The 72,089-nt window shown below is 37.6% G+C and overlaps 1 protein-coding gene across 1 annotated transcript; it reads left to right on the top strand.

Annotated features, from left to right (window-relative positions):
• The first annotated feature begins 32,398 nt into the window (after positions 1–32,398).
• TMX3 (thioredoxin related transmembrane protein 3) lies at positions 32,399–57,482 on the top strand. The gene is made up of 16 exons (XM_060774999.2): positions 32,399–32,521; positions 35,835–35,889; positions 37,487–37,526; positions 38,778–38,901; positions 39,267–39,312; positions 39,622–39,702; positions 40,534–40,633; positions 41,462–41,539; positions 43,578–43,644; positions 45,240–45,338; positions 46,267–46,324; positions 47,841–47,894; positions 49,231–49,287; positions 51,380–51,509; positions 52,183–52,251; positions 54,502–57,482. The coding sequence occupies exons 1-16, from the start codon at positions 32,476–32,478 to the stop codon at positions 54,763–54,765; spliced, it is 1,368 nt and encodes a 455-aa protein (XP_060630982.2). The 5' UTR covers positions 32,399–32,475; the 3' UTR covers positions 54,766–57,482.
• The last annotated feature ends 14,607 nt before the right edge of the window (positions 57,483–72,089 follow it).

The following is a 72,089-nucleotide window of genomic DNA, read 5'->3' as shown; positions in this document are numbered from 1 at the left end:
CATCACACTTGCAACGTATGTGTATGCAAAACACACAAGAGGAAAAAAAACATGGGGGTATAATTTGAATTGCTGTTCAAGAACTAACAAATTACAGTATTCATTTTTTGTACATGACTACCAATTAAATCAGTGCTGGGTGCACAGAATAAATTGGTGCAGGTCTAGCTTGTCATCTACTAGACTTGACAATTCAGTTTAATGCTAGAATAGTTTCTAAGAAGATAATTCCCAGTTGTATGTGTAATTGTGTTTGCAGACACGTTGCTAGGGAAAGCACTGGTACTCAGTTGCTCAATTCCACTAGCCTTCTGTGACTTTTAGGATACCAATTTTATTCACCTGGCTCATCCTTTCATGCTAACTTTCTATCATTGTTCATTGGAGTATTTATAAAGATGTGGTAGAGAAAGACATTGTTCCCTTGAGTGAATAACAACTGCACTAGAGTAGTCAATATCAGTGACCAAGCAACAAGTGTGTGTGTTTTCTTAAAAAGCAGTACAATACTGTAATCTCAGGGTTGGTTCAAGACATTTGCCTCTCAGCAATGTATTATTTATTTATTTACCACATTTATATACAGCCCCTCTCAGCCCACAGGCGACTCAGAGCAAATGATTGCCACAAGCAAAGTGTCACAAACTAGAAAACTATTTCAGCCCCTGAGGCAAAATATATCACATCTACTTCTATCTATCTATTCACAATAAAATAATAAATCCAAGAAGTAATACGTGGTTGCCATCCAAACTCTTCATTCTGAGATCCACTTCACCTAATGGTAGGCTGTCTGTGAAATTTAACCTCACGTTATGAAGAAATGAATGGCCACCACCAGTACAAAGGAACAATAATGTTTCCCCAGTAACTTTTACTTAAAGAAAACAAGTGTCATAATTCCATTTCATTCAGAATGTCCATGCTTTTCTTCATTGGGCTCCATACTGGGTGCATGATAATGACATATCACATACCTTGATGAACTAAATGTTGCTAGAAATATGAGGGAAGAAATGTGATGGCAATGCCCATTCTTAGTAATAGTAATCTGGTACTCGTTACAGGGAAAATTCTATTACTGCTCTGGATTGTGGTGTGTGTGTTGTATGACTTATTCCATTTGACTGTTGATTTATTCTTATCTTACAGTTTTGCAAGCTTGCTTCACCAGAGAATGTGAACTGAAAGGCAGGCACAATATTCATGCATAAAAATAAGAGAGGGATAATTACCAAACCCAAGAGAGCACAAGCATTTTTAGGTTATTTGTAATTCTGAGAATGGCTTTCTGAAGGCATCTGGTAGCAGATGGCTGTGGGTAGTGACTATTTTTTGCTGGCCCTCTTAGGAAGGAAGCGGCGGGGAAGAGTATTTAGTTGTGATGCAGCTGTATCATGATGTAGTGCAAGGGTCCTCAAACTAAGGCCCGAGGGCCGGATACAGCCCTCCAAGGTCATTTACCCAGCCCTCACTCAGGGTCAACTTAAGTCTTGAAAGCACACAACAACAACAACAATCCTATCTCATCAGCCAAAAGCAGACCCACACTTTCCCATTGAAATACTAATAAGTTATTAAGTTTATATTTGTTAAAATTGTTCTTCATTTTAATTATTGTATTGTTTTAAAGTGGGTTTTTTTTTGCACTACAAATAAGATATGTGCAGTATGCATAGGAATTCATTCATGGGTTTTTTTCCCCCCCAAATTATAATCTCGCCCTCCAACAGTTTGAGGAACTGTGACCTGGCCCTCTGTTTAAAAACTTTGAGGACCCCTGATGTAGTGCATGGAGATGGAGATGGAGATGGAAACTTTAATGTCCTGCTCAGATCCTCATGATTTATCTTTTGTGTCTGCTTGGGGTATATTGAAGGAATATACTGAGCAACTGGGCAATGCAAGGATGGCTTCAGAGACCCAAAGGCCAAGTGTGTCTGAATGGAGCAGCACAGAAGGCCCAGAGGAAGCATAGCGATGTTGAGTATCTAGTTGTAATTCAACAAATGGTTTGGGATGTTGATTGTGATATAGTGACTGGAGGCAGTTTTGAGTGAGCAATTAGTTTGTGCATACAATAGTTTCAGGGTGAGCATTTTTTCACAATCCATCCATCCATCCATCCATCCATCCATCCATCCATCTATCAATTGAAACCTCCTGCCTACCATATACTGCTGTTTGATTTAAGCTCTACTACTGAAAGAATTCCTCAGGTAGAACTTAGAAAATGCTTTAAATTTGGTATGTTGGGCTTTACAGCTTTCTTCCATTATTAAAAGAAATGTTACTTCTTTTTTTGGGGGGGTGTGGGGTGAAACCCAAAGAATATTGGGTAATGTTCTGAGATCACAGAGAAGAGAGTTTGTTGCAGATTGTCAGTAATGTAGCAGTAATGATGCACTTGCCTGTTAGTCCACTAGTTCCACCTGATACCTACCAAACATGTCATTTCATTGGGGAAAATAATAAGTTATCCGCAATATATTCAGCTGCCCTATTTTATACACAGCCAAGATAATTTGAAACTATGGAGATTTATTCTTCCTATGGGATTAACAGAACCAGATGGACTGCTAACAGGAAAGAGATCTTCATTATTTAGATTTTCTCAGTTATGAGCTATAAGATTGCAGGCTGTTGCCTTTCATTTTTCCCTCTCAAATCAGGCATATAATTATAATTACTTCCAGGAGGCTTGAAAATTGTAATAGAGATGGCTTCTTGGATCAAATATATTTCAGATATATAAATACCTTTTGTATTTATAGAGTAATTGCCTGCAAATAAATGACCTAAAGAATGACGTGCCAGCTACAATTTTCCTAACATTTCATTGCAATTAATGAAAGTAATGGTGAACTGTATTTTCTATTAAAATGGTATAAGAAGTCAAAGCATTGTTTATTTTTCTTATATACATAATAATTCTTAATTCTGATATCTCTTTCTCTTAGAAAGCCCAATCTTTCAACATCCATGCCACCTTAACCATAACTAATCTTGTCTTATTTTTAAAATAAATAGGGATGGACTTGGCTAATACCAGGAAAGGAGATTACCAAGGAGGTCTAGGAAAGATTCCTTACTAAAAGGATGGTGAACATTTGTCAATCGGTCAGCAATACTACACTTCATAAATCAAAGGTCTGACTCAGTATGAATGAGCCACCTACATTTGTAATCTTTTAAAGGGGCAGGGGTGTTCGGGAGGATAAAAATAGGGTATTAGTCAGGGTCCCACCCTGCCTACAGAATTATTGGCCTAATTTCAATCTGTAACTATTCTAAAAGTAGGCAATGTTTATAAATATAATTCCTAAAAGATGACTGTATCAGTGTTCAGATATGAACAGTGAGAATATTGTGTACTAAGGTGGCTCTTCTTTCAAAAGAAGCCACTTTAGTTGTCTGCCACCCATGGCTTGCTCTGAAAATATATATAAAGAAGTGAAGTATTACTTTCTCATGGAAATATTGCTTCATTTCTTTTTAAATCTATTTTGCTTATAAATAAATAAAATATAATAAACAGCTTGCATGAGGTAAACTGCTCATGGTCATCTAGCAAACATGTTATTGAATTATACTAATTCTGAAATTGAAAACCCAGAAAAGAACATTTGGCAAGCCACTAGGACTTGGAAATTCCCCATCCATTACAAATCTAGTATAGAATGAATCTACATCATTTTGTTTCTTTATATTAAGCCATAACCTAGTTATTGCTGACTTTGAATTATTTTATCTCTAGCAGATACAACTGCTGATTTGTAACAGAAGAATGTTCTGGTCGTTATTTTTAAAAATAAACATGTCTGCATATTTAACTTTATAAACATGTTTTTGAAAAAAAAATCTGGGATAACATATCTCTCAATATGTGTGGTCTTAATTTGCAAACCCAATTACACAAGAGGGAGTCTTATTCTACCACAGATCTCAGGTGTGATAGAATACACTGCCATATAATGCAATTTGGAACTGCATTATACGGTCAGTGCAGATCTAGCTTTAGTTCTTGGGATAAGGGGTTTTATTTTGAAGGCTGTTCAATGTGGCAACCATGGTGGATTTAAAAAAATCCAGATTATATACTGTATGTGTGTGTGATGTGTGCAGAATGTAGTAGTTCATCAGGGCCCCTAACCTATTGCCAAGAGTCAATGCAAACCCCATTCAGAGGTAACCCAATCCTGCTTTGCATATTTTTGCTTCATATCACAATCTCAGCAGTATTTTTACAAGCAAAATGATTTCACTTTCCTTCTAGAAATTATTGAGACACCAGAAGAAGACTAGGGACACATGGGCTTTAAGCCCCATATTAGGACGTTGCTAAGGTGCAGCCAGGACAGAATCCACCACACCTGATGACATTGTGCAGGGCTACTTCCGGCAGGACGCTGTGCTGGCTCTGTGCACACTATGTCAATCTTGAAAACATGGGTGACTTCCCTTATTCTCATAGAGTAAGTCAAGGACAGCGTAGGATCAACCAAGGAACAGATGGGTTTCCACATGGGATGGTAAGAGACAATGCAGTGCAATTCACCCCACTGCTTGACAGATTAGCCCCACTGCCCCATGGATGACCCCCACCTTAAGAACCTCCATGTGATGAGGTTATAGATGAATGACAGCAATGGCAGTAAATAAGGTCCCTTTTTTATTGTTGAATTTTCCGGGCTCCACTTCACTCAGACCCATGGTGAATTCCCTTGGATTTCCCACATACTATTTGGAAAAAATTCTGGCTACACAACTACAAAACCATATTGGACTCACTACACACTACATTAAGCACTCAGTCTACTTCATAGAGAAAATCAGCAATCTCAAACTGATCAATTTTGATGTGTTGTCTCTATTCACCAAGGTCCCTATAGCAGATGTTATTATTATTATTATTATTATTATTATTATTATTATTATTATTATTATTATTATAATGATACCCTCACTGCTTGACTTTGCAGCTTCATGGCTACTCAATGCTGTTCAAACTTGCTAATTGCAGTGTTCACATTTGCATTAAACAGACAAGGGCTCTTTCTGCCACCCTGGATATTCCACAGATACACTCCACTTGATTCACTGCCAACAGAACCTCTGAAGATGCCAGCCACAGTTGCAGGTGAAACATCAGGAGGGAATGCTACTGGAAATGGCCATACAGCCCAAAAAAACTCACAGCAGCCCACTTATTATATAGGCATGTATATTCAATCTCTCCATTCTACCACCCCATTAAACAAAAATGTTAAGACACACACAAACACCCTAACAAATAATAATAAAAATGCTGATCAAGTAAACACAGTCTAATTTAAAACAACAGAAGAAATTAACATTAAAGCTGGCAACAGTAAGAGGCATATATAGAAAAAATATTCCTTTCCACTTTCTCTACAGCTGAATATTTCCCAAAGCATGGACAATTAGGAATTGTACAATAGTCTGTGTGTTCCCATCCATCATAAAAAATACTGCAGAAATTATTTATACTTGCCTGCAAGGATGAAGATCATGAAGATTTACATCCCCAATAATGCATGCCAAGTGTTCTCTAAAATAATGGATGTGAGAAAGTAATGAGAAACCATGGTGGCTAGTGAGTGGGGGTAATGAATCCTCTTGGGGCTGAGTCTGAACTCTATAGGATCTATCCAAGTACTGAATCTACTGAGCTTAGCACTTTATATAACTTCTTCCAAGTTCATTGAACATCACTATTTGCTATGTCAGTCAATGAGAATGTCTTGTACTGCTAGCCTACTGCTTGGGGAGTCAGTAGAATGAATGAATAAGGGAAAGGAGTAATTTCACCCTCTCTCATATGTTGAAAGTATTATGTGACAGAAAGGAAAATAACTAGTAGGATTTAAGAAGAGCAAAACACCAAGCCCCACCCGGGAACCTCCAAAAGTGATATTCAGATCCTCTTTCTTTAGAAACCTTAAAGTCAATGTTCAGGCAACTTTCTAAGGGGAAAACCTTGTGTACCCTGTCTTGTGGCCTTCCAGATGGATGCCAGGGAGTGTGCCCTAGTAGCAGCCAATCCCCAGATTTCCCAGAATCTAAAGGATATAGATTCAGTTGAGAGTGCTTAAAATACAGTTAACTCCTTGAGGAAATTAGGATTCAATGTAGATTTAGGTCATAAGATTGCAATATCAACTCCATTGCCTTTTTAAGTGAAAGTAGCCTTTCCTAACCAGCTAATGGTGAGCATTTATCCTCGTTTGTATTGTTGATTGGTGTAAGGTGCACTGCGGAAAAAGAACCTCAAGTTGGTCTAGGGCAGTGGTTCTCAATCTGTGGGTCCGCAGATGTTTTGGCCTTCAACAGCTGGTAAATTGGCTGAGATTTCTGGGAGTTGTAGATCAAAACACCTGGTGACTCACAGGTTGAGAGCCACTGGTCTAAGGGTAAAACTGTGAGTTCAGGGAGTTATGGTTTTGATTCCAAATGCAATTAATATTTAACTGCTTTTAAGGAGATATATATATACACACGTGTCCTAGTTTATTGCCTAATTGGTTTATTACTACCTAGCCCCCATTTCAACATTTAATTCTTTCATTATAAGTTTACTGTTATTATTGTGCATTATTTTGTATTATTCCTGATGTTTGTTACTTTGTAAGGCATTGAATGTCTGGCCGTTTTTGTACTGTAAACTGCCCTGAGTCCCTTTTTGAGAGGGAGGTGTGGTCTAGAAATAAAGTTATTATTATTATTATTATTATTATTATTATTATTATTATTGTCGAAGGCTTTCATGGCCAGAATCACTGGGTTGTTGTAGGTTTTTTCGGGCTATATGGCCATGTTCTAGAGGCGTTCTCTCCTGACATTTCGCCTGCATCTATGGCAAGCATCCTCAGAGGTAGTGAGGTCTGTTGGAACTAGGAAAATGGGTTTATATATCTGTGGAATGACCAGGGTGAGACAAAGGACTCTTGTCTGTTGGAGCTAGGTGTGAAACATTCAATTGCCAGAAATCCTAACAGCTGGTAAATTGGCTGAGATTTCTGGGAGTTGTAGATCAACTCCCTAGCTCCAACAGACAAGAGTCCTTTGTCCCACCCTGGTTATTATAGCATGCAGGTTGTTTGGAAAGAAGTGAAAGGGAATGAAGAAAATGTATCTTCTGCGGAATGTTGCACTTCATTGATTTATATGCCTGAAGCAGACTTTCAACCTGTTGGATATCAGCTTCCATCTGCATCTGACCACCGTCATCACCTACATTCTCATCCTCTAGTGTGTATGCCTCTGGCATGCCCAAGCAAGTTTCTACATGGCCAGAAATGTATTATTGTGGTATTTTAACAGACTGAGTTTCTGTTACATGTTGCATAATGTTGCTTATGGCTGTCAAAGATGTGAGCAATCTAAAAAAAAAAAACCATCCAAATTACTGTTGAACAAGAAAATGTTTCAAATTCCACAATAATTGTGAAACAAAATTGGCTGTTACACATAATCTTATGTGATGTGACAAATTTGAAGTTATGTGATCATAATCAACAAATCTATTTAGAACACAAAAAATGTAAAGGAAACAAAATACATGGGTTTTTTTTTTCAGTTTTGCTTAGGGAATCCTGTCTTGATTAGAAATTGCTTTAAGTCTGCCTCAATCCTGAAGTTTGATCCTTCACTCAACGGTGTCCTACAAAATAGGACACCGTCCAGCCTTCATTTCCAGCCTTCATTTCACTCCAGGCATTTTTGTACTACTTTGTTTTTTACTATGGAGAAATGTCCTATCAGCCATAACAGCTAAACAGAGAATACCTGGTCAGAGCCAGTAAAGTTCAGAATACAAGAATCTGGGCAACAAGAAAAGGGAAAATATTGTTCTACCAATCTACTTGTAATATATCCAAAGACATTTGGCTGGCCGCTGAATGAAAAAAAGAATTCTGGAACAGAGAAGATAAGTGACTTGCCAAGGACCATATACTGAATCTAAAGCAAATCATGAAATTGGACAGTTATGCTTTCATGCAAATCATTTTCCATTCCAAAAATCTTCAGTAGTGCTATGACATGTCATGCTTGGAATCACTGATCCTCATATATTCCAGCCTTTATCCTCCTGCTCAATACCTCCAGCTGTCTTCCAGTCTTTGTGGGTTTTACACAGGGCTGAAAATGATCATTCCTGAAAAAGGGTTGCATGACAACAGTAACTGCCACACATTTCCAAAGATACTGGACAAGTATAATTAAGCCCAGTTCTCCATCAAAAGAGATGGCCTTTGCTGAACACAGTGTTGTTCACGTAACAGCTACACATATCAACTGTGCACAGTTTTACAACAGATTGTCCCTATGCCAGACAAAAATCAATGGACATCCTTTTTACTATGGTGTTGTCATTGCTTTCTCCATGTTGTTTGTTCTGAATAAGGAGCCAAAACTGCCTTTTGAAATGTTAATCCGCTAGAAAGACAGTGCAGCTGTGCTCCAGATCCTGCTGTGCCTTCCAATATTTGTCTTGGCATAAGTTGATGTTCCCATTTAAACATTTATTTATTTCTCACATATCAGAAAGATTTCCTCTTCATTCAAAAACCACTGTACTGTTCTTGGAGAACAAGATGATAGTATATGTTTACTACATTTGAGAGGAGACAATGTGAGATGTGTTCTTTGCAGCTGTTTCAAAATATTGTGATTTTCCTTCCCGAAAGCAAAGTTGAAAAGCAATGTAGGAATTTTTATGCTGTTTTAGTGAAAAGGGTTATTGGAATGTTGTGTTATCTTAACTGTAAAAATTACAAATTATTTATCAGCCTAGAGTTTAGGAAAGGGATAGGTTTACCTCAAGAAACTAGAATCAACTGCAATGTGGGCTACATTGTTTAGGAATAAACGGAAATATATGAGAGGCCATGAGTGTTACACAAGAAACGTCCTGATCAATTTTTCATTTATGCCAGAAACAGATCTATCTATGTCTTTAGACCAGCATTCTTACTGAGCAGGACTTTTCTTTGAAGGTGGGTATGGTGTATTCAAATCTTTACATTTGCATATTTAACTTTGCAACACTGCTATCATGCTACATATAAGTTGCTGTTGAATGAGGTCCATGATACTTTGCACTAAATCCCCTTTGTCATCAATTCCCTTTCAACAATATAAAACAAACCAATCACCCATCCTAGTAAGGTGGTTTGCCGTTTTTTATTAATTTGTCTTGAACTTGGAAGGAAACTTCTAAAATGAACATGAAACACAATGACAGCCTATGATTTCATTTTTAGATCACAGCCCCTACATACAGTAACCTTTTCCCCAAAAAAGACATCAGGACTTTTATCTCTTACAAAATATACATTTTAAGTTTAAAAATTGCACTGTCTTCTCTAACATTGGTGCCAGATGCTCACAAGATAAAATATGAATAATACTATTTATTTTTATTTATTTGCAGTATTTGTATACTGCTCTTCTCAACCCCAGGGTGGTTCACACTGAAGGAAGGACATATATTAGATTTTTCTACTTAACGGTTATAATTTTTTTTTTAAAAAAAGAAGCAATCAATACTTTGGGAAAGAAGTATAAGCACAATGTAATTAAATGATATATCTCTATTTGCCAGGCAAGTTAAAAATGGCGAATAAAATTAGCATGTTAGATATTTTTTAGAATTTGAAAAGAATGTAATATACTGTTCAAAAGTGTTGTTAACAAGAGAAAGGTGAAATGAAAGGGAGAAGAACTATAGTTAAATGCAATAGCATTCTCCAATCCCTCTTATTTGAACCACGTGGTTATGCACCTTTATTCATTCCAACCAACAGCAGTTTTTTTAAAGAGCATAACTGAACACCCCTTACCTTGTAAGTTTGTGGAGTTGGTCTTCCTTCTCAGTCCTACAGATATGTGTAAACAAGAGAGTTCCATGCATCTTTTCTCATCAGTTCTGGGGGCTGGCCAAACAGGCTTAATTCCAGTATTAAAGCCACTCCAGATACTAAATGGAAAAGAGACTCCAATTGACTTATCTTTATCAAACCTAAACCACAACACTTTTCTTTTTTAATACAGTGCCATTAAGCCAATATAAAACATTTGTCACCCCAAACTTTGAATCATTCTCCTATATGGAAAATATGATTAAATATGATTAAATCCCTGTTGCTTTTCACATAGGATACATCTGATCATTAAGGAGTAAGGTCTCTTCTGTCAGTGTTTATTTTCCTTATTTACATAAGGTGGATTCGTACATAAAAACATCCTTGTACTGTAAAGTATGAAGTAGAAACAAAAAATGTTGCCTGCAAATCTTTCACCATTAGGTATTCACTGTATACAAGCATATGTGACTAATGACTATAGCTGGTTCATAGGTAAAGGTTTTCATTGAGTCCAGTCATGTCCAACTCTGGGGGTTGGTGCTCATCTCCATTTCTATGCTGAAGAGCCGGCATTGTCCACAGACCCCTCCAAGGTCATGTGGCCGACATGAATGCATGGAGTGCCATTACCTTTCTTGCCAGAGCTGTACCTATTGATCACATTTGCATGTTTTCAAACTGCTAGGTTGGCAGAAGCTGGGGCTAACAGCAGGAGCTCATGCTGCCCCCTGGATTCGAACCTGTGACCTTTCGATCAGCAAGTTCAGCAGCTCAGGGTTTAACCCACTGCACTACCAGGGTTTATACTGAAGTGTTTTATATTTTAACACACTTTATCTTTATGAATTCAGACAATTTATACACTGGATGAATGATTTATGGCTATAATTTTTGGGAATATTGTATATAGGCAAAGTGTGCATTCAGTTCAGAAAGTACAGGAGACTCTGGCAAAAGCAAGCCAATGCTTCTGTGTACTTTCTAATTACTGTAATAACTTTTGCCATCTCAACCACAGTGTAATGTTGCTTGATCTGTGAAATATTGGAGGGTGTGTGCTCTGTAAACACATGTCACAAGCAGCAATTAGTGACTAAATCAGGCAAGTGCTGGTGCCAATTCTCAACACATTCTTGATAAGTTTTGAATAGATGTTTTAGATGTATGGGCCTAAAACACAGAAGACATTTTCAAGATTTGTGCAAATTGACAAAGGTAATACGATACTGTACAATTATGAAAATAATTTAAAGACAAGTAGAAGTTAAATGAAATATTATGCATCAATATGCAAAGAGTTATCCAATATGCATATGAAATTCTTTGCAATGGAGATTTTGTTCCAAGCAAGTATCATTAAAAACACCATAAAAAGGGAAAAAGGTATGTACAATTGTCAAAACTTTCCTTAAAATTCTGCAGAACTGGAAAGCTTTGTTCTTGTGACTATCCAATTGCCTGAGAAGACAACCAGATCTTTGCTTTAGAAAGAATCACCAGTCAACTAGATGAACAGGATATAATGTTGATAGTTCCAACTGCATGTTTTGATGGATGGATATTTTAACCACATCAGCAGGCCTGCTCATCTTCTCTCACTACAGGATGGATTTCCTTATGTTCTGGTACATTTCATCTCTGGCTTTGTGCCAGAGAGATTTTTACAAGGCAGCTCATATTAGCAGACCCTCTGTGGCAGCATTCAGAGGAAGCAGGAAGAAAACTCTGATGTCCCTTGTTGATGAGATCCAGCTCCAGGCAGATATGGAGGATGAAAACATGATCAAAAATCAAAGATTCCAAGAAAAAAAGTATTTCACTTTCCTTAAAGGATTAAGCTAGGTCAAAACATGCTTAAAACAGCAGAAGATAGCATTTCTAAAATGGAGGTAAATTTGTTACCATTCTTCATTTTTAAAAGTATTTTTCCTTATATCCAAAACAATGAAGTGATAGATTAAAACATGGTATGCTAAAGGTAGTATCATGGTCCAATAGCAATCATACATTTTTACTTTACTGCAGCATCAGCTCAAATACAATGTTAGTTTCGGGATACTTTAAACTATAGGCTTCTTTTCATATATTTTTTGTCTAATTCAAGCACAAATTGAATCATCACACAGATATCTTTTATGATGTGTAGTTTTGCAAATCATCTTGCTTGTGTTATTAATTCCTTTACTTCATACAATGGGAGCCACCAGTGGCACAATGGGTTTAACTCTTGTGCCGGCAGGAGTTCGAATCCAGGGACAGTGCAGATGAGCTCCCTCTTTCAGCCCCAGCTCCCCATGCTGGGCGACATGAGAAAAGCCTTCCACGAGGATGGTAAAACATCAAAATATTTGGGCATTCTCTGGGCAACGTCCTTGCAGATGGCCAGTTCTCTCACACAAGAAGCGACTTGCAGTTTCTCAAGTCACTTCCAACATGTAAAAAAAAAAGCTCATACAATTTAAGGGAAGCTTTTTGGCTTTAAAGATTAATTGTGGGATTATTTTGTAATAGCTCAGTAATTACAATCATATGGTATCCTCCCACGCAAAGTAGAAAACTGGATACTCCCTCTCCTCTTCCTTCACACATGGTAATTAAAAACCATCACCTTGAATTTGGAATAAACTAGTTTCCTTAAACATCTAAATAGGGAAAACACTGGTAACTTCACAAAATTGAGTGACAGTTAAAACTACAATTCCTTAAATTCAGATGTAGCTTATGAAACGGAAAGCAGTGAATCTCCTCCTCTTGCCTAAAAAGGAGAAACATGGAGTGAAAAAGACACATGGCCAAGGCTCATCTGATCTCATTCATGTAACATTAAACCAGATGTAGGAAATGTGTGAGACACCAGATGGGACAGAAAAGCCAACTTCATTACCAATCTTCACGGAGTAGCTACTATTTGACTTATCTGCTATCAGTCAATCATTTCATTTAGGACTCAAGATGGTTTACAAGAGATAAAAGAAAAGCCACACATAGCTAAAATATATAAAAGTTTTTTAAAAAACTATCTTTTTGTTGTTCATTTGTTCAGTAGTTTCCGACTCTTTGTGACCTCATGGACCAGCCCACACCAGAGCTCCCTGTCGGTCGTCACCACCCCCAGCTCCTTCAAGGTCAATCCAGTCACTTCAAGGATGCCATCCATCCATCCATCTTGCCCTTGGTTGACCCCTCTTCCTTTTTCCTACATTTTCCCCAGCATAATTGTCTTCTCTAAGCTTTCCTTTCTTCTCATGATGTGGCCAAAATACTTCATCTTGGCCTCTACTATCCTTCCCTCCAATGAGCAGTCGGGCTTTATTTCCTGAAGTATGGACTGGTTGGATCTTCTCGCAGTCCAAGGCACTCTCAGAACTTTCCTTCAGCACCACAGCTCAAAAGCATCTATCTTCCTTCACTCAGCCTTCCCTATGGTCCAGCTCTCACATTTGTAGATGACTATGGGGAATACAATTGCTTTAACTATGCGGATCTTTGTTGCCAGTGTGATGTCTCTACTCTTCACTATTTTATCAAGATTGGACATTGCTTTCCTCCCAAGAAGTAAGCATCTCCTGATTTCCTGGCTGCATTCTGTATCTGCAGTAATCTTTGCACCTAGAAATACAAAGTCTGTCACTGCCTCCACATTTTCTCCCTCTATTTCCCAGTTGTCAATAATTCTTGTTGCCATAATCTTGGTTTTTTTATGTTTAGCTGAAACCCAGCTTTTGTGCTTTCTTCTTTCACCTTGATTAGAAGGCTCCTCAGCAACTCCTCGCTTTCGGCCATCAAAGTGGTGTTATCTGCATATCTAAGGTTGTTAATGTTTCTTCCAGCAACTATCTATGGAATTAAAATCATATAAAACTTTAGAGTACAATCCATGTATCCACAGAAGCCACATTCCAAAATACTGTGGGATACCTGAAGCTCTAAAATTGTGAACTCTAAAAGTTTTTTATATGGGATACAATAGAATAGCACTGGAGAACCTAGAGAGGCCTACAAACAGTTCTAGGGAGAATATTTATTTATCCCTTTACTTATTTGCAGCATGGGATGTGAAACTAGATGTTGAGTCTCAAGGTAAGAGGACAGTACTGCTATTTAAAAGCACAATTCAAAACATTACAGCATTAAAAAGAAAAACTGTCATATAAACCAATCAATCTCCAGGAGCCTCCTGGTGGTGCAATGGGTTAAACCCTTGTGCCGGCAGGACTGAAGACTGACAGGTTGAAGGTTTGAATCTGGGGAGAGCATGCATGAGCTTCCTCTGTCAGCTCCAGCTCCCCATGTAGGGAATAAGAGAAGCCTCCCACAAGGATGGTAAAACATCAAAACATCTGGGTGTCCCCTGGGCAATGTCCTTGCAGACAGCCAATTCTCTCACACCAAAAGTGACTTGCAGTTTCTCGTTGCTCCTGACATGAAAAAAGGTCTCCAGAACCCTGATGCAATAGGAAAGTCCTCACTTGATAGACTGAAAGACACTGAGGAAGGAGCTAGTTTAGTCCCTCAAGAAAGGGAGTTCTAGAGTGTAGGAGCAACTTTCTCCTGTGGTTCCATCAAATGTACTCATGAAGGTGGCAGTATTAAAACATGAACCTTCCATGAAGTTGCCATAATTTGGACAGGCTCATATGAAAATAGATTATCCTCCAAAAGCTAAATATTATAAGTTGTACACGGTGTTTTAAGTTATAACTGGCACTTTGAATTGTTTCAGAAAATGGATTGGCAGTCAGAACAGGTGTTTCAACAAAGGAGTTGTGAATTCCCTATAACCAGCTCCATTATCAATCTGCATCCCCTATGTTCTCATTTGACCGATCATTATATGGTATGGGTGTTTAAGTTGACTTATTTTCATCTTCCTTCCTTATCTATTTTCCCATTTGCATAATGTATTCAAAATTTAAAATGTAGTTGTAAACCTGTAGGCAGGAACTGTCTTATTTTTAATATAAACAGTGTGATATATTTTAATGTTTTCTATGTAAGTAGCATAATAATGTAATCTATGTATTTCTAGGCATGTGCTATGTATTGGTACATTGCCTCATTATTCTGCTTGCAAAGGAATGACAAATTATGGGCCTCGCCCATTGACACATTCCCAAATGTGTCTCCTGTTGCAATGAAAAAATGAACTTACATATATATCCCTATCTGACATAATACAAGATGATCTTCCAGCAATTTCATGACACCCCTGTGCCCAATACTGTAGCAAATTCCATGTGCTGCAAGGATGAAATCATAGTGGAAACTGCCCCAGTGACCTCATTTCTTCAAGAGAAAGTTGAAAGAGATCCCTTTGTATCTAACTAGGCTAGAGATCTAAGAAACTGAACAAAGCTGCTTTAAAGTTCATTCTAACATCTTTTCATGTTTAGGAAAATAATAGTTAAAAGTAAAGTCCAACACAATGCAGAACAAATACTATGGACTGGCCATGCTATCTGAGGAATTCTACAACTTGTAGTCCAATCACATATTATCTGATTTGTAATTAAAAATGGCCAATGGGATTGGAAATGAAAATAGTAAGAATGCAAAAACTTTTTGCAGAAGACTTTGAACTTTGGTTGTATTGCTAACAAAAATCTTTTAACAATAAGAAAAAAATACTCAGATAAAAAGTAAGCTTACAAGTTGAAATATAATCTATTATTTAGATTTCAACATCTACACATCCAGTGAAACACCCTTCTGGAAAGAAACCAGGTAAAAGTATGGGTTGATTTGTGATCAGATGCACTGATAGAGAAGTGGTTCTTATGTGATAAAAATTATGGGCATTATCTGATTTGCCGAGCTTTCTTTTTTTAAGTTTAAGTTTTCTATTTTGTGTTCGTGTTTGTGTCCTTTCAAGTTGCCTGAAAACCTATGGGGGCCCTCTAATTTTATTGGAGTTTGTTAAACAGGGAATTCTGAGAGCTGACTTGTTGGTAGTTTCCTCTGACATATAGCGTATAACACCTAGTATTCCTTGATAGTTCACCATTCAAGTATTAACCATGGCTGACCCTGTTTAACTTCCAAGATTATATATGATTTGGTTATTTTATTTATCCTGTCATTGGCAACCAGACTTTGTATTACATTTTTAACAAAAACAAACAGACAGACAGACAAAACACAGAATTTGCAAGCTTGGTAGTTGATCAAATGTCCTTTGACCAGTATCTGGCCACTTGGAGTACCTCTGGTGTTGCCGCAAGGAGGTCCCCCATTGTGCATGTAGCAGGGCTCAGGTTGCATTGCAGCAGGTAGTCTGTAGTTTGCTCTTCTCCACACTAGCATGTCGAATGTAGCCCCATTTCTTAAGATTGGCTCTGAATCTCGTGGTGCCAGAGCACAGTCTGTTCAGCGCCTTTCAAGTCGCCCAGTTTTCTGTGTGCCCAGGGGGGAATCTCTCATTTGGTATCAATATGATTTGGTACCTTCAAATTATTCAGACTTCTCAGTTTTTCAATATTTAACATTATTTTTTAGACTTCAATTGTCTGAATATTGTTCAAAAATAATACTGTATTGCAAGTAGAAGATATAGGAAGTTTGTTTGGATGTGTTTGGGAAAGTATATATATACTTGTATATTGTCAGAGACTGCAGCCTTTCTTCCAAAGCATGGTCAGAGGCAATTAGAGATTCAAGCTATAGTCTCTCAGGGAAAAAGAGCAAACAAAGCAAATTCCAATATCCATTACAGAAGGTCAAATACACAGAGTCTTGCCAAAAAGTCCAAATACGAAATCCAAAGAGCATGGTCAGAGTTTCAAGGCATAAGCGTCACCAAAGATTACCAGCTGTAACACCAACACAACAATTACTTCCAGCAACGAACCATTTCAAACCACCTGCTCCTGAAAAATCCTTATAGTTGTGAGATTCTTTTCTGAGCCAGCTGATTGGACCTTCACAGATGAATGGCTTCAACCCTAAACTGAAGCCAGGCAGGGAGAGTTAACTCTTGCTCTTTCTCCTGAAGAGCCTCATCCTGCCTGGACTCAGGTGCTTCCATTTCTGGAGGGTCCTGGTCCTGCTCAACAGTAGCAATCACTACAGTTTCAAACTGTTCATCCACCTGGGATTCTACTGCTGGAAGGAAACCCTTCTCTTCAACATCCTCTTTTTGCACTGAGATCCTGACAACTATACTTTAAAGGTGTTGCCTGTGAAAGTGATGTGAAGAATGCTTGTTGATATCTTCATTCTTGATAGAGAATGCCTTTCTTAGTACTTCATACATCCTGCAAAAGAAGAGGAGACCTGACACAACAGTTAATTCAAACACTGAATGTTTCATGTATTGTCAAAGACTTTCATGGCTGGAATCACTGGGTTTCTGTAAGGTTTTTCGGCTGTATGGCCATGTTCCAGAAACATTCTCTCCTGACGTTTCGCCTACATCTATGGCAGGCATCTTCAGAGGTTGTAAGGTCTGCTGAATACTAGGAAAATTGGGTTTATATAGAAATATAGAATTTATTTATATAGAAACCCCATTTTCCTAGTTTCTAACAGATCTCACAACCTCTGAAGATGCCTGCCATAGATGCAGGTGAAATATCAGGAGAAAATGCTTCTGGAACATAGCCATACAGCCTGAAAAAATTACAGCAAGCCACTGAATGTTTCAATTCAAACGCAGACTTTTAACAAAACATGATTATTATAGTGTGACCCATATCTTTTGGAAATAGGATTGCCCCTTTTCTGTGCTTAAGCTACCGTTACAGTAATCTGTGGCATATTCAGTATGAGCAATAATGTGTTTGGCACAACGTGGCTAAGAAGAAGATTTAAACAAGGTGTCATTTCAAGATTTGTCACAACACCGTTAGCGACCATTAAATCCTATCAATTTTAATGGAACTTAAATATGTACAAATGTTTTCTGGATTGTAGCCTAGAGGATTTTCTAACTGTTTTTGCTTTTCACTTGTCTCGGTTTATGAATATAGTACTGACAAATTCAGAAATCTTTTGAAAAGATTTCTATATGTATGCACTGCTAGGTAAAAAGAACAAAACAAAAAAACATGTCAAAGAATCTATTTACATTCTTATTGAAGCAGTTTCTTTGACAGTTTTTTTGTTGTTGTACCCATGGATTTTTTTTGTTGACGTTGTTATATCTAGGAAAACCTTCATTTTAAAGGATTACACAAAGTAAATATCAGTTGTCATCTAGGAAGATGATATTTTAACTGTCATCTAGGGAGATGATAACTTGAACACAGTGACATCTGATCCTATAGGAATGTGGTATAAATAATAATATAATAATAATAAACTTTATTTATACCCTGCCACCATCTCCCCAACGGGGACTCGGGCGGCTTACATGAAGCCAAGCCCAACAACGCAATACAATAAACAAAATCCAAACATAAACAACATAATCAATTACACAAAACATAAACTATAAGAATACTACAACCAATATAAAATTGCAGTAAAAACATTCATAACACGAAACAGTGAGCGGATGAGATGCCCCTTGGCCAGGAAAGTTATTAGAAGAAGGGTGGCAAAACTGGTTGTAGCTCATAAAATATGAGAAAGACAAATATTAGAAAGAGCAAGAGATCACATCAAGGCCCCAAGCAGTTTAGAGCTTTAAATGCAATCACAAGCTTTTTGAATTCAGAAGCAAAATTCCAGTATTATTCATTTAAGTTTATTATATGATGTCCATGAGATATTCCATTCAGTAATCAGGCTGTTGTATACCAGTCAGCCTCAATTTGGGAACACTTAGGGATACAGTTGATCAAGAATGCACCCAACTATGGAGGAGGATGGGACTTCCCACCTTCCATGGGAAATGGGAATCACATATTGGCCTGTGTTGATATAGATCCTGCTTCTGTTGTCATCATTACTCCCTTCCCTTATCAATTATGCACTTGGGTACTTGGTGTGTGTGTGTTAATTTTAGTGCCATTCTAACCTTATCTTTTCCAGCTGAAACCAATAGCGTTGTAGCCTGTTATCCCCAAATATGTGTTTGCATACTGTTACTGCCCACTCACAGTCCCATTAATTATTGCTAGGGCTGCAGATGAAGACTCTAGAGATGGCTGTGTTAATTTTATTGATTTGTGTTTAACTGCTTTTTAGCCTGAAGAATGTTTAAGGGTATGCTTTAAATTGATTTAATATTGTGATTAGTTTAATTACATCTTAATGATGGAAGAGGAGCCCATCAGTAGTGCCTATATGAGCAACATATAATCTCCTTTCAGAGACTATGATGTTTTTATATCAGATTTGTACCATACCTTTAGGCCTTGTAATTCTCATTTAGTTGGAACTGACCTCTAAACCTAATATTAGCTATTTGATATGTCCCTTAAAGTGATTTTCAAAGCTGCTCAATGCACTCCACATGTTTGAAAGGGTATTCGGTTTACTACTGACACTATAATTTTATTTTCCAATATGATTTACAATTTAAAACCTACAACATAAAAACATTAAAACTGAATTAAACATGGAACTATTAAAATAGTTAAAATTGACCCATGACTGTTAAATTCTTTCATGAATTAGAGTGAAAAATGGTTTCTCTGGTGAGTAGTTCAAAGTTTCTTAGCACCTGTTCTGTGTTATGATCTTTCTTTGCACTGTGAAATCCTGAGAGATATGTCCACTAGATCTTGTCATCCTTACCAAATACAACAACTATACCTAAATGTGACAAGGGCTTTGAATAAGGTTTGTCTTCAGTTTCTGAGCAGGTTTCAATAGATAGACCTATTGATCATGTCTAGAGTACTCAAATCAAAACTTTATTTGAAGCACATTTTCATTGCACTGCACTTCTAAAGTGCTGAACACAAAGTGAAAGAACAGCGATGGCAAAGTATAATAGGTTTCCCCACCTATACTTCTGTTGGTGGGAACTGACTTTTCCAACCCAGCTCATTAAGAAGCTACTGTCAGCACCCATCCTTTAAATTCCCATGATTCAGACAGAGAGGGGGAGACAGATTGCCAGGCATCTCCAGTTCCTGATAATAATGATCTCTCTGAGTCCAGTAAGCTAGGTATTGAGATGGCCCTATTCCACAGCAGAAGGCTGCAGATGCTGAAGTCATTGAGGGAGAAAAGAGAGTGTGTCATTCCTAAAAGTTATTAAATATGACAAACTGACCTAAATAATTAGACACCTGTGTCTCCCATATATATATTCATGTATACTTTGACAAGCTTTTGATAATAGGGATCCATTTTGGAGATAGTGGCATGAATTCCTGACTGATGGAGTAAGACTGAAAACTGTTTTTTAAATGTTTATGATTGTTTTTATAGGATTTATCTTTATGTTTTATAATGTTTATTTTGTCTAGTTTTTGTCTCATTGGGCAATTGAATGTTTTGCCCTATGTTGGAAACCGCCCTGAGTCCTCTTGGAGAGATAGGACAGTATGCAAAAAAAAGTTTTATTATTATTGATGAGGCAGGGACAAGAAGCTCATACTCCATCACTCCTCTATTGGCCAAGTCAATCAAAGGCAACCCTTTCCACTTCCCTACTCAGCTTATGTGTGGTGTTCCGCAGCAATGAAGGTGAGTCTGGAAAATGCAGTGCACCTATTATTTATTACGGTATATGCATATATATGACTAAGTTTCTGTAAAGATCATCTCCTGTGTGTGTTAGGGGAAAAACACCTGGGTGGTTGAAGCAATCAAGGTTAACAAGCTTGAACCACTCCCTGAATGGGGTATAACTTGGAGAGTGTTTTGTAATGGATTTTGGGACTTACTGAAACACTTGCTTCAGAACTTACAAGGAGTAAGTTCCAGGCTGAGAGCCTCTTGTGCTTGTATCCTTGCACCATTTGAAGGAAGAAGATGCATGCATTTAATGCTAAGGACTTTATGTGAGTTTTATTTTCTGCAGACGGACTGAGCTATTTCAAAGCTGGATACTTTGTGTTTTTGAAGCTGCTTATTTGACTCTTACTTAAGAGTAAACTTTGATTTTCCCATTTACTTGGCTTATTTACTCATTGTGGATGCACAAAGGGCTGGGAAGTCTGGACAGGACTGCATGCATTCTGGGCTTGCTTTCGAATAAACCCCAACATAATTTTGTCACTTGTGTAAAGCAAAATGGCAGCTGCCATTTTAATAAGCTCTCTTGCATGAGCCCTCCTGCAGCAAGGTTGCATTAATGGTTAATTTTTAATGGTAGCAGAGGAATCACCTGAAAAAAAACAACCTGATAGTGAGTCAAGCACATTATTTTGGCAAAATCGTGCCTCTTTCAAAGGTAAAAGACTTTGGTCAAACGACAAACTGCCTTTGGCATGCAAACAAAAATAATTTCATATCAGTTCACAATGTATCCCCCCCCCCTTTTTTTTTTTTTGTGCTAAAAACTGTATAAGAAAGGAAGGAGAGGAAAATTTCTTTTACAGCCACAAGTATCAGTTTTAAACTTTTTAGCAGGCTGTTGGTCCTATTCATTCATTGTCTGAAACCGTGGCTCTTTTTCATAGGAGATATAGTGCTTTAGGAAATATTTTCCCATTGTTGTTTCTGACTAATGGCACTTACAATGAAAAGCACACTCTGAAAGTGAGTGCAAAATGAATCTGGATATTTTGGTCACTAGTAGTTAGTAGTTTGTATACGTGTGCCTCTTGAATCCTTCTTAGGAATCCCAGCTGGTAATTAGAAAGCTGGCAAGGAGTCTAGCTATTCTCCCTGCAGCTTTCCTGAAGCTCCATGCTCAGCTGGGAGCAACTTCCTTGCTGACTGTCAAACACAGGAACTGGCAGAGAATTCATGGGCTCTTAAGTTTTATTCTCACTGTTTGCCTCAAACAAAGGGAATGCACAATTACTTCCACAGCTCACAGGGCTCCAGCTTGAAAGCAAACGTCCATGCGGAGAAAGCTATATCTCTCAGGAATGGAGAGCATATAAGAGGAAAAGTATGTGCTGTAAGTGGTTCAAAGAAGAATGTTTCACCGAAGATGAAAACACAGAGACATTACGTTAACTTGCAAGTACCACTGGAGAAATACTGACAACTCTTTTTCAACAACATGACTCCAAAAAAGGATATAATTTCTCAAAGATGAAGGTGTTACAGGACAGCGGGATACTCTGCAAAAGTAGCTGAAAGATATGGGAAATGGGTGTAGTCAAAGATCAGACTTGTACTGGAAACAGTCAAAAGCGACCACTTTTAAAATCCATATGTAATTGATTATAGATTAGAAATACACGACGATAGGTAATTTCTTGCAGATGTAGTATCTATTATAGCTTCTTTTTTTGTGATATATTATTTTTAAGAATGTTTTTGGTCTATGTCAGGGCTCAAAACACCGCTATCTTAACTTCTTTTATCTTATCTTGTCTTATCTAAGCATTTCTATGCTAGTGCAACAAATTGTAATAACTCATATTTTGTTTCATTTCTCACATGTGTGTAATGATGACACCTTAACAGACAGGTATTGTCATCTAAATTAGTTCTTTAATTCAAAGTAGCCTAGAAATCACTTAACACAAGAAATTTGCTGAAATTTGTTTTTCAAAAATGAAATGTTTGCTTTGGAGCTTATTTCAACTCTTAAAAGAGCAATCTAAGATAATGAACCTGATAAGAGCAATGTTTAAATTTACTAGTTTGGGAATAAAGCTCTCCCAGGTACTCTCCGCAGAGTCTTGTATGCTAAAGGTTTTAAAAACAGACAATTAACTCAAAGTGAACTTCAAAAAAGAAAAGAAATCAAGCTAAGAATAAATGCATTTTAAAACAATTTTTTTCATCACTTAGAAGACAGAAAGGGGAATAACAGAAGACTAACAGGGTGGATTGTGTTTAATACAAGCTGCTTCTCAAAGTAAAAACGGAAAATGCTAAAACTCCTACTCCGGACCAATCCAATGAGACTATGAGATGTGCAGGGAAGTGGGTTCTGGATGAAGAGGACTCTGTGAAGTTTTGTCTGCTTTTGCTAGGGACTCTACTTTTCTTGCTGGGGAATTTTCTGGAGACTTCTCTGCCTCTTTCTGCTGAGATCTGCATTTATTGAAAGGTTTGTGCTATCTGCTATACTTTTGTGGAAATCTCTTTAATTCCTGGAATCGCTTCTTTTGCTTTGTCCCTTTGCCTGTATTTTACCTGTTTCTAACTTGGCAGCTGCAACCTGGAGTGAAGGAAACATCTCTGGGTGGAGCAAAATATGACTGTCATCAGCCATCCTCAAATTGTGACCTTCCAGCTGTTTGAGCCTCTAAGTCCTAGAATTCCTGACTATTGAATAAACTGGCTAGGCCTTCTAGGAGTTGGGGGCCCAAACAGCTGGAGGGCCACGGTTTGATTTGATTATGCCTGACTGTAATGCTATCCCATGGGGAGTTTTAAAAAATGCTTCATACACTTAAAATGATGAGTGCAGAGTGTGCGCCTAAAAAGGATGTGCGTGTAAAAAGGATGGATGTGAATGTGACTTCTGGTTATTACCATTTGGTAATGTCTCCTAATGACTCTTAGATGGTTCCCTGATAAAAACAATTGAGTTACCACATGGGACAAAGCCAATAAAGTATAAGGTGTACCATTCGGAATAATAATAATAATAATAATAATAATAATAATAATAATAATAATAATAAACAACTTTATTTATATAAAACTCTGTCTCCCCGAGGGGACTCGGGCGGGGGGGGGGGGGTCCACAAGTAAACATAAAATATACAGAATAGTCATTAAAATATAGACAACTTAAAAACATGATCTCATAAATTAACACAACCATTCCACATTATTCCACTGTGCAAATGAATTTCCAATGGCCCTACCTAACCCGTTCTTTGATGCTGTCTGGAAGCACCCTTAGAAGCATATTTCACCATCAGCCCTTCAACAAAAAATGTTGACCAAGAGGGCATTCAAAATTCTGTCATTATGAAGATTTGTAGACTAATATTCATTTATTTATTTACTATATTTCTATACCACCCTTCTCAGCCCGAGGGCAACTCAGGGCAGTTTACAAAATGGCACAATTTGATGCCACAATAATATAAACAGTTAAAAGCAAATTCCATGAACAATAAAATCAATAAAACATAAAACATAAATTCTCTGCATCTCATTTCCAGAATCATTATGCGATCACAATTGTCCAGCCATTACGAGGTCAAATAATTGACTTTTTTACGAAATGTTAAGAGAGTGGGGGCCGATCTAATGTCCCTGGGGAGGGCATTCCATAACCGAGGGGTCACCACTGAGAAGGCCCTATCTCTCATCCCCGCCAACCAAACCTGTGAAGAAGGCAGGACAGAGCAGAGCCTCTCCAGAAGATCTTAAATTCCTGGATGGTTCATACGGAGAGATACTTTCGGACAGATAAACGGAGCTAGAACCGTTTAGGGTTTTATAGGCTAAAGCCAGCACTTTGAATTGTGCTCAGTAGCAGACTGGCAGCCAGTGGAGCTGGCGCAGCAGAGGAGTTATGTGCTCCCTGAGCGCTGTTCCTGTTAGCAAACTGGCTGCCGCCCATTGGACCATTTGAAGCTTCCAAACAGTCTTCAAAGACAAACCCACATAGAGAGCGTTGCAGTAGTCTATATGGGATGTAACCAAAGAACCGAGCAAATGCTTCACAGTGAGCTGCCGAGTTGTCAGGGCTCCCGTCCTGAGAGGCAGGACTTAATAGGCCTCTGACAACTCGGAACAGCTCTGCTGGACGGTTCCTTGCGGATGCAATGTTGGCTGCCAGAAAGGATTTCTGAGCAGCTTTTCTTGCCGCGTCATATGCCCTTAACGGGGCAGCTAGATGTGTTCGATTTGGCCCGCTTGAACGTCACACATCCTCTAGTCTCCTCTTCCTTCGCTTCATTGCTGCCAGTTCTTCGTTGAACCAAGGAGCTGGATTAGCTCGGCTACTTGAGAGGGGATGTTCTGGAGCAATTGTGTGTATTGCCCTGGGCATCTCCCCATTCCAGAGAGTGACCAGAGCATGTACCCTAACTGTATTACCAACCGAGGTGGCGGGAAATTGCTCAAGAGCCATCAGGAATCCCTCCAGATCCATAAGTCTCCTGGGGTGAACCATCTTAATGGGTCCTCCACCCCTGCGGAGATTGGGGGGGGGTGCAGCAAGTCTAAACCTGATCAGGTGGTGATCGGTCCATGGCAGTGGAGCAGTGGTCAGCTCCTCCACACCGCCACCTTCCTCCCATCCCTGACACAAAACCATGGTCACTATGGAAGGCATGAAGTCCTGAGCCACTCCTGATACAATGGATTTGGCATGGATGTTGAAGTCCCCCAGCGCAATGAGCCGTTGGGACTCCAACACCAGGCTCGAAACCACCCCAGCTAGCTCAGGTAGGGAGACTCTAGTGCAGTGGGGTGGATGGTACACTAGGAGAATCCCTATTCTGTCCCGGTCACCTACCCTCAAGTGGACACATTCAAAGACTGTGGGATGGGGCACCTGGTCAGGGAGATGGAATCCCTATAGACCACTGCAACTCTGCTTTCCCACCCACCAGATCTCGGTTGGTGCTGCACGGAGAATCCTGGTGGACAAAGCTGGGTCAGATTTATACCTCCAGCCTCATCCAGCCAGTCTCATTCATGCCAGATCTGCCCGTTTATCCAGAATTAAATCTTGAATGATGGCTGTTTTACCACTGACAGATCTGGCATTCAACAACACCATCCTTAATCTAGAGGGGCCGCCATCCTGGGTACCCAAACTTACCATGTCAGAATAAAATACTTGGATGTTCAATATTCAGAAACATTTAGCTTACATGTATGAGAAATGTATTTTAATTTGGTCTTTTTTGTAAGCACTTTCCAAATTTACTAATTTCTTCATATGCTGGATTGAAAGAATGTGAGGTTTGAAGAACCTGAACTTGGAACAAATAGAAATATATGTTTGCTCATTCAGGCTCAGCATTTGCTCATTCAGGCTCAGCCATTTGATTTCTTAACTAAAACTAGAAACTCAATTAGTGCTGAATTAGGGCTGCCATTTCCAATTTTCCAAATGAACATATGCAAAGGCAAAATAAGATATTTCAATGTAAAAAAAAGTTTATGTTCTAATCCTTAGCCCCTGAAGTTCAGCCACCACTGTAATCTAGATCCCGAAAAGAATTCAATGCTACAATATATCATTATAATTACGCAGAAGTTAAACGTTTTTAGAAAATGTACTGTTCTTTAAGAAATGTGATATATGTATTCTGGCAACTATCTTATCTCTTGGCCACAACTTGAGCACTTCTGAGAATAATAACATTAATGAGATAGTACATATGCCACAATTTATCTTTCCTAAAAATTAAATGCATCACTTTGCCAACTTTTAAAGTAATGGACAAACATTCTTTTGGTGGTTACAGATGCTAGTAAGCTTTCCAAGGGAAAAAGAAATATAGATTAATGTTAGGGGTGAAACTATTGCATATAACATATTGTTCTTATCATACATCAAGGGAACCACTGACCACACAGGGAAGCTGATGAAGAAATACAACCTACAAACAATCTACAGACCCACTAAAAATCAACAAATGTACATTCAGTAAAGGATAAGAGGGATTCTCTAACCACTGTGGAAGTTTACCATATGCTGTGCAGTTGTGGACAAGTCTACAATAGGGACCACCAAACGCAGCACCCAGACATAAATCAAAGAACATGAAAGGCACTGCAGACTAGAAACTTTATCACATTGATTAAATGCCACTGAGTCAAACACTTTAGAAATGGTAACCTACTGTATTTATCACATTAGGTTGGGTTCAAATGTAGGGTAGAGCATTCTTAACGTGTCTAAAATGTTGGGAACAGCTTTCTTTTCATACGTTACAGGAGCTGCTTGGGAAGTGGACTTTTGACAATGATCTGTATGTAGATGGGCAAAATGGTCAATTCTGTAATATGATGGCATTCGTTTTATTTATTTATTTACTTTATTTGTATACCGCACTCTCTCAGCCTGTAGGCGATTCAGTGCGGTTTACAACCAGGTCAATATACAAAGTGCACAACCTTAGCATTAGCATTTAAAAACAGTAACTAGAGCAACTAAATTACATAACAATACATCAGTACATCAATATACATCAGTACATCAATCGTTGCTCTCAAGTTTAGAATGAAATGTTTCCCCAATTTGTGGGAGGGAAAATTGTGGAAGGAGCCAACATACCCTTGTTAGGGAAAGTTCCGCCATTATGTTTTGCTCACAGAGCTTTTACTTTTGCCAAAACAATGTCTTTTTTTTTTTTAAATAGCCTTTCTGGGTCCTTTCTTTTCCTTTCCTTCCCTCCTTTCTGTGATATGTCTGTGCCTTGTGTTGCACGGGAAAGCCGAGATAAAGGGTGAGAAGGATGGCTGCATCATCCTTGCTTGCTTCCAAGTAGTGCAGCTGAGAGAGATTGGCTAGACTGAAAGCCCAGGGACATGCAACAGCTGACATTTCAAAGAAAGGACTTTTTTTCTTCAACAAAGAACACAGGGGAACAGATTGAGAATAGTACCTAGAGATGACAGTGTGATGGCAAATCAAATGAAAAATCCTGAGTACAACTGAGTCACAAAGATAAATTTAACAATGTGATGATGGTAGGAAAATCATTCATTTCAATTCTAAATGGAGTATGAGTGAGCACTACTATAACAAACACTTCCCTGCTTCAATGTGATGAAGTGGTAATTCAACCAGAGAAGTCAGCTAGAGCAGAGCACTTGATGAACCAACCTGGACATAGAATATTATTTGAGAACACAAAAATTCTGGGCCACTCTGCCAATCATGTCAGACTACACAGAGAAGCCACTGAAATCCACAAGCACATAGACAATTTCAACAGAGAGAAGGAAACCATGAAAATGAACAAAATCTGGTTACCAGTATTAAAAAACCCCCACCAGAATCAAGATAATAAATAATTAACACCACTCAGAAACAGGAGAACTTATGACTCTGAGTATCTGGTTCATAAGCCTAACTTTGGGAAAAACAAAGACATCAAAGGTGCTTTCCATGCATAGTGTAGGGATGGAAAAGAAATATGCCAGAAAGTTTTCTACAGTCTCAACATTATGTTCATTATTATAAGTTCTGGGCAATGATTATGTGCAACAATGATGCTTTGGCCTGTGAATGGTCCTGGCATAGAACATGGAAATTTATCTGAAGCTTAGCTAAATAGTGGTTATAAAATACAGGCAACACACACACATCAGAACAGCAAAGAAAGAAAGGAAATGCTGTCAATATTTCACTTTGTTCCTCATGATACAATCCCCTTAGCACTTTGGATGAGGCACTCATCTATATTTGGGTTTCCCTAACATGACATAATATGTCTTCTAGTTAACTTCATTTTACCATGATGTTATAATCCAGTTTACTTTGCAAGATTCCTTCAGAGAAGGATTGCCTTTCTATATGGCTAAGTGTCACTTGCCGAAGGTCACCCAATACATTTCTATGACATGTCTGAACTCTGGTCTCCTAGGTCCCATCTATACTGACCATTTAATGCAGCAGTAAGCTATCTCAAAAATGTGATGATTAGACTATGCACAACATGAAATTGCAGTGCAGTTTAAGACCAATAATCCAACACAAACAAAGTTGGGGGAAAGTCCAAAAATGAAACTATGTGCATTAGTGCATTGTATTATACACCACTCATACGGTGAAATTGGCTCTGCATAATATGAATTACTGTGCAGACACCCAAAACACCTCAGCAATGCATACATGCACATTCCAGAGAAAGTAATTTGGAGAAAAACCCTGCATTTTCCGCCATTGTCAAGCCACAAATGCCATGGACCTTGGAACTTTTTAACCATCTTCCAGGCCTTATCTGGTTTCAGGGATTACAACTGAATTATCTGCTGAACATAACCACATTCTTTAATACTGATTTCAAACTGACTTAGTTAATGCAGATGTGCCCCATGTCCAGAACTCAATCTGTTGGCATTTTATAATGCACGCATTGGGAACATCCTGTCTGCTTCATATGAGTGAATCAGTAACTAGAAAATGGGCACCTATAGAGGCCCCAGTCAATATCAATGACCCTTTCAAAAACAAATAATGGCATCAAAAGTAGAAGAAGACTTTGTTGTTGCTGCAATCCAGGTGTTACCACGAGATGTCACTCTAACATAAGGAATAAAGAAACAAAAAATGTGATAGAAAACTAATTGAAGAAAGTCCAAAGTCTTTCTGCAATGACTCAGTTTAGAATTTATCAAACTACTTTGAAAGTCATCAGCTTATACGTTTTAGATTAATAGATGAGAAATAGAGTTGGCTGGAGAAACAGCCAAGCTGTATAATATTTGAGAAGAGCCGGGGAGGAACAAGAATGAGCTGTTATAGTTCCTGGATGAGGAAATCCTGGCCATAACTGCAATGTGAAAGAATTTGTTTGATATATTGTTGTTTTGAAAATATCATTTTTTTTCTCTTTTGCTACAAATTTCAGAATCTCCCTATCCATTAGGCCATTTTTATTGATATACCATTCAAAAGATTATTTAGAAAACCACCCCAACAGCCTAGAATACAGACACAGTTAGAAAGATAAGTCACTTCTCATAATATTTCATATTCTCTCTTAAACATGTTGCTCTAAACAATACCAAGACAAGTTAAAAGATGGTTGGTAATTGTGCCCATTATAGGCATGCCTCCAATGAAAGGGATTAAAAAGAAGGCTGGACAGGTGTTTCACTGTTCTTACTTCTTTGTTGTCTTGCCCTTGAGACAAATTTTAGTGTGTAGTATCCCTTGTTTTGGCTTTCCTTCCAAGAAAGAAAGGCCATGATACTTTATGAACAATATCCCAGAGCTGTGCTATATAGTGTTGCTCCAGGGATTTGGGCTGGTTTAAAAGCCAATGGCTCTGGCCTTTAATGAACATCCAGTAAAAAATCATGTAAAATGTAGCCAAGGGCTGCAAAGGATCCTTGGCACATTGAAGGTAAAAATGGCAATTTCTCATATTAGATAACTTGACACTTTTCTAGATCTTACTGCTCTTCTTTATATGATGCACCTGCAGTCATTCCTGTACAAGAGCACCTTCACATAAAGTTTAATTATTGAGCAGTTAAATGTACCAGACCTTTTTATGTGTCCCTCACAATCCTCCTTAGGATCTGATATTGTGCGGTCTGGTGTTGCTATATCAGCCTACAAATAGTAGTTGGGATGAGGAAAACACAAAAATTGTTATGAAGAATGTGATTAATGCCGTTGATGTAATTAAAAATATATTATTGGTGTCAGTCTTTGTGGTGCATATTTTGATATATGCATTTTAATTGTGTTGTATTTGACTGTTTTAACCATGTTGTACCTTGCCTTGAGCCATTAGAAGAGGTGGGTAATAAATACAATGTAGTATTAGTATTTTTTGTATGTATACCAAGGGCAGTGGCATGGGCATACACCATGGAATTTGACTGCAAATCTAGCCATTTTGGAGATATTGGATGAAACAGTAATCTCACCACTGTCCCTTTGTATGTTTTCAACACCTTTATGAAGAAACGTTGAGCTATTTGTAGGAATTGTGGAGTTACAGAGAATTTGCTCTCTGTAAAACACATGAGTCTACACTAAGTATATAATGTAGTCTCAAACTGCATTATACGGCAGTGCTGGTGGGGCCAAATTTAAAGGAGAAAACAGCACAAGTATTTTAAGAAGTAGCAAAAGATCTCAAAGCACATAGCACATACTCTCCATACAAAAGTGTAAGAAGACAGAAGTCCGATTCAAAAAAGGCCTGCAGTAGAAAAGTATCCATTTTAAACAACCATGAGAGCAAGAAGAGAGAAGAAGAAGATACATCTCCAACTGTATTCTGGAGACTCAGAGGAAGGGAAACCCTTAGACTACTCTAAAGCTAACTAACTGCTCCTCGTTGAGGATTTGAGACTTGGGTAGTGTGAGGTTGAATCCCAACAATTAGTGAATTTGGGTATATTTTAAGGAAGAAAAAGAGGAATATAAATAATACAAATAAGTAGCTTCATAAATGGGGAGGGGGGTCCTATTGCTTAGGGGTTACGGTTAGGGTACGGTTTAGAGTTAGGGTAAGGTTTAGGGTTTGGGTAAGGGTTTGGGTTAGGGTAAAGGGTTAGGCTTAGGCTTACGGTACGATTTAGGGTTAGGGTAAGGTTTAGGGTTTGAGTTAGTGTAAGGGTTAGGGTAAGGTTTAGTGTTTGGGTTAGGGTAAGGGTTAGGGCAAGGTTTAGGGTTTGGGGTAGGGTTTACGTTTAAGGTTAGGGTAAGGTTTAGGGTCTGGGTTAGTATAAGGGTTAGGGTAAGGTTTATGGTTTGGGTTAGAGTTTGAGTAAGGGGTTAGGCTTAGGTTTACAGTATGGGTTAGGGTAAGGTTTAGGGTTTGGATTAGGGTAAGGGTTAGGAGTTACGGTTAGGATACAGTTTAGATTTAGGGTAAGGTTTAGGGTTTGTGTAAGGGTTAGAGTAAGGTTAAGGATTTGGGTTAGCATAAGGGTTCAGTAAGGGGTTAGGTTTAGGCTTACGGTACGGTTTAGGGATTACGGTTAGGGTTAGTGTAAGGGTTAGGGTCAGGTTTAGGGTTTGGGTTAGGGTTTCGGTAAGGGGTTAGGCTTAGGCTTACGGTACGGTTTAGGGATTACGGTTAGGGTATGGTTTAGGGTTAGTGTAAGGGTTAGGGTCAGGTTTAGGGTTTGGGTTAGGCTTAGGCTTACGGTACGGTATAGGGTTTAGGGTTTGGGTTAGTTTAAGGGTTAGGGCAAGGGTTAGGGTTTGGGATAGGGATTACAGTTAGGGTATGGTTTAGGGTTAGGGTCAGGTTTAGGGTTTGGGTAAGGGATGGGGTTAGGCTTAGGCTTAGCCTTACGGTACGGTTTAGGGTTAGGGTAAGGGTTTCACCATTAAAGAACTCTTATATTCCTTCTATATTATCTGTCTCCGGCCTGCCTTACATCAGCTAAGTCTCTCTTGCGCAAACAGCGCTCCCGAAGGAGCGATGCAGCATCTCCGTAACGCTCAGAGCTTCCAGACCCAGCTATCATACTATTACCCACACTGCCATAAATTCCAGTTCAAAGGAGATAACGTGGGATTTTATTCAGTTGTGTGGAAGGGGCCTAGGTAACCATTAAGCACTATTTGGGGTGCCTCCCCTTCCAGAAGGGAACTGGCTTAACTTGTTATTCTACTTCCATCCAAAGGCAGGGAGAGAAGGCTAGTGGTTATATTTTCTGCCTCGTGGGTCACCATAAATGGGGGTGAAGCCTCTTCACGGGGCCGCGAACGGGGAGACATGGCTGACCAAGCGTACCGCCTGAGTCAGAAGAGCCTCCTTCGTTGACAGGCCTGGCCGAGCGGGTTGCCTGGCAACGGCCCCTCCCACTTCCTAACAGGCGAAGCAACCGCTGGAGCCCGGCGCATGCTCTGTGGAGCGGCGCGAAGTTGGGAGGGGTGCGTGCGCCGGCGCCGCTTCCCCTTCCGGCTCGCGGTCGGCCTGGTCCATCGGCGGCCGCCAGTACCATGGGAGCCGCGAGGGGAGGGCGGAGGAGCCTCCTGTGGGCAGCAGGTACTCGCGCCGCCTTCACCCACTCAACCTCCCGCCGCGGGGGAAAGTGCTTTGGCCTTCGGGTGGAGGAGGGAGAGGCGGGGGGAAGGAGAGTGGGAGGGAAGGAAGGAAGCAGGGGGCGCCTCCTCTCTCCGGAGGAGGGAAGGGCCGCTTGCGTGAAAGCGAAGGCGACAGGAAGTGTGCTTTTTTTGAGGCGCTTTCCCTCAGCCCCCTTTGGTCCCTCGGTGGCTTGGACTTCATCCCCCAGAATCCCTGCTCTTTGGCCAAGGCAGCTGAGGCTTCTGGGAGTTGAAGTCCCAAATTCCTGGAGGACTAGAATCGCTGCCCTGAGCTTCTCTTTAGACATCCCTCGCAGTGACTAGACCCATCTGAGAGCTCAATCTGTGTTGCGACCTCTGCTTAACAGACACGGAAGCTGGATTCTCTAGGAAATGATTACTTAAAAGTAGGGGGTACTTATACTTGATTCATGGCCATGTTGCATATTATGCTACCACCTGTATTCAGATACACTCAATCCAATGATTTGTTACTGTTGAAATGGCATTATATGGTCAGTGTCGGCCAGGCGTGGGCAAACTTCGGCCGGTAGGCTGTTAGGAATTGTGGGAGTTGAAGTCCAAAACACCAGGGGGAAGGCCGAAGTTTGCCCACGCCTGGTCGACACTGAGGTATTGCAGCTTATATTATTTTTACACAGACCATATAATGCCAGTGTAGATGGGGCCAGAGCTTTGAACATAAATTTTCAATCCTGGAAATGAATATATTGAGACTGAGGTGACATTGTGTTACAAAGGTTGCATCACAGTGGCTCTGGGGCCCTTCCACACAGCTGAATAAAATCCCACATTTTCTGCTTTGAACTGGAATATATGGCAGTGTGGACTCAACCCAATTCAAAGCAGATATTGTGGAATTTTCTGCCTTGATATTCTAGGTTATATGGCTGTGTGGAAGGCCCCTGGAAAATGTTTTATTTGTAGACAGTTAACCAGCACCCATGGGAGATAAATGCATTTTCTAGTTGCTTGAGAGTTACTATTAAAAACAGGCCCAACTAATCGTATACCCCATAGTATACCATACCACAAACTGTATTGAATTGGTATTAATATTGAAATACAGCAATTAAAAGCAAATGAAGACAAATTTAATGTAACGCCTTTTTATTATTTTACCGTATTATAAAACACCTTTTTATTTAAAGTCTTTCTTTTGATTTTTTTACTGGTTGTTTGAGAGTTTTCGTTTGAGAGTTTTAGTTGCTTGAGTTCTGGTTAACACAAAAGTGTGTTTGCATATGTGTGTGTTTATACACACACAGTGATGGGTGGGTGCACCAGCATATTTCAATGCTTTGTTAGTTTGCCCTCTTTCTTTTTGGCTTGGCTTTTTGGAAATGCCTCCCTTAACATTTGCAGGATGCTGCTTCACTCATTTTAAAAGCTTAATTCAAACGTCTTGTGGTTTTCCAATGGTTTTGGAATTTTAGTTTAATATTGTTTCATTATTTTGTACAACCTATTTATGGTGCCTCATATATAAAATGGTGTCCCTTATACGTGGTCTGAGAGGGACAGTATATAAATATAGTAAATTAGTAAATAAATAAATATATTTATTTGAAAGCATTGGTTGATTGAATCAGTGGATGCTGAACATGTGGATGAGGAGGGCTGGCTATACATACATTCTAGATTGTACACTTTTGGCAGGAGCCACTGTTTTTTGTTATTTTATTTGTAAAGTGCCTGGTACATTGATAGTGGGTATGGTGGTGGTGGTGATGATGATGAAGTCCTTAGTGTGGCAACCATGCCCTTTTCTTTTGCACATGGCCAATGCTCTGAGGCAAATGTTACCAGACAGCAGCTGAGTGCTGAAATGTGAAAGCATGGGAGTATGTGCCAAAGTTGTCACTGTATATATCCACTTGCTTTCTTGCCAAGAGTTGACTGTACTACACAGCCTTCGGCATTCAAGGCATTTGCGACTAAAGCCTCACAATTCTTTACCATTTGCAATCCTGGTTGGGACTAGTGGGACCTGTAGGGGAAAGAACCTAGGAAGCCAACTATCACTGGTTTACAAGAAGCATAAAGATGAGCCAGGAAGGGTTCTCTTGCCTATGCTTTGTTCCCAACCTGACAGAGCAGGGAGAATTCTAACTAGTAGAGGTTCTAAGGAAGAACATGTGGAAGAAAAGGTAGCTGATGGTTGCCGTGATCTCCTTTTACTAGTTCACCTTCTCTGTGGGAGGGGCTGGAGTGGTAGCGCCGTGCTTATTTAAGTACCTACATTTCCACACACATCCTGTGGTTTAACAGAAAGATGATTCAGGCCATCTTACCTATTTTGCAACGTAGGGACAGCAAAAAGCAAAACCCAACAACATTCATCTCATTCAGGAGATTTAGACTAGATCTAATCCTCTTTACTGTTTCTCTAGAAGAAGAGATGAATGACCAGATAGAGCCACCCTGAGAATAAAGGCAGATCAGAAATTGTGAGGGCTGTTATTTGAAGTCAAATCTTTTCCCATTGTAAAGAGTCAGCAGTTTATCTGATGTAGAATAGATCCCCAGTCTCCCTGGAGTTCCCAAAAGAAAAATGCAAACTAACAAAACAGTCAGCTCCTGACTTCTCTTGTTGACCCACTCTCTGTCTCTGGATCGTAGATACTCTATATAGTTGGAAGGCTTGGGCAAATCGTAGTTCCACTTATTTGCCTTTTTGCTCACGGAGAATACTAGAGAGACAAAGACAACAGGGATGTGCTTGTTTATTTTTATCAGCTTTGGGATTGAGAGAAAGGATTTGGTAGGATCATCCAAAGTCACCTGGCTGCAGCTACTGTATTATGTCCAGTTGCTTGCCATTGTTGTATGTGTGGATTTTGGTTGCAGGTATTCAGCTCTTTTCACTAGGTGGGAATTGCAGATGAACAAGTGAAAAATGTTCAGCATTTGCTTCTTATTGAAATGGTAATTACTTTCATCCACCTGGATACCAGCATTATCCCTCTAGACATAGTGCTGTTAATCTTTGGGGACAATGATCTACTTGCTATAGTTAAAATTAACAGTATGGGTCCCATCTCGTTCTTTCTTCTCATAGGAATAGTGTGTGTTGTATGTCCTGCATGTAACCACTGGTATGCTGTTATCTTTCGCCTAGATGGCATGTTCATGTAGAAAACAATTGCAGGAGAGCTGAAAAATTGATTGATAGTTGTATTGATGTATGTACGCCTGTTGTGTAGACCAGAACTTACTTTCTTTTTCTCTTCTACTCCTTTTTCTCTTGGTAGTTACTGCAGTCATACTTGTTGTAGATGCTTCATATGTGCAAGACTTAGATGACTCGTAAGTATGCAGTGTCTCTCTTGTAAATTTTACCTTTGGATATTTTTTTATATTAAAACATGATCTGTATGTGCTCTAGAGCATCTTCCATTTTTTTAAAAAATATTGTCCCAAGATGTCCCCTAAGAGGGTATGTTAGAGATCATTCCATTGGGCTTTGACTTCTAGGGAGGACATAGAGACAAAAAGTCTGTGGACCCAGTGGCCCTCGACTAGGCCATATGGCTCTCCAGTGTGGTTCTAGTGTAACTTTATTACAATTGACAGTATACCACCTCTGTTTTAGACAGGCTGAATATCCCTTATCTGAAATACTTTGGAGATGAAGTGTTCAGTTTTTCAGATTCCTTTTGATTTCCAAATAGCTGCTTATATCTAATGTGATATGGGACCCAACTCTAACAAAATTAATTCATGTATCATACATGATTTCTACACAGAACTCAAAAGATGCTTCTATGCACAATATTGTTTTCATACTTTTGTGCATCAAACAAAGTTTGTGTACATTGAAGCATCACAAAGCAAAGGGTTCCATATGGAAAATTGTGGAGTATTTTGGACTTTGGAATTACTGATAAGGGATGGCTAACCATGTATATGGAAGTGTTTTTTGTATAATTTGACTTACTGTCAGCATACCTTATATATGACACATGCTGTACGCATTTTAGTGTTTTCTAGAGTTGGCATAAAACATCAATAAAAAAGTAAAAGAAATAAGAGTATCTCATGAACGAGAATCATGCATGCAAGTGTGGAAGCTATCATATTTAAATTAATAACACTGCTGCTCATAACACTGTACAAAAATTAAAAATATAGACACGTTCCATAAAGTTGTTTCATAGTGTTAAAATGACTTAAAATGTGATAATTCATGTTCTTCCTTTTGGTTCTATTTAGACACTGAGGCCAGTACTTCTTTACAGCAAATTGATTTTGAAATTAAGGAGGGATTGCACCAAAATTTCAATTTGGCTCGCTGCTTCAGAAACTTTGCTTAGCTGATACAGTTTATTTATTAGTCCATGAAATGTTGCATAAAGCTAGCAAAATGTTTAAATCATTTTGCTAGCTTTAAGCAGCACTTCATGGACTAATAAATAAACTTACTAACATTGCTTTAATTATATATCCATATATTTAAAAATCTGGCTTGACAGATTATCATTTCAGAAATAATTCTGTAACATAGATGCTAATGCTAAAGACATCTAATATAATTAGATTAGTAGTGGGGGCACCTTGACTTGAAACTGACAAACAAAATGATTGGAGGAGACACCTTGACTTGGATCTGAAAGAAGTCTCACTTTCACTCCTTCAGCTGTGAACTAATTAAGGATTCCTTGTTCTGGAGCATGTCATTTATCAGATGACACAACTTGTTTGCCTAGAAGTATTCCTCCCTGTTACAATGGTAATAGCGGTAGTCTTGGTTGCAAAAAAATCCTAAATAAGCCACATGAAAAATGATTGCTGGGAATCACGTCTTGTAGTTCTGTGAAAACCACTTTATCAGCTGGAATGATATATGCAGCATAAAGATGCCTCTATCTGTGAAGCCTTCTTTACTTGTTACATTTTTTCTTAGGTTTAAAGAGAACCGTAAAGATGATATCTGGCTTGTAGATGTAAGTATTATAGTTTAATTGTGTCACCTAAAACAAAAATTACCATAAACTTACTCATCCACACCCATATGATCATGGACCTTGAGGCTTTATGGAGGAACCTGGTACCAAGGGAAAAGGAATGGAGAGGAATCAATAGTTAGTGTTGCACTCCAGAACTAATAAGCAGGATCCTCAATATAACTTCCGTCAGTTTGGTCGAGGAACAGTTAGAAATGTCTCGTGCTCCAACTGATATGCATGCAAGTCTTACTGGTTCCCAATATGACACACATACACACACACAATTGATTGTCTTATAGATCAGGAACATTGAGAGAAAGATGTAATTTTTATGGATAACAGTAATACTATTTTCTAATTTACTGATGAGATAAGCCTGCTGTATATTGTCAAATGTTTATAATACATTACATCAGCTCCTTGTTATATATTGCTATGACTGATATACCTTCAAGGATGAGCAAACTAAGGATAACTGGAAAGTGACAAAAACTTCCTGGGATGCAAAGTCTGATTGGAGATCCAGAAAGAGGGGAAATCTATAACTATTTAGCTCTTCTATTTTTCTATAAATGTATTTCACAATTCTTCACATGCTACTAATGAAACTCTTCTCACTATCTGCCTTTAATTACCCTTATTGGTCATTAGCAGCCATATGTGTCCCTGTTTGGATGGGTCTTCTGAAATAAGGGAACTGAATTTGCAGGAGTCCCAGGCAGATGTTGCCTGAAATTTCCAAATGCATATGTGACAACATATCTCCAGAATGGGAAGGGAGCAGCTAGGTTTGCATGTGCAGTCAGTATAAAACTCCCACCACCCCTGACTCCTGGTTAAGATGTTGGAATGTTGGGATTTGAATTTGAATGTAATCTGAAGAGTTACAAGTTTCAATACTGTTCCATTATCTGAATGGAGCCCACTAGGGGGCACTAGAGACAGAAGGATAGTCCATTTTACTGGGGGAGGGTGGATTGAAGGAGGAAAACAATTTCCCCTGTTTTTCTGTTAATCCCTCCCCCCCCCAAAAAAAAATCACCCTTGTTTATAACATGGGAAGTGGGAATAGCCAACAAATATGAGGGAAATGGTTTTCCTCCTTCAATCCCCCCCCAAATGGACTAGCTTTCTCTCTCTAGCCCCCCCTAGTGGCCTCTGCCCTGATGATGGAGCAGTACCCACTACTCAAGTTTCTTTTTGAAGCTGTGCATACTCTTCTGACTGCTTGTCTTTGGTTGCTCTTAGTTCTATGCACCTTGGTGTGGCCACTGCAAAAAACTGGAGCCAGTGTGGAATGAAGTTGGTAAAGAGATGGGGAGCATTGGTTCTCCAGTTAAAGTTGGAAAAATGGATGCAACTTCTTACTCTAGTAAGTTCTCTGTTTAAATGTTTTCATCCGTATTAGAATAATGATACTTGGATGTCTCAGAAAAAACTATCAAACAATGTGTGTGTGTGTGTGTTAGGTGTAATTAAAAACAGAAACTCAGTGGTGAATGGATAAGGTCTCTGATTCTCATTTGCAGTAGGAAATAGCTAATATATACTTCAGCCTGATAAGCATTCCCTCAAATAGTATTTTTCTATCATAAACCATGTGTTTTGATAGTGTTATAATGTATATAATTGATGCTATGTACCATATTTGTTTTCACATACATGCTAGTGAAATATTTAGGAAATATGATCAGTAAAATCATCCCTTTTCATTGTTAATTACACTTGTTTCTTTAGGTATTGCCTCTGAATTTGGAGTTCGAGGCTATCCAACAATTAAATTGTAAGTGGAATCTTCAGCTTGTATATAAACCTGTCAATACCTTGTAGTGTTTCCAGTATCTTCTGTGGAAGCTGGTGGTCTTTTCTAATCTGCTTCCTTCCTCTTGCCTCTGCTGAAAGCTAACGGGCACTATGAAAACTAACTCAGTTTTACCATGCTATATACTTCTTGCTTTCTGTGTAATAATGCTTCTGAAATACATTGCAATACCATGTTTCTAAAAACGTTCGTGAGATTCACCTTTTCTTCTTGGTTGTCCTTTATTGGACATGCTGATTCACACAGGATGTTTACTGTTGTTTTATTTAGGCTAAAGGGTGACTTGGCATACAACTATAGAGGCCCTAGGACCAAGGAAGATATTGTTGAATTTGCAAACAGAGTAGCAGGGTAAGTATTTAAAGACTTTGAATTCAGTTTGTGTGAAATGTCAGTTGGCACTTTTTTGTAAAACATAGGAATACAGAGGAGCCTGAACAATGAATTCTATGGTGTTCACTCATCCAAGGTGGTTCAGTATCATAATGTACAAGAGAAAGCAGTATTTGCTGATATATCTTAGATTTTGATATTATTATTATAAATTGTGTCAGTTATTCTGTATTAACTCCAGTAAAGATGCAATTGTAAAACTAGATGATGAATAGGTTAAGGCAGGGTAGGGTTAAGGCAGGGTAGGGTTCTATATTTCTTGCTAACAACTTATCGTAAGCTTTTATTTTTTTAAGCAAATCTTTAAAATTTCCCAAGGCAAAGGTGCATTAACACCTTTGAGCTATATTTCTACTGTTATTCTAACCACTTCTCAGATTATTCCATTATATTGTTATATGTCAAATATAACAATGTGATATTTGAAAGTATATTTCTTTAGTTTTAAATCATGATGAAACATAGCAATTGATAATGCATGTATATGAAGTTAGCAGAATCTAATGTATACATTTTATTGTTGTGTGTCTTCAAGTCATTTCCAATTTTTGGCGGCTATAGACACATCTACTCATATAAAATGGAATGATTTTCACTTGATTATACATTTTGTTTAGATTATCTGGCATGATCCATCACTAGTGTTATTTATTCTCCCAACTGTAAAAAAGTTGAAACCACAGTTCTATTAAAATCCTAACAGTTCTGTATTAATAGAATTTTAGGAAAATCACTTGCTCCATTCTTTTGCCTTTCTAACAGTAATCAACTTTTTCTTTTGTTTCTCAGCCCTATTATAAGACCACTCCCTAGCCAGCAAATGTTTGATCATGTGCAGAAGAGGAATCGTGTTTTTTTTCTGTACGTTGGTGGGGAATCCCCATTGAAGGTCTGAAATATCACTAAATATATATCTTTAAAAATGTGTATTGCTTGGTACCAAGCTAGTCGAAATTTTAATACTTGCTACCTAATAAAACTGCTCAAGTAGTAGGAATGTGAGCCTTAAATCTTTTGTTGTGTTATGCATACATATTAATGTTTAGGTTGAATATGATAGAATTTAAAATAGGCACAGTGTAACAAACTAGATACAGTAAGACCCCTAAATCTGCAGAACTATACGGTATTCTTGGCCAGACCTGAAACTGTGGATATGACCCAACCCAATTAAAATATCTGGTCCCAGCATACCCTAAAATTGCATTGGAGAACCTAGAAATTCCTAGGAAGAACATAGTTCCCTGGATGTGGGAAAGTAAAACCAAGGATATGGGTTACAAAGATCCTGCTGTACATTTTAATGGCAGGAGAATAAATTGTTCACTTTTTCTTTTTTTAAAGAAATAATAACATCTTACAAAATTAATTGGAGAAAAATAGGTTGGCAGATTTTTATATGAAATGCTAGAACCATAGCATAAACTGCAAATATGTAGCAATTTGTTTAATACTTGTATTGTAAAAATTGCATTATGATGTTTAAGAACAGCACAGGAATACTTACTTATCTTTGCAGTGGGAGTCAGGGAAAATAATCAGAATACCATGCTAGAATATATTAGAAATATAAGGTCATTTTTAAACTTCCTTGCTAGAACATGCTCTTAGCAGATGTAACAGTAACATAATATGGCAAATTATGTATTGTTTTGTAAGATCTGAGTATATATGGAGACTGAGAAACCGCTTAAAATATCTATTTGTATTTCCACAGGAAAAATACATAGAAGTTGCTTCCGAACTAATTGTTTATACATACTTTTTTTCTGCCTCAGAAGAGGTATTACCAGAGGTAATTATTTGCTTGAGAAATTGTTAAGAAAAACGCTATCACTGCTACTGCTAGATTTTACGATGGTTGGGCAAAAGTGGTATTTTGCCAATCCGAGCTGTTATACCTAACATGGTCTTCAACGAGAAATACCTAAAGCTGCTTTCCAGCAAAAGACATAATCTTTCTGAAAATATACTAAGTGGGAAGACATCATTGACATTTAAAAGCATCATGATTCCATAGATGTGAATCTTATACCATCTGAAGTTAAGAATCTCAATTACATGTATATACATTGAAGATCACATGTTTTGCTGGAACATTGAAGATGGAGGATGCTGATTCTAAGCATGATTTCTCATTGTGTCTAGTAGAGACATAGGGTTATTGAAATGTGAGGAGTAAAATACTAGCTTTCTTTTAATGTGGATTGAAATTGCAATTATTTTTCACTCATTTGTGTTGCTCTACTTTATATTTCTATTCAAAAAGCTATGTTTTGGTGCATTTTGAATTGGGTAGGTCTCTAAAATCTTAGTTCATTTGAAGGCAGACTAAAAGATTCTTATTTTACTAGTTTTTTGTGGAAAATTATTGTCAGGTCACAAAGAGTTGGAAGCGACTGAACGAATAAACAACATTGTCAATCTTAGTTGCAGATCCAAAGTAGATCTTTCCTATTTTTAAAAAGAACAATAAAATAGATATTTGACCTTTTTATGGGATCATATTCATGAATGTAGATTGCTGGTTAACAGAACAAATTGGAGAACAGCAGATTCCCAAGTTTTCATGATGTCATCTGCATGCCCTGAAAATTAGGTATTTTTTTAAAAAAAAATCATTAGAAAAATGGTATACTGTACGTTAAACTGTCAAACAAATAAAGAAAAGAATTTATAAGCACACTGCATTTAACCAACTGGATGAAAATGGTTTCTCTAATTCTGTTTCTAGACACATTTAATATGGTTTACATGTCTATACTTTAATATTATGCTTACTGATGAATAAATAACATCTTATCTTGATATTATAAAAATTCTATCTCATCTTTAAGATGGCTACAGTGGTGGCAATTTTTCTCATTAGTATTTTTTATAGGGAAGGGGCCTTAAGACAAAGCTTGAAAATTCATTGTGTGTGAATTCTGTGGCAACATAGTTCAGTTGTTTTTGTTATAAGTATTCTTGGTGACTTTACTGTGCCTTCAGGGTTTTATGAATAGTTGCTAAGAGTCTATTTTAATTACTCAAGGGAACATCTTGCCTGTGTGTTGTCTTGGGATCTCCCCCTTTTTGCTACTTTTTAAAAGGTTCATACTCTAATAATTAAAAAGAAATTAAGAACAGTATGTACAATGGGTTTAAACCCACAGGAGACACTGTGTAAGTAACACTGGCCAACACATATTTTGGTGCTTCAAATGTTAGACTTGTTTCTGGGTATATTTGACCTGCTAACTCCAAAAATGGCACAATTTTTCCCATGTAAGCTTTTGTTTTTGAGATACAAAACACATGGCATCTACCATTTGCCATCTTCTTGCCCATAGAAAACCATGATAAACATATCTAAGAAACTAGAACTGATGTGGTCTAGCCAATGTAATTTTGTGAATCAGTGTTCCAAATAGGAGCGAGAGAATGCTTCTAGACCACGGCCATATAGCCCGAAAAAACCTACAACAACACAGTGCTCCAAATAACTCCAGGAACAGGCCCAAAAACCAAAATACCAAGAGAAAAAAATTCATGTGAATTTTAAAATAAGCCATAAATTTAAAGAACCCGTCAGTCAGCTCAAAAAAACCAAAACCCCACCTAATTTATTTTAAAAACAGAATATCTTGGTAGAAAGTTCCACAGCACTTTTATGGAAGAAGTAAATTGTTGCTGTTTGTTTTTATTCAGTTTCATGAATGTGCTCATTAATATGAACAAATGATAGAAAGCTAGGTGGTGGAATACAGATAAATTGAGAAATTCAGATATGTCCAGGAAGTTTGATTTATGCTTCATGAAATAATTTTATTTTTTTATTCAATATCTTTCAGCATGTGACACTTCCTGAGATGCCTGCTGTACTTGTCTTTAAAGATGGAACGTACTTCGTTTATGATGGTATGTTCAAGGGCATAGTTGATTGAAAGTGCAGTAATATGCCACTAATATGCATCAATTTTACTTTTATTCCCCTGAAATGCTGGTTTAAACAAATATGATGTTCTTCACTCCTAAAAATTGGCAAGCTATGCTTGCCAGCAGATTGACCTTTCACATTTAGGGATTCAAAAATGCATACAACTTTTGACGGTTACATGCGGCATATATGCCTCAATCACAGATAGTCCTTCAAATCAGGTTCTTCCAGTATCATAATATGTTTTGAAAAGTCCATACTGTTTTACTAAGATGTATTCAGATAATTTGTAACACCAGCTTATTCTTAAGTCATAATTGACTTACAGATTCAAAGACCAGTTCTGCATAAGAGCTCCGTATGCCACTGAAATTCTTTATTCCTTTTATTGCTATTTCATTTATGACATTTCCTTTCCAAAAGTACTATTTAATCTGGTTTAATAGTAGTAGTATGTAATATGATTTAAAACTGGTATTACTTAAAAAGATCTTTAAAAAACCATACTTGGAATAAAAAAAGAGGACTTCTTCCCTAGCATTCATTGATAGAAAAGTGAAGCTTCTTTTAATTTTTGGCATATAGTTGTTAATAGTAATAATATTTATTTATTTGACTAGTCATATGACCATTTCAAAATATAACACGAATAAAATACAAGGCAAAAAGGAGAGGACAGTAGCTGACCTTCTATTTACGGTCAGAATCCTATTTTCCTGGTTGTTCTTTCAGGAAATGTGCTCTTTTATTGATAGCTTTCAGAATAAAAAGGCTTACTCTGATTGTGGTGGATCTTTCTTGCCCTTGCAAAAGGAATGTCAGAAGATCATTTCTGTTGGATAATAATGCATGTAAATATCTGTATTGCAGTTCAGCATAGCATACAGTTGAGTGTTGAACCTGAAAAGAGTTCTAATACAGCCTTCCACCTCAAAACGATGCAATATTTGCTTATCTCTCCTTTGAGATCTGCTTCAATTCTGCTTCCAGCCTCCCAATATTAAGACTTGAAGGTGTTGCCTATCTTCTATCAGCAACACTCTTAGCATGACATGTAGCAGAGATAGAAGTGTCTTGCACAACACAGCTGTTGTAGAGGGCTTAGTCAGGTTTGGTTGAGTCCTGCAGTAAAGATCTGACATCTCTGACTAATACTGAAGTTTAGCTACCTATTAATTAACAGCAGTCTGAACAAATGCTAAACTAAAGGACAATTGTAAACCATCCTCACCCAGCCACAGTCCGAACAACCTGTGGAATTGCTTGTATAAATTAGAGTTGGAATTTGAATTAACATGGTGGTTCTTAATTTGTCTCCATCAAAAAGAAATGGAAATTAAAAGAGCAAGTAATTTTCTGTTTGCTGCCATGTCTTGGATACATTGATGCCAAATCCTATCTGCTCAAACTGGTTTCTTTCAATATGCCCTCTGTCCAGTCTGTTCCATATTACCTTCGTGATCCTTATTTTCTGAAATATGTGAAATAGCAATATGTGATTTTGAAGGTGAATAGCTTAAATTTAAATGAAAGCAAATAACATATTCCCTTCTCTGGTATCATTTTCCTTTTTAAGAATATGAAGATGGAGATCTGTCATCCTGGATAAGCAGAGAGAGATTTCAAGGATATCTTAATGTAGATGGATTTACACTCTATGAACTCGGAGACACAGGTAATATGTTTTCAAAACTAGGTCATGTTTTTTATCTTTTTTATCAAGTCGGCTACAATGTAGAGTATTTTGGAGAGTTGTGTGAATATTTATTTTCCATTCAAAAACTCTTCCTTTTTGGAATCTTGATGAAGTGATGCTAAACACCTACATTATTTAAAACTAAGCGTTAAGCATATCCCAGAAGTCTTTGTGGAAATGTAAAAAGTTAGGACTAATCTGTTTATTGTTTGAGGCACATTGCAAAAATAGCAAAATATAGCAGGCATAGTCTAGAATTCAATTAGGACAAATTCAAAGGAAAAGAGATTGCAGTGGTGGGTTTCTCCAGTTTTCTTTAAAAAGCCAACATATATTCCAAATTATCTTATGTCAGATATATCATTTGATGAAGTATTTAATGATGAGGGATAGGCAAGATCTTTATTTTCAATGGCTAGTCTACAGGTTCTGGTGAAGCCCATCATGGGAGTACTGATTTGATTCAAGGAGACCACAATTCGAATCCTCATTCAACTATAGAGACTTACTGTGTGATAAAGAGCCCTTCCACACAGCCATATAACCCAGAATATCAAGGCAGATAATCCATACTATCTGCTTTGAACTGGATTATGTGAGTTTACACTGCCATATAATCCAGTTCAATGTGGATTTTATACAGTTATGTGAAAAGAGCCCAAGGGCAACTCAGCCCAAGAGGAAAGTTAAATCTCCTTTGAATAAATCTGGCTAAGAAAACTCTACTCTGGGATATCCATAAATCAAAGTTAACATAACAACAAAAATTCAAAGGGGCAGTCATGATAATGTATGTATTATTGAATTACTGGATAGATTTTCTATGCTTATGGGGACCAAATATTAAAACAATGAAGTTTGTTCTCTCATGTAGTAGAGTACCTAAACTCATCTTGTTTTGTTCTAGGGAAACTAGTGGCTATCGCAATTATTGATGATAAAAATACTTCTACAGATCATACAAGGTATATACAACTCATACTTTTGGAAATTACATCCCTGGAATTTAATCCTGTATGACATTATTTATATGCTGATTTGCCTGTTACTAAATGTTAAGCTGCATAACTATTAATTCAAAGGAAAGACACAGCTTGAAAACAAATAATAGACTTGCTGATCGTAACAAAAGAGATTGACTGAATCAATGGATTTACATATGTTTTAATTCATCAGGTCATCATTGATTAGTGGGTATACAGTTACTTGGACTAATAACTGAATATATCCCAGCTGATGTAAGGAATATGTTTCAAAGCACACTTGAATTCACTAATTGTTGCATCAGAGCATTATGATCTGTGTATTTTTTAAACATTTGAAATAATGTATCACTGTCATTGCTCATATTTTTACTATAACAATGTCAATGTATGAATTGTTCTTTTAATTCAGAAACATGAAAGCCATTAGCCAAGCCATTGCCTGAAAAAACTTTTATAGGTGGGCTGAGAAACACTTTTTAATAAAATGTTGTAAAGCTCGATAGAGTGACATTCTTCCTCAGTCATATATGCCCTTTTCAATTACCCTATAGAGAGAGAGAGAGCTAGAAACATGTTTCTAGTTTTTTTGTTAAAAAAAAATGCATGAATTCAAAAACTACTGTGTTTTACCGAAAATAAGACATATCAATACAATAAGCCCTAGCCAGATTTCTAAGCATTTGTGTAATATAAGCCATACCCCAAAAATAAGATATAAATAGTTGTACAAGCTGAGGCATAGAGGGAGACATAGAAAATAAAATGCAAAAACTTTCTGCAGCGGTCCAAGCCTCCCTCCCACATCCTGCTTCCTCCTCCTCCTTTTTCTCCTCCTTCTGTTCTTTCTTCCCTTCGGGCCAGGCAAGGCAAGGCTCCCTCCCCGAGTGAATGAGAGAGGGAGGGAGTCACCAGCACCAATGGTGCTGCGGTTGGCGGCGCTGCTTCTCGTCGGCCCATCTGCTGGGAATTGAGAAGCAGAACACTCTGCTTTTAGGTATTGTGTGTCCTTAGGGGGAAGAAGTAAAGATGTGGCTGCCATTTTACTCAGCAGTATATTTGAATAAATGCAGATTGTTGTACCATACTTAATAAAAAATAAGACATTCCCTGAAAATAAGCCATAGTGTGTCTTCTTGAGGAAAAATAAATATAACAGTGTCTTATTTTTGGGTAAATACAGTATTGTTCCTAATTGTACCAGCCCCTGGGAGTGACAGAATTTGTTTCACTTCAAATGTGAGCACAATAATTTGTATTTTACGTTTGCCTTGTCTTGCTCAGTAAATAAATACTTGCATATTACATAGTGGCAGGAAAACAAGTAAAAGGTAGGCCCATAAACAGCAAGTTTATGAAGTATTTCAAACGTAGTGATCAGGTTCCATCTTGAACTTCATTAACAGGCTTTATTTTTGTGCCGTTTATTGTAACCCTTTCTGTGCTTTTTACTATTTTGTTCTATCACCCTACTATTTATGATTTTTTTTCCCTTCAGGTTGAAGTCAATTGTTCAGGATGTTGCGAGGAATTACAGAGACCATTTTAATAGGTACATGTCCATATTTTGTAATTTATTATTTTAGTTGGTTCTAATATATATATGCCTATATGAGAGTAGACATTCTAGCAGTAGTGTTTGTGGACATTAGAAAGTCGGTTATTGTGGGTTTATGCTTTTAAGACACACATTTTAAGAGGGAGTAGAAATCTTACAATGCATTCTTATACAAGTCTTCTCAAAAATTCTCACTGGGTTAAATGGTTCTACTCTTAGGTAAGTCGAAATTTGCAGCTTCAGTCATTTGATATTGTCCACATTCTGAAATTATGCCTATAAATGTTCTAGATTTTATTCTGGCTGTTATTTATTTATTTATTTATTTATTTATTTATTTTATTGCGATGTTGTTTAGTTAGCATCCTGCGTTTCTCTGTAGATAATAAAAAGTAAGATACAGCATATTAAAAAGCACTCCAGTGGTATTAATTACTCAATGGCATTTTCCTATCACATATTTCTTCTCTGCTAGATTAACTCATAATGTCAAAACTGAATAGAAAGTAAGCTCTCTCGCTAAGTATGAGGACATGTTCAAGTAGCTATCAAAATTACTGATACTGAAGTGGAAATGCTCTTAATGATAATACTTGGTGTAATTATATTTGTAACATGTACTCATCTCAATTAATCAGATTACTAATTTAACCACAGTTGTCAAGCATTTGAAAATACAACATGGGAGGGAGACAAGATCCCTTTCTATGTTTTATTTTTCAAGAAGACATGGGAGGGATAATGTTCTACATTGTATAGATACCTACATTTATCCATAGTAGTATTTTTCTCAACTTGAAATGAAACTAAAAACAACCCCTTGGGATCTATATGCAAGAGGTAGAAAAATTATAATGAAGTGTTGTCACCCATGGGTTTTCTATAAATAAGACTGATGCTTGGATGCTCTAAATTACTTGTGCAAATTATCAAGGGTTCAGCAGAGACCAGATCTGATTAAGGATGCTCTTGTGTTCTTTTATCTGGGACAGTTCTGCACTCAGTATTAAAATTCTATTTTGGAGCACTGAAATATGTACTGAGAAAAGCCAAATTTTCTCAATTCTCATTCTACATTCTTCATATTGAGTTTGTAATGCTGTTCTTATTTGTGAAGGCAAAAGAGAGAGGACAATGCAACACACTATTCCCCTTCCCTGGGGATAGCATTTATCTAATCTTTTGAGGTTTAAATGGGAAAGTAACCTTTTCTGCTTACTTATCAGAGACCTTATGTGCAACCCTATTGTCCTTAGTCATTTTAAATTCAACCCCTTTGTCTTTTTTTCATTTTAAATTACATTAAACTGACAGCTTCATCTGTTAACAGGAACTTTCAGTTTGGCCACATGGATGGAAACGAGTATATTAATAGTTTACTAATGGAGTAAGTACATCTTATATATAATGACTGTGTGTGATGCAATTCCTATTGTTTCAAAATTCTATTTTTATATCTGCTTTGAAAGGTTTGGAAGTATTTATAGAAAGGTAATAGAAATTTTTAGACTCAAATCTAGTAAGATGTTCTGCCCTGAGGCTGTGTTCATGGGAATAAATTATCTGTACAGTTGTCCTGTGACTTCACAATTGCTGTTTCTGCAGGAAATGATAATGGTAATTTACTGAACAGAAATTATGTTGTAGTAGTAGTTGTGTAGTTCATACATCCTATCAGACTTAATTATATGCATTTTATATAAGGTCCACCTCCATAGATCAAATCCTTGTTCTCCACAATGTACTGCTCCCTTTACACAACAAAATACAATCCATCTTTTTGAAGCAGATTGTATTTATAAAGCTTGTGCATCACTTTCCCACTAGATGGTAGCATAAGATTGCTGATGAATGGGGCACCAAAAAGAGAAGTTGCAAATGAACCTGTCAGGTATACTTTGAGATATAAGACTTGTGCAGGAACATGTTGAGGTGTGCATATATGTGGCGATGCTTCAGTGAACTTTAATTATTGTGATATTATCACAATTAAACTTTTGTGGGTTGCAAAGCTCTCAGCTCTTTGGATGGAATGAGACAGACGTATCTTAACACCCTTAGCAAAGACATAATCCCATCTGTCTTTCTAAAAAGATCACTTTCCCCATAAAGTTATAAAATAAGTTCAGTACAGGAAGTAATACAGTCAAATATCACTCAGAAAATGATTAAAAATGAAATGCTGACTATAGCTGTAAATATTATAGACAAAATGTTACCGAAGGCTGCCAAACATCTGTGATCCGAACATAAAGAGATTGCGATGATCAGTTTATAATATTTTTATATGGATCCATGTCAAGCCAGACAAGATATCCGTATGTCTGTTAACATTTATATTAATTCACATCTTTTAGCATTTCTCAACTACTTCTGTGAATTTTTCCATTAATGCCTGATTCCAGAACCTTCATTATTCAGTTGAAAGTGAACAGACCAACTCAGTTTCAAACTTGCAGTAAAACAGAAAAAGGAAAGGAATTTTTCATATCGGAGTTGCAAATTAATATCCCATTTTTTAAAAAAAACTATTTTTTTGGAAAAAAAAACTTAATCTTTTATGAGAGGCAGAGTAATTGAATCAGTGCGTAAGGTTTGTAACACTGTCTAGGCTTGTAGTTGTCAACCTGTGGGTCCCCAGATGTTTTGGCCTTCAACACCCAAAAATCCTAACAGCTAGTAAACTGGCTGTGATTTCTGGGAGTTGTAGGCCAAAACACCTGGGGACCCACAGGTTGACAACCACTGGTCTAGGCAATAACGAGACAGGCATATCAGTATTTGTTTGGTTTATGTGGGGGAAATCCTAGTAATGTAACGAGAGTCAGCCATCTATCAGAAAATTTAAAAGATCTACATTAGCAATGCTGACAAGGGCTGGTGGTAAATGGAATTGAACAATATCTATAGAACCACACCTCTTCTGTAAGCAACAGTAGTAAAGCTATCTACTAGCATAATTCAAAGAAGATGCTTTACTGTTTTTTATGGTATCCTTTATCCTTCCTTGAATCACATGACTTGCTTTATTTGCTGGGCTTCAGTTATAATAACTTGCTTCACTTGTTGGGCTTGAGTTATAACTAGTTCCACATAATGATTACCTAATGTTTGAGCATTAAGACTGCAAGACCTGGGTCAGTTCCAAGGTAATAAAATTGCAAGTGACTGTAAAACCTTGCAAACAAATATAGATGGAAGTTTGATGGGACACTAGGCAGAATCTTCAAAGCTCTAGAAATAATTAGCAGATAGAAATGGCCTTCCAGCAAAAAAAAAAAAAAGAGTTGAAACACTTCAGTCCTATGAATTTGATTCTCCCACAGTCAAAGATCCTGTGTGCACTTATATGTTTAGGAGATTTCAGTTTATTATTCCTAATTTCACTACTAACACACATACACACACACCTATCTTAGGCTCTTCATTAACTATGTAATGTTTTTAAATGCCTAAGTTATTCAATTTTGTGGTTTCAGCGATGTGAAAATCCCTAGTATCGTCGTCCTGAACACATCCAACCAACAGTATTTCCTACCTCATAAACCTATAGAGAGCACTGAAGATATGGTCCATTTCATTAATGAGATCTTGGAAGGCACTGCAGAAGTAAGTCATTCACTATTACTCAGAAGTCTAATATTATTTTGAATCAACAGCTTTTTGGAAGAGCTAATAATTCATAAGCTGTTATATTAATTTGCATTGTCTTGTTTGATGCTCTCAAATGGTTTTTAAAAAAGTAAAGCCTGTAAACGATCGTTATCATTTTGGTATGTAATGTGTTTCAATGTAGTTAGCAATAATATTTTCAGCCATTTAATAGTTTACTGAAGAATTTTACTGAAATGATAAGGGATTTGTGGGGAGGAAAGATATTGAGCAGGAAAAGCCCTGTTTCAAGGAATTTACATTAGCAAATGACAGCCTGTTAAACATAAGCTAGAGTAAGACATCCAGTAGTCTGTATGTTGCAAAATGACAGTTCCTGAAAAAGCAACACCATGGAAACAGCAGTAGCAGCATATTACTTCTGGGCAGAATCATTTTACAGCTGGGTTAAAAGAGTTTTCTTTGAGAAGGAGGGAATGCAGTTTTTTCTGACCATATTTAAAATAAATATGAATATAAAGAGATACAGAACATCATACCCCCAGAAGGCAATTTCTTCTTCAGAAGAAATGTTCTTTTTGAAATACATCACTAGTAAAGCTACATGGTAGAGAAAGGTGAATGAAAAGTGACATGGAAGTAAATAGTGCTGATGGCTTTCAAATTTCAGGCACAAGGTGGAGATGGAATTCTACAGCGAATCAAGAGAATAATTTACGATGCCAAGTCAACTGTGGGAGTAAGTAAAATAAAATATATATTTAGATGGTTTGCCCATCAAATGTAAAATAACTACAGCTTTTGATGAACCTTCAAGTGAACTCATAATTTTTTTTTCTTGATCACATGATTCTGGATATTTAATTTGTTTTCTTAAGTTGCAAATAACATTCTCGTATAGAATATGATGGAGCCCCTGGTGGCGCAGCGGGTTAAACCACTGAGCTGCTGAACTTGCAGACCAAAAGGTCAGCAGTTCAAATCCAGGGAGCAGGGTGAGCCCCCGCTGTTATCCCCAGCTTCTGCCAACATAGCAATTCGAATGCTTGCAAATGTGAGTAGATCAATAGGTACCACTACAGTGGGAAGGTAACAGTGGTCCATGCAGTCATGCCGGCCACATGACCTTGGAGGCGTCTACAGGCAATGTCGGCTCTTCGGCTTAGAAATAGAGATGAGCACCACTCCCCAGAGTCAGACATGACTATACTTCATGTCAAGGGGAAACCTTTTTATAGAATATGACATCAGGACTAGTAGATAATGTCTTTACATTTATCATAATAAAATTTAGTAGGCCATACCTACTGTATGGAGAGCTTGGTCTTAGACTTTTTTGTTGAATCTTTCAAATCTAACCTTAATATCAAATAGTATTCATTGTATAGACTATTACTATATCATTGTGAATTTCCATGATTACACTGATTGGTATTTTAGCAGGATTGATAGCAGTGCAAGATACTGCTATTAATTCATAACAAAGCACCAGCTTTTCTTTTTTTTTGTAAATTTGGGCAAAATATTACTTTTGATATTATTTTTATTTACTATATTTATACCCCCTTCTCACCCCAAAGGGGACTCAGAGTAGCTTACAAATTGCCAATATCTCCACACATAGGATTTATTTTTTAATGAACCCAGCCAATTATTCCTGAACTAACTGGGATGCTTTTGTTGCTGAAAGTATCTGACAATACCAAATCAAGTTATTACATCTGTCTCCTGTTTTCCATATATGGAATTTTCAATTTATTGGTGGCAGCAAAGGGCAAAGAATTATGTCCTGGAATTAAATGACAGTCATGGCGATATTAACAATTTAGTATTAACTTGCTGAGTTCTTGTGGGTTTTTTCGGGCTATATGGCCATGTTCTAGAGGCATTTCTCCTGACGTTTCGCCTGCATCTATGGCAAGCATCCTCAGAGGTCTGTTGGAATTAGGACAAATGGGTTTATATATCTGTGGAATGGCTGGGGTGGGGCAAGGAGCTCTTCCCTGCTGCAATTAGGTGTGAGTGTTTGGCTAATCACCTTCATTAGCATTTGAAGGCCTGCTTGAACCTGGGAAAGCCTGTTGCTGGGAGGTGTTAATCTGTGCCTGGTTTCTTCCTCTCTGTTGTTTAGCTGTTATAATTTTAGAGTTTTTTAATACTGGGAGCCAGATTTTGTTCATTTTCATGGTCTCTTCCTTTCTGTTGAAATTGTCCACATGCTTGTGGATTTCAATGGCTTCTCTGTGTAGTCTGACATGGTGGTTGTTGGTGTGGTCCAGCATTTCTGTGTTTTCAAATAATATGCTGTGTCCAGGCTGGTTCATCAGGTGCTCTGCTATGGCTGACTTCTCTGGTTGAAGTAGTCTGCAGTGCCTTTCATGTTCCTTGATGCGTGTCTGGGCGCTGCGTTTGGTGGTCCCTATGTAGACTTGTCCACAGCTGCATGGTATACGGTAGACTCCTGCAGAGGTGAGAGGATCCCTCTTGTCCTTTGCTGAACGTAGCATTTGTTGGATTTTCTTGGTGGGTTTGTAGATAGTTTGTATGTTGTGTTTCCTCATCAGCTTCCCTATGCGGTCAGTGGTTCCCTTGATGTCAGGAGAAATGCCTCTAGAACATGGCCATATAGCCCGAAAAAACCCACAAGAACTGAGTGATTCCGGCCATGAAAGCCTTCGACAATACATTAACTTGCTGATTTGCCAGTATGGTATTTGCTCATTCATGTATGCACAGAAGCTTTTCCATGGCTTCCAGTGATGGTTTTCCGGCTTTCCCATTAAACTTTCAAGTGAAGTAATTTGAGGCTTTTAGAAAGAGATAACTTGTAAATAAAGTATATTAGTACAGACCAGTTTGGGAAATGTAAATGAAATATTATATATGAATTGGTATGATCTTTATGTTTAGAATAGGAAGGAAAGCATCTTTCTCAAGATACTTTGAAATACTGCAAAAGTATCACTGATGGGCAATTATTTCTTCTCAGTCTGTTTTCAAGAGTTCCCCACTTTTGGGCTGCTTTCTCTTTGGGCTGCCACTGGGTGTCATCAGCATCATGTGTTACGGAATCTGCACCGCTGACACTGACGGTGGATCAGATGAAGCCGAGACGCCTAAGAGAGAAACAGGCAGGGGTCTGACAGATGAAGGCACTGAAGAGGAACAAGAGGAGGAGAGCGGTGAAAGCCATGTAGAATACACAGATGGCGAGCAAGAACAGAAGCCTATATTGGAAAAGAAGAAAGACTAAATGGCTTAAATAAAAAGGTTTTCCCCCCATTCCGTTTCCAAATAGAGACTTATTTATTGAATTTAGTCATTTACCCGTGACCTTCAGAGAGGAGGACTGTCTTGTTGTACGTGCATGTATCCACATTGCTTGGCTGAGAGGAGGTATAGTTGGGAATCTTGATTTTGAGGTCTCTTATTGAAATGAAACAAAATTAAGGAATGTATACAGATCCACAGTGCAGTTGGATTAAAGCAGTGCTTTTCCATCCTGTTTTGTCTTCTGATACTTCTAGTCAGAAATAATCTGAACATGTTGCCAAAATAAATAAGGCTAATGCTCCTTTTTGAAAATATAGAAAGCAAATGAATTCTTGGCCTGGAGTAACATCTGTAAATATAACTAAATTTTAGAAACCATTATTGGGGATAATGCCTTGGATATGTTCCATTTATGCTTTTTTAAAAAAATAGTTACTTTCATTTCTAAAGAGCAATACCATTTCTTACTTTTTTAAAGAAAAATATGCATTTAATTTCTTTTTGGTATAGATAGCTCAGCACTAAAGGCATGTGTTGTAATTCCTCAGAATTGCTTTTTAAATATGTGTTTCATAATTGTAAAGATAATGTTTCCTACCTTGAGAATATTTCTGGCTTCAATTGACATTGCATTTTATTGGTCATGTGTGCTGCATAAAGATTCATACCTATGTTTAATCTGTGAGGGAAAAAATCATTTTAAAGGATTTTTTTTCTAAATGTTAACTACTTGACAAATCTGAGGGATACAGTTCTTAATGGCAACATTTGTGGAATAATTTCTCTGTTAGTGTATTGCATAGTTTATAACAATCTTACTGCAGTATGCCAGAATATCTTTCAAGGGGGTTACATCTTGCTGCCGCTGTTTCTGATGCCGTTGAAGAATATTTGCCAACATGTTATTTGCCTGTTTAACATTGACACCTGTAGCATTGTTTGCCTTTCTAAAAAAGAAGAGCATTTGTCTGTATAATCCCTTTTCATTAGTTGTTAATCATATAAGTCATCTTTAATCCCCCCTCCCATGACATTGAAAGAGACTAAGCTCTCTCCAGAGTTGAGATCTCAGGGGATAAGCCATATGATGCTGTTTGGCGTATTGATACCATGGTGATTGCCATAGCAACAAACCCTATGCTGTTCATTTTCAGGACTAAGGCTATGTCACATTCAGCTGGAAAATGGAAAAAAAATAAACACTTTTATGCTTGTGGGTCACAGTATGAAAGACATATCTACATTTCTGCATCTGCAAAGTAGATTTTAAAAGCTTGAATAAGAAAAAATGTATAAGGAATTGGGTTAATTTTCACTATTTTTCTTATATAGAAAAATAGATTAGATAGAAAGAGGGGCCCTATATCTGTATAGCCGTGCAACTTTCTAACACAGTCCAAGCAACCTAGTTCTTGGTCTCATGATATTTTGTTGGTGGGGAGGAACTATGCGGATTTAATTTTGAAAGGGAAAATTTAAAAATATATATCTTTGATCAAATGCATATTTTCCCCAAAATAGGACACCATGCAGAATGTAAAGTGTACTAGTTTTATTTGTGAATTGCTTTACCCAAAGGAAGAAAAATACTGTACTTCATGCAGAATGTACAGAAACATCTTAAGCACCGACAATTCCATTGGATGAAGAAGATTTTTGTTCAAACTACAGGAAAGGAGATTCCACCTGGACATGAGGAAGAACTTCCTAACTGAGAGCTGTTCAGCAGTGGAACTCTCTGCCCCGGAGTGTGGTGGAGTAACCTTCTTTGGAGGCTTTTAAACAGAGGCTGGATGGCCATCTGTTGGGGGTGTTTTGAATGTGATTTTCCTACTTCTTGACAGGGGGTTTGGACTAGATGACCCACAAGGTCTCTTCCAACTATGATTCTGTGACATTAAAACTATATTTAATTTTTGAATATTGAAAATGATTGCATTACAAATAGCACTTTTGTCTTCAGAGTTCATCCAGCTCATGTTTTGATATCAAGGTTTGTTTCAGTTGCTGAAACATTGCTGCTGTAAACTCTGAAGCCTTAAATGTATCTACCAAGAAGAATCTGAATTTCTGGAATAGGATGGAAATTTCCCTCACACTGGACTGTAATAGGAAGCCTTTTGTTGTAGTAGTGCTACATAATTTTTATATAATCAGTTTTAAGTGATGTCAGTGCAAGAAACCCACTTCATATTCCTTCTAATTTTATTCTCACATTTTTATCTTTTTCCCTTTAGCTACAACTAACAACAACGTGCTGCAGAGTGGTTTTTCTAGTACTAATTATGAGACTATGTGCTTCCCCCCCCCAAAAAAAATTAAAACATTAAAAAACCTGCTATAATTTCTTACATAACATTAAGCAGATTTAAAGTTGTTGAGACAGTGATATTGAACAGAGGTTGATGTTTACCCTACTGCTTATGAAATCTTTTACTCCCTGATGTTTACCAAAGTGAAATGTACTGCTGTTTTATTCCAGCTTCATTACAGTGCAGTTAGACAATGAAAAGCTTGTAGTATAAAACAAAATGACTATTTTTGATCATGTTCAGACAGAATATTATCTATTTTAACTTGAATTGGAAGTGATCTAATGACTGAAGCTTTATTTATACTTGTTGGATTTATCTACTGTAAATGTGCATTTTCTACAAGAATAAACATTTAAATGTGGAGTTTTTCTCCATCTCATAATACAGGAAACAAGTGTCAATTTAAGGAGTTGTATGGTGAGAGAGCTAAAAGGAAATAGCCGATGTTCCCTACCTATCACAAAATGTTTGGAATTGCCATCTTTATGGCTTTTCCTTAGGCCATTAAGACAGTTAGTGGGCAGCTATATGTCTTGTATGTTACTATAACATACCTCTTAGCATCTGTTGTAAAAATAAGTGGCCATTTGTTCCAAATTTTGTGTGATTTCTACCAAAACACCCACAAATGAAGATGCTGGTCTGGACCTTATGCAATAGAACTATTCTTTGGTTTTTGCCTTTCTAAAGCCAAGATTTATGTCAGAACTCATGCAAATACATGACCAAGGAGTGACAGACACTCCCCCCCCCCCTCCGTACATTGAGAAATTTAGAATTTCCCTCTAAATTAAAGAGCCCAAAAACCTTTCTTTTTGGGATTTGATAGGAGACCATGAACCAAGATCATGGTCTCCTATCAAATGTTTTTAGCCTGTTCTCCCAACTAGCTTTGCGGCTCTGATAGAAACATATTGTAGTAAAAGTCAGATGCTAGGAATATTGGGCATATAGTTTTGCTATCTTTTGTGACATGATTCCCTCTTTACAGACACTTCTTATCTGCAAGGTACCATGTTGTGAAGATGACAGCAGATTTTGGTAAACTGATTTTAAAGAAATGAACTGAAATTTTCTACTCTAAGGCCCCATCTACACTGCCATATAATGCGTTTTCACAATGCTTAAGCTGCATTCTTAAACGACATTATATGGCAGTGTAGATGATGCTTCAGATGCAGTAAGACTTTCCATTCCTCAATTATATGGCCCTGTCTATGAAATATGGTGGACAGTTTTTAATCACATTCAAAAATTAAATCAGCAATGCAAAAGACAAATAGGATGATGCCTGGAAATCACACAACACTCAGATGCCTAATTTTTTAAAACATAGTCCTAATATGTGTCGTTATTCCTAATGGCGCAGAACCAAAAGCGGAAGTCAAGCCCACTGTAAAATGTATGTAAGTTTCTCCACATCAATGCTTTTGAACAGTAAAGGAAATGAATAATGTATCTGAAAGGGAATAGTCATTTGAAGACAAGGTTCTTTAAGCAAGGATTGGAAAACACAACAAAGGCACACACTGAAGTTTATGGTCATTGTATAAAAGGGAAACTGATAACACTTAAACCCTAATTTTTGGGGACTTCTAAACATCTGAGACCAACATGGAACTTCTTGGAGTACTTTCTCAAAAGATTTCAGTAAATGGGTTGTGTAATGGGGGGATTGTTTATCACCTAAGTACATTTTTTACATTCTAGTGCCAAAACCTTGATCTTACTCAGGTAGTAAATAGGCAGCCAATTCAGAGCCTTCAGTACATATTGTTTTTCTTGTGTGTCTTCAAGCTGTTTCCAATTTATGGTGACCTTAAGGCAAACTTCTCATGGGGATTTCTTGGCAAGATTTGATCAGAGGGGGTTTGCCGTTGCATTCCTCTAAGGCTGTATACCAAATTATATTTCAAGTGATGCCTGAAACATTCTTTACAAGTTGCACAGCATACAACCAGCGGCATAGTAATACTATATGAAAATGTTTATTATAGACACAAGCCATTGCAATAAATTCAAAAGATGTAAAAATATATTAAAACAGTAATAAAACATGCCGAATTGAGCTTGCCCATTCTACCTTGGGAAATACAAAACTATATTAAAGATGTTAAATATGTAATCCATTGGTTTTATGTGCAAAGGTGCATACTTACCATCAGTCAGAACTGAATTCATGAAAAACTTAACCCCTCCTCCTCAAAAAATAACATCTTATGAGGTTTGATATGTCCTACTTCTATGCGATGATATTTTGGCTGAATATTAAAACTTCTTTGTATTTTGCTTATTAAAGTAATGGCAGGGAAGGGCAATGCAAATAAAACATGCACTAATTTAATGTATCAAGCCTGTTCTTTTGTTTTGTTGAGTGCACATTTCTTACAAGATCATCCAAAGAGAACCTGTCAATGCTACTAAATAGAAAATGTTTTTTGTAGAAAGCTGAGTTATATTACTCCCCTTCAATAGGTCATGATCATCTGTCATCCTTGGCTACAAAACAAACAAAGAAGATGAGCAGGCAACTATTGGCAGGACAGTTGACAGATGTTTTGATATGCGAATACAATGAAGTGTGATGGTTATTCTCAGACTTCTGTTCTTGTAAACATGGAACTAGAGATACATCTTTTCAGTTTGACTTGAATGTTTTTACAGGCATTTTGCAGAACACAACTGGTTTGGATTTATGCTTGTGGTTCCTGAAAAAAAATCTTCCTCTTGGGACCACCTTTGTTGTTGTTCATTCGTTCAGTCATTTCCCACTCTTTGTGACCTCATGGACCAGCCCATGCCAGTGCTCCCTGTTGGCCATCACCACCCCCAGCTCCTTCAAGGTCAATCCAGTCACTTCAAAGATGCCATCCATCCAGTTTGCCCTTGGTCGACCCCTTCCATTTTCCTCAGCAGGGCCCATCTATGTATCCCCTCATTTCCTTGTTATTTTTTAAAAGCAGGATGTTCTGGGAAATGCCAGGTATATTCAAAGGAAGGCAGTGAGATACCTTTTTACAAATCAGCCGTAGTGATTTTATCTCCCTTTTTTACAGTAGAAAGAAGGTCCATTTTTGTTGGTTCCTGCTATGCTTAACTATGTGGCATTTTGGTACAGGAAAAAATGGCAGTGTTTAGCGGATTTGCAAAGAGGGATGAGAGAAGGTGTGATTGCAGAGAAGCCAGTAAATGACATCAGTTATCGGAATATGCTGAGAATTGGCTGAAGAGGAAAGGAAAAATGACAGTTTGTGAAGTTTGGACTGAGAAGTGGAAGATGTGGGTTGTGAGACTTGACAGTAAAAGAGGCAGTAACCTGATGTCTGAGAAAAGTCTTTCAAGTTTAAGAAGCAAGGAGAAGTAGACAGTAACCACTAGGGATTTTTTAATCCATGCTTTCAATGAACTTTTTTTTCAAAATATGTTTCCTCTATGAATATTTTTGTTCAATCACACCTGATTGGCCCACAGTTATCTAAGATGTTGGCAGTGCAGTAAAAGGAAAGTTTTCAGTTTTGGTGGCTGCAAATTACCTGATAGAACTGAGAATCTGATAACATCGCAAGTGTAACCCATAGTTTGGGAAGTCTTACAAGACATCATACAAACTTGTGTATGTGGGTGATGTTTCAGTTTCACATCTATTAGTAATTTGCATTGTATAGTACTAGGAAAAATGCAAAGCTCCTGAAAAGTGTAGAGCAGTGGTTCTCAACCTGTGGGTCCCCAGGTGTTTTGCCCTACAACTCCCAGAAATCCCAACCAGTTTACCAGCTGTTAGAGGAGTTCTGGGAGTTGAAGGCCAAAACATCTGGTTGAGAACCACTGGTGTAGAGAGAAATGAACACTTGGAGGTGGGGGGAGGTAATCTCTGTCCCTGGGAAATAAATCCAGGTGGAAAGGTATGTTGAAAGACTCTAGGCGTCTCTGCTACCAATATAAAGCCATCTTATCCTATTGCTATGGCATCATATTTGGAGACCTCCTAAATGCTCTCCCATGAAATCATTCATCTAATCTCCCTTTTCTTGAATACAGCTGCCTCCAGATACTATATATCTGAGTTCAAGCATTCAAGTCATCCTTGTAGCTGCAAATTGGCTGGGGTTCTTTGTTTAGCAACCAGCCAACCTTCTTCAACAGAAGCACTTCCCCCTCCCCCTGGGTTAAGGAGCAGATAAACACAACTTTTATCTTTTGTGGAAAACTTTATACAGTAGCATTTACAGAAGTCTAGCAGATGTTCTTGACTCTCTTCAGCCCTTCTTTCCAACACTTTACATTCCCAGTCAGTTCATACCCTCATAGTATTAGCTCTTCTCTCTGGTCTTTGGCAGACGTCCTTCAACTTTTCTGTATTTCCATCTCCAGCAGCTCAACACTCTGGCAACAGCAACTCACCAACAACAAGAGCTCCTCAACCAACACTACTAACAGACAATCTTGTGTTTCTTTATTACTCTTTCAGCTACCGCACCCTGGCTGTAAATTGCTCAGTGCTAGCCAGGTGGTTAAGTCCTTAATGCTTGCTGCTAGAATGGCCCTGATACTTATGATAGAACATTACAAAACTGGCAATCCTTATGTAGCATTTTCAGAGACATAAGTGTATGATGCTAAAATAATTAAATAGAGGTTCAATATAAAGTTAACAATTACTTATTTACAATATCCCTTTAATCTCCTGTATTCCTTTCATACTAGTGTGTAATAGGAATGTATTATGTGAGTGTGCAATAGGAATGTGAATGCTTGTATTGCCCTCCCCTCCTCATTAGTATTGGGTCAGATGTAAACTTGCATTTTTTTAAAGGTTCTGCTCGTTCTTTTGATTTCTATAGTGTAATTCTTAGATGAATCAATTTCATTAAAGTTTTGTTCAAATGATTCTTCTTTCATAATATGTGCAGACTACCCAAGAATTATTATCACAAAACAGGATACTAGGTACTATTAGTCCTTTGTGACCCCCCCCCCCCCCCGGCTGCCACCCAATTCAAAGAGTATTTTAAAAAAGTATTAAGGCTGTACTAATTTGGGGCTAAAAACTTTAACATGCTCTGCAAAAAATAAATACCACTAAACCTAATATTGAGAGTAAGAGTAAGACTGTGCTGCTAATGTAAAATTTAAACCATCTGTCAGGAGGATGTGAATAGCTGAGGACTAGACTAAACATTAAGCATTAACAATATCCTTAGAGATATATGACAAATGGGGAAAACATACTGCAGAGCGGAACTTCTGAATAAAAGTATTATATTCCATATTTAAAAGCTTGCCCTTCATTTTCACTTATATCATGCAGAAATCAAAAAAATCAATTCAATCCGATCCAAATGGTGTATAGTAGGAAGACCCTCTTTGTACAGCCAATACTGAAAATATGCAGCACCAAATTACATAAAGAAAAGAAAAACATCATATTTTATTTAGATTAATTGTAAGGAATAATTTAGGCCATTGATCTTTGTAGATAGCAAAGAATCTTTCAGTTATAACTAATGATCATAGCCTTTTAAAAAGTGTTCTGTGTTCCATTAGCCTATTTGTTGAACTAACCTGCTATATGTAGGGCTTCCTTTGTATATGCTGTATACGTTTCAGAAGCTTCAACCAGGGCCCAACAAAGCAGCACAATTGTTAACAAGGCTGGCAAATAAGGTTATTTTGTGTGAACGTTTTGTTATCTATGGTGGCTTCCAATCCCTTTATAAATTCTATTTTACAATTCTAGGTTGTTTAAAGCAAAAACACTAGACAAGTGATCCTTATATAGTAGCTCAGAGCCAACGATCTTCAGATGCATGAGTCTATGCATCCATAGGCAATAAGATTAGATGGGTGGCTCTTCAGCAATGACATCTTATACATTTCTCTCTCCTAAAACTTGCTCAGTGTTGTCTTTTCTGAAATAGGCAGTACCTATATGTTTCCCAGCCTTTTTAGCAAATTTTGGATCTGACACTATTGATTCCCGCCCTCGGAATTGTTTGAGTGGAAGGCTGTTGCAGAGCTTGTTGTTCCATGTATTTGGGTCTGGAAAGGCAGTTGGGATTTGCAGTTACAAAAGAGAGTCAGGCACATATTGGGGTTTAGTTGACAGGAGCTTGAAGTAAATGTTTCCTTTTAGAAGAACTGGAGTAACTTTACAGAATAGCAATGAATGGAGAGATATTTCTCCATGTTCCATGCAGTGATATTTTCCCATGATTGGGATGCTTAATAAGTGTGTGTGTGTGTGTGTGTATGTATCTGTGCATAGCTTATGGCAATATCATAAACTTCATAGGGATGTTTAGGCAATGAATATTCAGAGGTGGTTTTCCTAGTTCCTTTCTCTGAAATATAGCCTGCAGCACCAATATTCATTGGTGATTTCCTATCCAGTAACAGCCAGAGTTGAGCGTGATTAGCTCCAAAGAGCCGATGAGATCTGGTGTTTTCAGGGTATTTGCACACTGTTCCTTATTTTCCTTATTTTCAACATTTCCCTCCCCCCCCCCCCCCCCACACACACACACATCGGGATACTTTTTATCCATGGAAAATAATCTCCTTTGTTGAATGTGAAAGGGGGGGGGGGTGTCAGACTTTTCATTTCTTTTCTGATAACTGCATCCCAGTTTTCTTATGATAATATAATATAAAAAGTTGAGAGAGATGCATAGCTGTTTCTCTGTAGATGAAATATGCCAGGAAATGCAATCATGAATCTTCTGCATAATGTATAGTTTAGCCATGATTAGCTCTAGACTCTCAGATATTTCTGTCAAGGAAGTAACAATCAAGATTCTGTGAAACATGTGCCACCACTCAGGAAGAGCTATAAAAAGCTCAGTTATTAGGACACAAGATGATGATGAAAAAGGTGTTACTGGAGAGAAAGTAAGAGGGATAATGCCTCTGTCTTTGGCATCTTTTGCAAAAAGGATCCAATAGTCCAATAGCAGAGGATGGTAGAGTCCTCTTTGGGATAGAGAAAGATGGGATATAAATATAGTAAGTAAGTAAGTAAATAAATAAATAAAGTCAACAGAGATAAATAATCTGACCTGGTACTGTCAAGGCCAGACTCTTCATCATAGTCTTGCTCGTGAGTAGTCTTCCTGCCTCTCCTAATACAACTAGTGTTACTATTACTGCCAGCAGACTCTATCACAACAGGTACAATGCCAGTGTGGTGTAGTGCTTCAAGTTTAGGACTGAAACTTGGGAGTTATATTGGAGTACGTACCAAACCATGAAATTGACAGAGTGAGCTTGGACTAGTCCCTGTTACAGAGTTGATAAAATGGCGAGGAGGAGAATCAGATATGCTCACCGGAAGGCAGGCAGATTGCACATGTAACTGTAGATAAATGACCTCATTATGAACAAAAGACCATACTATGTTAGATGTATGATCTGAAAGAGCAGCTGCTAGTTGAGATTGGTGTCTTTCACTGAGATAATACACTACACCTTGCTCTAGAGCAGTGGTTCTCAACCTGTGGGTTTTGGCCTTCAACTCTCAGAAATCCTAACAGCTGGTAATGATGGATGTAATGATAGGGACCATATCCCAAACTTTAAAGTGCACCTAGCATAAATGAAGATAAGTTGTTTCCAGTTGAGACAGAAGCTGCATAATATTCCTCATAGGACACTTGAAATCATCTTGTAGGTTTATAGAGTGGCAGCCAACAGCAGTAGGACAGGAAGACATCCTTACATGAGTAGCAGAAGTGAAGGTAGGTGAAGATCCTTATGCTTGGGAATAACAGTGAGGTTGTGGAAGTCTTCACCTATCATTGCTGAGGAGATTTAAGCATTGTGTTACATTTGGTGGTGAGAGTGGTAGAAGACGACAGCTCTGGCAGTGAATCTCACCCAGAGACATAATGTAATAGTTGGAGAGTCTGTTTTGAGACAATCTTCCTTAGAATTTGCCAAGATCCTCAATAAAATAGCCTGTTCGTAATATTATAGGGTAGTATTATATTGCAGAATTTGCCTTTAAAGTGTTACATATTACCATATAATATGAAAAACTGTCAGTTCCTTCATGTTGTATTTTGTTCCTATTATAATACAGGAAAGGATATGATGGAACCAAGCTGAAGCACCTGCTTGTCTTCCTTGATTTCTTGTCAACCTTATAACTGAATGGTTACAGTTTTATAGTTTTAAAAATCATGATATGCAATATTTATTCTATCTATCTAAAGAGAGAATAAATGATTCCTGGAGGATCTCAACATTTAATAATATTCAATTGTGACTAAGAAAAATCTAAGCAAGAATTTAGGTAAGAGAGTCTTTTATTCTGGTGTCTTCCAAACATGGCACACAAATATAGCTCTCCCTGCCTTTTGATTGTTTTGAAGTAGATATACATTCTTATATAGAAGTAAAACTTCTGCTTCATTGGGAAGAGCTGATGATTGGTAGCTTATTGTGGAAGCCCCACCCATCATGGTGCCAAGAAGAACCTTATTTTATAGTAGCTGTAAAATGTTAAAAGAGTATATTGATTGTACTGAGACATTGCAAAAAAGTGATTTGTGTGCCAACATTAGGTACACAATGTGTTGTCGAAGGCTTTCATGGCTGGAGTCACTGGGTTGCTGTGAGTTTTCCGGGCTGTATGGCCATGTTCCAGGAGCATTCTCTCCTGATGTTTTGCCCACATCTATGGCAGGCATCCTCGGAGGTTATGAGGTCTGTTGGAAACTAGGCAAGTGAGGTTTATATATCTGTGGAATATATTTAGTACACACTTCACTGAACTGAACTGTAGGATGGAGCTATTCCAGACAGTTAGCTCCAACAGATCACTATTTTCTTCCAATCAAAGGACAGTACCAGACATTTTAAAGACTGGATTTTTTATTGCTGAAATTTCACACTGATTCCCTCTTGTCAATCATTTTCAATTTATACTATGGTATATTTCAAAATATACATAAATTCACCATTCACCGAATAATAATTTTAAACACATTATAGATAAACACCTAAACCCAATCATACAAGAGAACTATTCAATCAACAAGAAATCAAAATTTACTTATGTCCCATTGAGTCAATAGATCATGCTCTGGTTAGGACCAGTAAATGGCTCAGTGTCCCTAAATTTCCAAATGAAGTTCAACTTTTGCTAATTTAAATCTGCTACATCAAATAGTGAAGGAGACTGAAAATCTATGAAAGCTTACCAACTTCTTTTTCTGAATAAGTCTCAAAGGTACAAGATCTCGCTGCATACTGATCTAGATTAACTTGGCTATGTCTCTAAGGCCCCGTCTACTGTCATACAAGCCAGTTCAAAATGCATTATAATGGAATTTGCATTATAGACTCATATAATGCAAATTCATAGCATTAAAGAATCATAGAGTTGGAAGAGACCATATAGGCAATCTAGTCCAACCCCTTGCCATGTAGGGAAAGCACAATCAAAGTACCATTTACAGATGGTCATCCAGCCTCTGTTTAAAAGCCACCAAGAAAGAAGCTTCCAGCACACCCCGAATTATATGGCTGTATAGATAGACTCGTAGAATTATAGAGTTGGAAGAGACCACATGCCATGCAGGAAAAGTACAATCAAAGTATCCCTGACAGATGCCATCCAGCCTCTATTTTAAAGTTTCCAATGGAGCCTAAATTCTCCCAAGTGGGATTATTACAGGGTTTTGTATCTGCTGAATGAATAATTAAGGATATAGTCCACAATAGCCATAGACCCAGGCCCTAATCACCCCAAACATTGTGCTCCAGTTGGCTATTTGTGCCTATCTATTATTTTATGTTGGTTGCTCTTACAGGACAGACACTTTTCTTTAGAGTGTATCTGTACTATAGGTCTAATGCAGTTTTGCATTTCTTTAACTGCCATGGCTCAATGCTATGCAATCCTGAAGTTTTGCAATATCTTTAGCTTTGGTGCATCTCCAAATTACAAGCCCCAGGATTCCATAATATTGAGCCTTGACAGTTAAAGGTCTGTCAAACTGCATTGATTCTACAGTGTAGATGAACCCTTAGTTTAACATTCAGCTACAGTTAGTGCTTGTCCAATTTCAGTTGGCTATGGTTTAAAATTCCTCCATGCAGAACAAAGATATGAATTCTTACAACTAGCAGTAATTATGTAAAGGCATAGATAACACTCAAAAGATGGTCTAGAAGATAACTTAGAATAGATTCTATTAACCGTTTTTTAAAATGTTGGATTTTGACAAGGTTACACTTGTTACTATAAGGATTTATTTGTCAGTTAAACTGCTTCTTTAAGATCTATGAGGGCAACTGATCTCCTCCACTGTTCGGCCCAAGCTTCCTTATTTCTTGTAATAAGAAAGGAAATTGTTGTTCAAGATTGTTTCAGCTTATCAGGCAAACCTTCATGTATGCTGTCAATGTAACAGGATTTCTTTTGATCCTCTACACTCTGTATGTGTGTGTGTGTGTGGTGGGGAGAACTCTTTCTTTCCCCGCCTGATTGTGTGTATGTGTATGTGTTTGGGATACCTTGGGGGATTGTCAAGGTTCAATTTTCTACATGTAGACAACTTACATTTCCAGAGAAACTGTAGATCTGAGTTTAAGAATTTGTGCTTCAGTTAACAACGAATTCATTAACACCTTCATTTGCTGCACATCAAGGCATATAAGCAATGACTGAATAATTTTCTCTTGACCTTCAGTGATAAACATATTCAAGCAAATTACTACTTTCCCTCTAGCCAAATGTTAATTTCTGTGATTAAAGTACTGTGTACACCAATGTATCATTTCGCCACTACTGTTGATCATATGTGCAATTGTTAGATGAATAATTACCAGATCACTAATTGCACCATGGGGGCATATATTTTTCAGAGTGGGAAAAAATCATTTTCTTTTTTTTCTCTCCTACATATCATTGGCAGGTGGGGGTTTTGTATGTGTATGCCTAATGAGTCCATTAATTATTTATTAAATCTGAAAAATAACAGCATTAAGCACTTGCAAAAGCAATGCAAAACCCCCCAAACAAATAACCTTTCTGTTCCAACCATTTTGTGAACAAAAAACTCTATTTATGGCAGTGGTGTTTATTTTCCTGCCCTTGGCAAAATCCTTTTGCCTATACAATTGATATTTCTAAGAGCAGTTTCTCATATTATGAAGCCTACTTGAATGATGTAGAAAGAAAGTAGTTCTGTGAGGTCCATAGAGCAAATTACGCATGCAGAAAAACATCACTCGTGAAGGCGATAAGTGTAAAGTGTCATGGAAACCAACCACACAGCAGTACCTAGTTGTAATGGCATACAAGTATTCACCGCCAGCAGTTAAACACACAGAGTAGCCAAAATAAATTAAAGGGAAGACAGAAGAAAAGAAAGAACAACTCGAACAGTAAAGTTGCTAGATGCCCTCTACCGTAAGAAGAAAACCATTAAATTGAGATTTGCAGTGATTGCAAATAAGGCTTTTATTGTACAATAGAATGGTTTAATTCACATTATTTTAAGTGGTAGAAGGACCTAAACAGTGAAATTTCTATTTATCCTTATCACCAGGGGTGCTTTCACTAATTTTAGCAACCAGAAATCATAAAGGAAATGGACTGAGGAAGGAGAGATTGACAACAAAATTCAAGGTCAAATTAATATGATTAAATAATTTAATGAAGCTTTGTCTTGAATCCTAACCCAATGGGTTTCTATGTCTGTGCAGAAATTCAGACTTTCTTCTCTCTGGAATTGTGCTCCAACACTCAAATCACTAGACCCCATTATCTCAGGCTAGGGAAGCATGAAGCACCAACGGCTACTAAAACAACATTAAAAGATACCTATGTTAAGCGTGGTGTTGGGGTTGGTTTTTTTATCCAGTTTCTGAAAATATCTGCATATTTGAAAATTTGAAAGATTGCAAAGCTTTGGAAATGGAGCCATCTCCTTGAATATTTGAATATGCAGATAGGCATGCACCAAGCCAAAAAGAAAATATTGGCAGCTGCAATGTAGGGACCCTTTGCTTTCCTCCCACCCAGAAAGTTCAAGTTGTGGACAATCAGGGATTATCTTCTCCACTTTCTGTGCTACTGTTAATAAACAGTATGATTTTATTCTTTCCTATACAGAAATAATTGAGTTCATTGGGACTTGCTTCCAGACAAGAGGGCCAACAGGAAGTGATTTAAAAGAAACATAAGGAAGGTAGGGCTGCCATACTTGCTGGATTGTGGCCAATAGGTTTATAAATTGGCTGTTCCATTCTACAGGGTGTTTTATTTTTTACATTCTGCTAATCTAAAGGTAAGAAACTTTAGATGTTGTGGCTTCCCAGTAAACACACACATGTACAAACACATGTATACAGTGTATACACACATGGGATGAAGACATCACAGGGTTACAGAGGGGCAAAAAGAAGGACAGAAGGCTCAGAGAACCCAGCAAGGGAACCCAGTCAATAGGAATATAGGTGGTAACTGCTTGGCTTTCAAGACCAAATTGTGCATAATCTTAATGGGGCCAAACTGGGGTAGGATACAGTCAATTAGAGCTGGGACATAACCTGCATGTGGATTTGGTCTTGTTCATTTTGGTGGCAGCAGTAAGGCAAAAATGGGAGCCTAGGTAAAGCACAAGTATTTGGAAGCAGAACAGCTTGAATTCTCTGTTTTGATTTTCTTGATCTTAGACTTCAGAAGTTATAGATGTTTTGCTAAAAGGAAGCTGGTAATTATGCTTAATTCTTTAGGAAGATTTAATGATGCTGATTTACCTTTCTAATTTTACACCTACTCTTCATCAAGGTCACCATCAACTGTAAGGTGTGTGTGTGTGTGTGTGTGTGTGCGTGCGCGTGCGTACTAATGAGAATATAATAAAAATAAAACTGGTGCTGTGATTGAGAAGCTTGATTAGGCACGAGGGCTAAAAATGTATCCAGCAGTTTTCTGTTTGTTAAGAAAGGGCACTTCTATGTCTGTACTGTATGAATAAAACATAAACTATGTCATTAAAATGCATTGCTAACTATGCTTTCCTAGTATTGTCATCTATTCATGAATGCATTAAGCTGAAAAGCTATTAATATTAATCACAGAAACGTTGCATCTTTACATTTCTATAAATGGATCAAACAGGTAATTTATTTTTTCCTAAAAAGTTTGAAAGGAAGGGGAGCTTTTAAACTTTCTCTCCTTAATTCTATGTGCCCTCCCTCCTACGACTGTGATTGTCATTGAGGCTAACTATTAATTTTAAAAGATTTGGATTTTTCTTATACTTTTAAAATATTTTTGAACTATATGTTGATGTGGTGGGGGTGATACTATACTAGTGAAAGCTGCATTTAAAATAAAGCAATGACATTGTAGGATTTTTTTCTTGAGCATTTAAATGTAGGTGAAAATACATATATTTTAAAGAAAAGTCAACATGTATTTGACACAGCTACATATCTCAATTTTATAGCTCAAATATCTTCATGGAGAAACAGCATTTAAATCAAGAGTATAAGATGATTTTATATTCAAATCCTGATGGTTTTATATTAATTGACACAGGAACCCAATTAGAAGGAGGGGTTAAAAAAAGGACAGTGCCATCCTAAGCATGTCCAAATTAAATCGTATTGAGCAATGAGCCATATGAGGTCTTATAGTAGGAAAAAGAAGAATATGAACAAACATTGGAAGTTTCCAGAAGTTTTGGGTCAGGTGTTACCATTATGCTAATGTAATCAAGCTACAGGTTGGGTATCCCTTATCCAACATCTTTGGTACCAATGCTGTTTTTGATTTTTTTTTTAAAAAAAGTTAAATAATCAGGTATCTTAGAGCTGAGACCCAAGTCTAAACATGAAATTTATTTATGCTTCACATAAAACTTAGAAACATAGCCTGAAAGTAATTTTATATATTATTTTAGTCATTATTGTACAGAACAAAGTTTGTGTACCTTGAACCATCAGAAAACAAAGGTGTTAATATCTCTTCTGTGGACAATATTGGAATCCAGAGTATTTTGGAACTCTAAATAAGGTTTGCTCAATTTCTATATTGCTACTTTTCACCAAATTCAAAAGAAACTGTTCCTGTATTTAAACTGGTGTCTCCCAGCTGTACTGTAATGGACAGGATGAAAAAAGGAGCTTAATCAAGATGATACAGGAGGGGTTCCTAATCAGTCAAAAGAGTGGGCAGGAAGTCAGGTTTTACTGTTGACCAGGAATGCATTTGCACAGTTAAAGCTAATATGGAAACTGGACACATTCCTGGAGAAACTGGATCTGGCCATGGTACCATGGGGCTACATTTGAAAAGTGGCCAGAAACTTCAGTTGGCCCAAAGAGCCAAGATTATCTGGAGAATCCTTTCTTTCTGGCCCATCACCTTCTCAGGCATGTTTGATTGGAAAAAGAGAGGGGACTTTCTAATTGGCCGCTTCCAGACTTAGGAATTCCCTCTCCATCCATCAGCAAGATAAAACATGTTTATGCCATCATAACTTAGATAACTATCTAAGAAGGGCTTTTAATGTTATGACTACATGCACAATGATTTAAATGTTTAATATTAGATTTCAATTGAACATCACAAGGAACTTCTTGACAATAAAAGTGGTTCAGTGGTTCAGTTACCTAGAGAAGTAGTAGGGCCTCCTTCTCTGGACATCTTCAAAAAGAGGCTGGATGGCTACCTGTTGGGGATACTTTAGCTGGAGATCCTGCACTGGATTTGATGGCCCATGAGATCCCTTCCAGCCCTATGATTTTATTATTCTGATTTGTACTGAACATGGTCACAGAACTCTTATGATTGGGAACCTTGGTAGAGCAGGGATCCTAATCACTGGATCCCTGTACTTGGATTCAGATGAAATCAATTACAGAACCCACTTCAAATTGTCATGTTCAAAATGTGAACTTGCTTCTCAGTGTGTAAGATCATTGGAGGGAGCAGGCCCAAGCTTTAATCCTATATATGTACAAAAGAAGG

This window comes from Anolis sagrei, chromosome 4 (assembly GCF_037176765.1).
Source record: "Anolis sagrei isolate rAnoSag1 chromosome 4, rAnoSag1.mat, whole genome shotgun sequence".
Taxonomy (NCBI): Eukaryota; Metazoa; Chordata; class Lepidosauria; order Squamata; family Dactyloidae; genus Anolis; species Anolis sagrei.
This window is presented reverse-complemented; position numbering and strand designations above follow the sequence as displayed.

Bases quoted from the DNA above. Each gene is read 5' to 3' on its own strand.
- TMX3 (XM_060774999.2), top strand. From the start codon at position 32,476: ATGGGAGCCGCGAGGGGAGGGCGGAGGAGCCTCCTGTGGGCAGCAG. The intron at 38,902-39,266 runs GTAAGTTCTCTG...TTGTTTCTTTAG, and splicing joins GGATGCAACTTCTTACTCTA to GTATTGCCTCTGAATTTGGA. The intron at 45,339-46,266 runs GTAATATGTTTT...GTTTTGTTCTAG, and splicing joins CTATGAACTCGGAGACACAG to GGAAACTAGTGGCTATCGCA.